A 62413-nucleotide genomic window follows, 5' to 3' on the forward strand; every position below is an offset into this window, starting at 1 on the left:
TGAGCCTGCGTGTCTGGAGCCTGTACTCTGCAACAAGAGAGGCTGCGATAGTGAGAGGCCCACGCACCGCGATGAAGAGTGGCCCCCGCTTACCACAGCTAGAGAAAGCCCCTGCACAGAAACGAAGACCCAACAGAGCCATAAATAAATAAATAAATAAATAAATAAATAAATAAAAATTAAAAAAAAAAACTTAACTAGATCACAAAATAAAGATTGACACTTTAAAAAAAAAAAAAAAAAAAAGAGTGGTTTGTCACCTATGGTGCAGTGTCTACTTTGTCCTTAATGATTAGTAAGGGCTCTTGATATATTCCAGACATGACTCCTTTGTCAAATAATATGTATTGCACATACCTCCTTCCACTCTGTGCGTTGTGAATCCCTAATAAGCCATCAACACCTGCCAAGAGAGAACCAGGCATTATAGACTACTGATAAAGACTACTTATGAAGTAGTCTAACCAACACATCAAACCTGGATCTGACCAAGCTGCTTGGTCTAACTACCAATTCACAAGAAATATGGGGGAGGGAGGAATATGGTAAACCAGACCACAGGGTGTAAGATTCAACTCATAGGACTCTCTACAGGACAAGTGAGCCTCCTTTTCAACAAATAAGATGCAAGGAAAATCGGTAGATTGAAAGAAACTGAAGAACCATACCAACCAATTACAATGTTTGAAACATATGGATCCTGACTATTGTAAAATTGTACAATAATTAAGACAGAGACATTTGAACACTGACTGGATATTTGATGTAGTGAATGAATTAAGCTTATTTCTTTAAAGTGTGATAATGGTATTGTGCTTTTAAGAGTACTTCCCTTTCAGAGATGCCTACAGAAATACCTATGGATAATGTTAAGAATTTGCTTACATATAATATGATGGGGGAGGGGAGTGGGGGAGGGTAGGCTGAAACTGAATTCACCAAGGGTTGATAATTATTGAAGCTGGGTGATGGGTCCGTGGATATTCATTATAGTATCTCTCTGTGTAAATATTTGAAATTTTCTACAACGAAAAGGATTTTTATTTTTATTTATTTAATTTATTTATTTTGGTTGCACTGGGTCTTAGTTGTGGCAGGTGGGCTCCTTAGTTGCGGCTCACAGGCTCCTTAGTTGTGGCATGCAAACTCTTAGTTGTGGCATGCATGTGGGATCTAGTTCCCTTACCAGGGATCAAACCCATGTCCCCTGCATTGGAAGGCGGATTCTTAACCACTGTGCCACCAGGGAAGTCCCGAAAAGGATTTTTAAACAAGGGTTTGCTCCAAGCCAGGCTGTCAGATGAAGCATTACTAAAGTCTTGAAAGCAGTAAGTCCCTCTTCTCCCTGTGATTTGATTTCCTGGCTTCACATGCCACTGATCCTTGACAACCAGCCCCACGGTGCTGTTCCACTATTCACAGTTCCCTTTGTTTCATGAGGATGGTGTGAAAGCTTCCAGTTGCCTAGCAATGGTTGGCAGCAAATCGATCCTCCGCTCTGTAGCGCAGTAGTTGAATATTGATTACCTGGGTGATTTGGAGATTTGACTTTCTGGATGAACAAATTTTTTTCCTGGGTAATTGATCAGGGCTGTGGCAGGGGCGAGCAAGAGATATTCAAGAGAGAGGCTGGGATCAGGTAAAGAGACTGGCAAGGAAAAGGAGAGTGGTCAGGGAAGGGGTGGAGAGCAGCCAACGGATGGCAGTGATGTCTGAATACTCAACCCTTGAGTCTGCTCTCCAAGACCTTTCAGAGGGCCCACCCCCCAGCCCCCTACCCTGCTCTCAATTCAGCACCTCTGCAGCTGGACAGCGCCTTGGGAGGCCAGGTTTTCTGAGGGTGGGCTTCTACAAAGCACATTCCCTCATGTGCCGGGATGGTCCCTGTTACAGCCGGCTAGTTCAGCGGATTAGCACACGTTGTTAAGGAGGCCAAGGCCCCAGCCTGGAGCCTGATACTGACCAACTGGCTTGACAAGAGCTGAGCTAGCTTTGCTCTACTTATAAGCATATTGATAAGTATTAGGGGGTGGGTTTTTGTTGGGCAGCCTGGGTAGATAATGGGTCTGACTCCGTGTAAGGAGACCCTCACTCCTGGAAAAGCTACTCTAAGTTCATGCTCTTCTTTGCGGATGATCAGCAATGCCAGTTGCTGCCAATTTCATATTCAAAAGAATAGCTAGTGGGAATGTGGAAGGAAAGGAAGCCTGCACCCTTGAATTAGTCAACTATTCTTGCTTACCAACCAACTGCAAAACTCAATGGCCCACAACAATAAGCAATCACTTCCCACTCATTTGTCTGTAGGTCAGTGGGGGTTTGGCTGATCTTGTTTGGGCTCAGCTGGAATCGGCTCCACAGTGTGAGTGGGGTCCAGACCCACTCCATGTGCTCTCATAACTCATAACTCATTGGATTTGGAGTTATTCGGGGCACATTCTAGTCATAGGTGAAGGCAGGTGGGCAAGAGGACAAGCCTATTCACATATATATACTTCAACCCACTGTTTATAGTATGTCTGCTAACATTTCATGGGTCAAAGCAAGTCCCAAGGTCAAGCTCAATATCAGTGGGGCAGGGAAGTATGCTCTGCCTGTAGTGTACACAGTGAATATTTGCTGAAGAGTAATTTAATTTATCACATCCCACACCTGAAAGGTGGTCTGAATTCTAGCTTGAATAGTCCTGAGAGAGACATTGGTGGGAGGGGAAATATTAACAGTGCACACTGCAGTTAGCAATTGCATGTGCAGGGTCTGGCTCTCGCCCACCTGCCCTCCATGGGTCCCTGAATGTGATAAGAAGTAGGGAAATGATGCAGGAACCTGGAAGCTGCCAGCTGCCATCACGGGGCTAAGAGAACCCCTGGAGGCTGGGAAAAGTCTGCAGCTTTTTTGAGCTGAGCAGTTTTGCAGCATGAGAAGTTCTCCTCTGTGTGTGTGCATCTCTCCCTCTATTTATAGACTCCTGGGGGGGGGCAGGGATAAATAAGGCCTCCATCACCACCAGGCAGAGAAGGCAAAGGGACTGTCAAGTCTGCCAAAGATGCTTCGAAGATGCAGTCTTGTTTGCACAGAAATCCCTGGCGCACAATAAAGGCTGGGAAGAGCAAAGAGACTGAAATTAAAACACAGTCTGGCTAGTTACTAAATACAATGTTTTCTGGGAGGTGTTAGCAGCTGTTTAAATTCCAGAGCATGGAATAACATGTAACTCTGTCTTACTTAGTAGCAACTACGCAGTGCTCTGGCTGGAAACTGACACAGAGTAACTGGAAATGCAAATGCATCAGTAATCCCACAGATTCCTAGATTGGTACAAATAGCAGGTAGGCCCAGAGAGCCCCTGGCTGGTTCCCATGGCAGAACCTCAGCAGGAGATGCTCCCCTTCCTCCTTCCTGGAAGAAAGTGACAATAAATTACCTCAGCCCTGGCACACAGGAGAACCCTTTCTCTGCCTCCTACCTGCCACCGTGTGTGTTTGTTTGTTTTTTCCCTTCAAATGCAGGATCAGAGAGAAAATGGCACCATTTCTGGAAATGGTAGGGGGGGCTCCCTGCAGAATTAAGTCTTGAAATACATTTAGGCCGAGAGGAGTGTATAAGGGCATTCTAGACTAAGGAAAAAGCAAGAGGAGGCAAGAAGTCAAAAACCAAAAACAACAGTTTTTGTTGTATCAGTCTGTATCAGTCAACTATTGCTGCAATAACGCTGCATAACAAACATCCTAAAAAGTGGCTGAGGGTGGGCTGGAGTGACTGTATTCCATGTATATTCATCTGGGGACCCAGACACAGCAGCTACCACAGGAAGCCCTTCTCCCAGCAATGGCAGAAGTGCAAGAGGCAAGCTCCAGTGCACCTCCACTTACGTCATGCCTGCTCCATCCCATTGATCAAAGCAAGTCACGTGGCCAAGACTTACCTTTGGTGGGAAGACTGTAAATGCACATCATAAAAGGTCAGGATACAGGGAGGGATGATGAATTGGGACCAATACTAACATCTCCCACAGTATCTGAGGGGCATCCACAAACAGTCAAACAATTTGTTGGAGTATTGCATGCAAGATAGGGTAGGGAGGAGAAGGCATTTAAGAGACAGACAAAGTGGGACAACTGGAGCCTTTGGGTGCTGTGCAAGGAGCTTGGGCTTTTCAAATGGGCAATAGGGAGACCTGTCTTAGCTCTCACTGCTATAACAAAATAGCATAGACTGGGGTGTTTCAAAACAGACATTTGGGGCTTCCCTGGTGGTCCAGTGGGTAAGATTCCATGCTCCCAATGCAGGGGGCCCGGGTTCGATCCCTGGTCAGGGAACTAGATCTCGCATGCATGCCGCAACTAAGAGTTCATGTGCCACAACTGAAGATCCCACCTGCTGCAACTGGGACCCAGTGCAGCCAAAATAAATAAATATTTTTTTTAAAAAACAGACATTTATTTCTCACAGTTCTGGAAGCTTGGATCTAAGATAAAGGTACTGGCTGATTATTTTCTGGTAAGAGCCCTCTTCCTGTCTTGCAGATGGCCACCTTCTCACTGCATCCTCACAATGTAGAGAGAAAGAGAGCAAGCTCTCTGGTGTCACTTCTTTAAAGGGCCCTAATCCCATCATGAGAGCCCCACCCTTATGACCTCATCTAAACCCAGTCACCTCCCCAGAGCTTCATCTCCAAATACCATCACATTGGGGGTTAAGGTTTCAACATATGAACTGGAGGGGAAGGGGGTGCAATTCAGTCCTAGCAGAGCCTGTGGTGGATTTTGAGCTGCACTGTGATGTGACCAGGTTTGTGTTTTGAAACGTTGCTCTAATGACTGTGCAGGAGAAATTGGAAGTGTTAAGACTGGTTATGATATTGTGTGTGTGTGTGTGTGTGTGTGTGTGTGTGTGCATCTCCCTCTCTATTGGAACAGGTTTGAAATAGCCTGTGGTCATAAGAAAGGATCATAAGGCAGAGGACACAGTTTTGAGAAATGTGTTGGCAAGAATGGTACCTGGCAGGGCGAGGTAGATCAGGTGATGTAAGCAACCAGGGCAGAACACCTGGGCTTCCTGCTTGGGGACTGTGGACACTAAACCCCTCCTGAGACTTCAGGACGAGATGCTGGCCTGCAGAGGAGTAACAAGAATGTGCATTCTAGTGTGAACCTGCCCAGGCCTCACAAACATCCTCCTAGGGAACCACTGGGAGAGAGGAGCCATGGGGACAGGACCTTCTCTGGTTTATTCACTGCTGGACCCTCAGTGTCTCAAACTGTGCCTGGTACCTCAGGAAATGAATAGCTGGTTAATATCTGCCTGGGCATTTGAGTCTGGAATTCAGAGAGAACCCTGGCTTGGAGTCACGATTTGGGGGGCCATCCAGATCCAGCCGGTCACTGCAACATCTGGGGACCAACTTCTCTGTAATTGTCCCGAGCAGTCAGGTGGATCATATGGCCATTATAGCTGGTTACTGTTTTCCCCCTGAGTCTTTCCCCCTCCGTGTTGAAGAATTCCCATTCCTCCAGCATGGCCCCCTCCAGTCTGTTCCCACCCCCATCAACCCCCTCACTCCCATCCCCTCACTGCACTTTATGGCCTTTCCTTACTGTGGATGCCCCATCCCTCTTTCAAGCCCTGTATTGCCCTGCCTCCTCCACACCTTTACTCCTATAGTTCTCCCAGCTTTGCATGCCCTCTCTCTCTTTTTCATGTCCTGAAATGCTACTCATCCTTCAAGGCGAACCTTAAATATCACCTGCTCCATGAAGCCTCAGCACCTCACCGCTCCAAAGGAAGTGCTCCCACCTCACGGGCCCCTGCTGTGGTGTAGGCCTGAAATTAACATGCGATACTAAATGCTGCCTTGAACTTGGAGCTTCACAAGATCCCAAAGGCGTAACTGAGTTCTGCTACTCCCCCCAGATATCCACCCACAGTGGGAAAGCTCCCCACCTGGCTAGTTCCCCCACCAGCCAGACCAGCCGCACCTGACGTGGTCCTCAACCCCATGGTCTCACCTCCCTGCCAGCCTGCAAAATTATTCAAACAAGCCAATTGCATCCTCCCATGGGAACCAAGGGTCACCTCACCCTCTTGGTACTACGAAGCCTCCTCCACACAGTCCCTGGTTTTTCACTCTCCTCCTGAGCACGGCCCCCATGTGGCCCTGCATGACCTACGGTGTCTTCCTCCCCCAGCTGTGAGTATCTGTATTAGTAAGCTGCTGACAATCTCATCTGTCCAGTGTCTGCTGTGTGTTCCACCATCTCATACTGTTTAGTGTGGGCTTCCCTCCATCACCAGTGGGGTGACTAGGACAAGGGCAGAACCCCTCCCCTCCTGCCTTGGGTTGTTAGGCATTTTTGTGCCCTTTCCTCTCTTCCCCTCAAGGTCAGGGACAACATGGCCACATCTTGGTGGCCCCAGCATCTTGCTTGGCCCAGGAAATGTGTATGAACTCGAGGTTTCCTTCACCTTCACTGCCCCACCCCCTCCCTCATCCCCAGCTCTCCCAATGCCCTCCTCAAGTTCCCCATCCCCCCAAGACACATGGTACCACATAAATGTTTTTAACTTGGGGGCATATCTTGCTTTCTAAGTCTTCTTTGTCCACACCTAAGCTGAGTTAGGGAATTCTGGACAAACATTTATAGACCACCCTGAGTCCTTGCAAAGATTTCTTCCAGAATCAATACCCAAGACCATTTAAATATTGTCTGATACCAGGCCAGTCCCCCTCATCTCCCCTGCTCAGCTCTGAATGATGTTTAATTTTTCTATAAATTAACTTGCACAGCGTCACACCACATTGCCACACCTTGGAACATTCCTATTTCGATATGTGAGCAGCTGACATGCCAAGTGATGCCATGGTTTTCTCCGGGGACATTTTCCCATCATGTAGCTGATTAAAATATAGCTGACTGTAGGAGAAGCAGTGTCGCTCCAGCCGGCCTCGGGCGAGCCAGTGAAACGCAGAGATAATGAATAATGGTTTGTGGCAAAACTGATAATGTACTCGCTATTATATTGACTGAGGCTTCGGTTTCAGTTAATCGTGCTAAATTGCTAGGTTGGAGCTCTGTTCCGCTGGAGGCCTGGCTGCTACCGTGCTCTTCTGAAAACGTCCATTTGTCTGAAGTTGGGTTCCTGTTTCTTCCTCCTGTAACTCCATTCAAATGAGATGGCTATTTTTGCTGGCGGCTGCCTGTGGGAGTGGGAGTTTGGAATATGCATGAAAGCTATGAACTCCATCTGCCAGCCTGTGTGCACACCTTCCTATTGGGGCGTTTATCATGTGCGCTGGGCCCTGGGTGCCATGCCCTCCAGACGCGAGCTCTCCAGGGGAGGAGACAGACCCCCCACCCGTTGTTTCTGTGCTGCCTGTTAAGGGCTATGTGTGGGGCTCTGCAGTCCGTCTGGGAGGGGGTTCGAATCCTGCCTTCCCCACTTTCTAGCCACGGACCTTGAGCCTCAGCCCCTTGTCTATAAGGTGCCCACTTTAGAGTGTCGTGGCATTAAACGGGCCACAGAAGTAGACTGCTTAGCACTGTGCTTGGTATAACGCGAGCTCCTGCTAAACGGGCCTTGTGGTCATAACCGAGGCCTGTGCAAAGGGCCACAGGGCACAGAGGAAGGAGTGACCGGCTACCGGGAAGGTCAGGACAGTTTCACAGAGGAGGTGACTGGGAGTCCAGTTTGTAGGAGAGCAGAGGCAGAAGGAGTGCTTGTGCAAAGGCCTGGCGTGGCCGGAGAGGGCAGGGCGAGGCCCGTCCCTCCGATCTCGGCCATGGCTGGGGGGCGGCCTTGACTTGTCTCCTGCATCAACCCCTGCTTGGAGCAGCCCCGAAATACAGGGGCGCCAATGGCCCCGGAGACAACCCTCCGCCACTGTCCTGGAGTCCTGGCCTCCTGCCCTGTGGTGGGTAAGTCTGGGGCACAGTCCTCGCGGCTCCTAGGGGCCCCCAGAGGCTGGGGTCCCAACACATCCTGCTTCCTGGGGTCACTCCCTAACAAACCATCCACATCCACGTCCTTGCCTCAGGTTCTGCTTTCGGGGAACCCAGCTGAGGGAGACGAGCTCACCCCTCACCATCCCACTCCCACCGAGTCCACGCTTCCCTGGACGAATCTTGAGAAGAGGAAACGTGGACACACCCACCCCACCCCTATCCTGGCCAGTGATATACCCGCAGCGGGCAGGTCACTGGGACATAAGCGTGGGGAAAGGCCACCCCAAAGAGAAGCCTGACTGGGGGCTGGGTGCTGCCTGGAGGGATAACTGGGGTCTCCCCCCAGCTGCGGCCCACCCTCTGTCTCACTACAGTCCTCAGCAGGGAGTGGAGGGGCCACTGGCCCTTGGTGTCCAGGGCCCTTCCTCAGCTCCAAACCCACCAGAAGGTGCCCCAGGTGCCAGAGCTGCCCACGTGCAGCTAGACTGGCTGACTTGCCCGATGCAGATTCTGGTTCAAATTCAAGTGTGTCAGTTGTCAAGTGCCACAGAAACGGTGCATGACAACTCAGCCCTCTCTGGCATTCCACACGGAACAATCGCTTTGGCTCACAAGGCATCTACGGCTGGCGGGGCCATTCTGCGGCCCCGGGCTGGGCTTGGCCAACCTCAGGACCTCGCAGGCATCTGCTGTCAGTCAGCGGGTTGGCTGGGGTCCACATCACTGCCATCCTCCCCAGGCCAGCCTGGGCTGGTGCTCACCCTGGTGAGGGGGTCTCAGGAGAAAGGGGGGGCTGCGGCTTGGAGCTGGTGGGCCCACACTTTTGTCCCAACCTTGCGGCTAAAGCAAGTCACATGGCCAGTTCAGATTCAAGGGGTGGGGAATAGACTTTGCATCATCTGAAAGAGTGTGGGTAGAGGGGAGGGCAAAGGATTGGGGCCATTTCTGCAATTGGTTCAGAGGCAGCCTGTTGTGGGGAAAGAACCAGGTCCAACCCCTGCCCTGCTCCTCCTTGCTGTGTGAACTTGGGCTGGTGCTGAACTCCTAGTCTCAGTTATATCATCTGCAAAAGGAGATTAAACCCACCAGGAGGCTTCTTGTGTGGATTAGAGACAATTCATCTAACCTGTTTACTGAGTGTATACTATGTGCTAAGCGTTCTTTAGGAACTGAGATAATCAGAGAATTAGACAAAGATGCCTGTTCTCGTGTTGTTTATATTCCAGCAGCAGGAGACAGACTGTGAACAAGCGGCATGGTCAGTAAATGAAAGAGAATTTAGGAGGTGCTAAGTGCGGTGGCAAAGTAAGGCAGAGAGGAGATGGGGGAGTCTAGGGTGTGGGAGTAAGGATGCAATCAGAGCAGGCTTCACTGAGGAGGTGACATTGGATCCCAGGCATCAAGGTGATGAGGAAGTTAGCCACACCGACATCTGGGGAAGGAGCATTCCAGGCAGAGGAAGCAGTGCAAAGGCCCTGAGGCAGGGGTGTGGCTGGTGGTTTTTTAAATTTAAATTTATTTATTTATTTATTTTATTTTGGCTGCATTGGGTCTTCATTGCTGCGCGCAGGCTTTCTCTAGCTGCGGTGAGCGGGGGCTACTCTTCATTGTGGTGTGCCGGCTTTTCATTGCCGTGGCTTCTCCTGTTGTGGAGCACGGGCTCCAGGCGCGCGGGCTTCAGTAGTTGTGGCGCACGGGCTTAGTTGCTCCACGGCATGTGGGATCTTCCCGGACCAGGGCTCGAACCCGTGTCCCCTGCATTGGCAGGAGGATTCTCAACCACTGCGCCACCAGGGAAGCCCTGGCTGGTGGTTTTGAAGAAGAGTAAGGAGGCCAGCGTGGCCGGAGCCACGGAGGTGATGGGGCCAGATCGGATCGCGCTTGGAAGCCCCTGCGAGGACATTTACTTGGTGAAACAGGAACCCGTGGAGGACCCCAAGCATCTGATTGCCATGTGTGAGAAGCTCCCCGTGCTTCCCCATGGAGAATGCTCTATGGGGGCGGTGCTGCTAAAAACCAAAGAAGCAAGACCCGTTCGGGGGAACATCATAATCCATGTGGTGGGAGCGGGGCGGGAGCAGCAGGGGTAGATGGGGGAGTGGTGGTCCCACGCTGGGTCTATTCTGAAGGTGGAGCCGTGGGATTTCCTATGGATTTTGGATGAGGCGCGGGAGGGGAAAGAGAGCCAAGAGAGGCTCCACACCACGTACAGGAGGTGCCTGGAACAGGGTCGTGCGGGGGGAGAGGAAATAGAAGACGTGTGTGAAAGGCCTCAGGACAGGAGCGAGAGGTGACTGCGAGCACAGGCTCCCGAGTCCTGCGGGCCCAGGTACGAGTCCCACCTCTGCTGTTGACTAGCTGTGTGGCCTTAGTCAAGTCGCTGCCTTCTCTGTGCCTCTTTGTAAAATGAGGGATTAATAATGCCATCTTCGGGACTTCCCTTGTGGCGCAGGGGTTAAGAATTTGCCTGCCAATGCAGGGGACATGGGTTCGAGCCCTTGTCCGGGAAGATCCCACATGCCACGGGAGCAACTAAGCCCATGCACCACAACTACTGAGCCTGAGTGCCACAACTACTGAAGCCCACGCGCCTAGAACCCGAGCTCTGCAACAAGAGAAGCCACCGCAGTGAGAAGCCCAAGCACCGCAACAAAGAGTAGACCCTGCTTGCCGCAACTAGAGAAAGCCCGAGCGCAGCAACGAAGACCCAATGCAGCCAAAAATTAATTAATTAATTAATTAAAAAATAATAATAATAAATAAATAATGGCATCTTCCTCACGGGGTGCCATGGGTACAAAAGGAGCTAAAGTCTGAAGCACCATCTGGTGGAATTCGGGACAAAGATGATGATGTTGTGACGCGTGGGGCTGAGGCCCCCGGTGGGGTGCCCACGGACCCCCTCCCCGCCTCCGCTGCCTCCCCCTCTGCCCCGGCACAGGGAGCGGGAGGCCCAGACCCAGTTCCCAGACAGGGCCTCGTGCAGGGGTCGCCCCTTCGAGCTCTGCAGTGGGCTCCCCATCAGTATTCTCTCAGATCCGCGTCCTGGGTAAGGGCTCGGAGTGAAAGACCAGCTGCTGAGCTGCAGCGATTTCCCCTGAGCCTCTGGCAGTTATTTATCACCTTCACAGCCCAGAGTGATTCATTCTGCACAGCCGGCTCTGCACTCCGGTGTGCAAACCGCCTGAACTTCCTGACCTCATCCCTCCAGGCTTGGAGGCCCTCCACCCTCTCCTCCCTGCCCTCTCCTCCCCCATCCAGATCAGATAATGTCCCCCAGTGGTCAAGGCTTCATCCTGCTCTTTGAAGGCGATTCATTAAATGGACAATCATATGCGAATTGGCGTGCACACTTTTGGTGAGGCTTTTTATATAAGTAAATGGCTAAATCTGGAAAACATCTTTGGGCAGACCATCTGTCTCAATTTGAGCTTTGAAAAATATGGTCACCTAGCAATGTTCCCATGTCAGACTCTAAAAACGAAAACCGGGCAGGCAAGCGAACATCACTCATGCTGTCAAAGTGGATTGTCGGCCTCGGCTTCATGAATCACCGAAGACCTCCTTCCAGCCACAGCTGACTGGGTCTGGGGCTGTCCAGAGGAGGGGCCAGCTGGGGGAGGGACTGGGGCTCTTTGTGGAGGAGGGGAGGTGAGCAGCCCCACATCTGCCTCTGGGGCCTCAGTCCGGCCACACTGAGAGGTGCATACACAGCGTTATCAGTGTTCTCCTGTTTTATTTTCTACGTCTCTGTGGCTTTCACTGTGGCCAAACCGGGCTGGCCTTTGGGGCACCCCACCTCCCCAACCTGCCTATCCCTCGTGAAATCAGATGCAGCAGCTAGGCATCCTTTAGGGAAGCTGAGGCAGCTCAGGACTGAAAGATATTGAGGGATGTGAGAGAGATGGGGTGGGTGGCGAGTGGAGGAGTTGAGTTCCAAGTATGGAGGTACGAAAGCATACAAAGATGGCCCCTCAGTGAGAACACAGGAGAGGAGATTCAAGGATGGAGCTTGGGTTGGACCAAATACTCTTTGATAATTTTTTCACTTCCATGACCTTTTCCTTTTTCTTATTATATTATCTGAATATCAATGAGGTCCCAAACAGGAAATAGAAAACACTCCAGGTATTAAAACTGGAGTGTATTTAATGTAGGGAAGGTTGGGAAAGGCAGTCACAGTTTGCCGTCTTTCCCCCTGCACCGTCGCATACAAACAGGCCTTGAGCCTGGAACGTGTCCTCACAGAGAGATAAAGAGCCTGTGAGGGCATCTCCCTTTGTTTGGGACTATCTTTCTCTGCTCTGGGTTTGGTTGTACTTCTTTGTTCTGCTTAAGCAGGTCCGCCATACAGCACGTGGCCAACCCCACTGTTAGATCCGCTCCTGGTGGGGAGGGGCTGGGGTCCCTCACCTGCAGCATGAGAGGGGTGCTTGCAGACCATCGCCCTGCGCCGGCTGTGGGGCAAGACCCACTGGCCATGGGGGACCAACACACTTGAAGCTGATCTTGCCTCCTCATCTCCGTGCACCTGGTGCCCGCGTAAGTCGTGCCTTTCTTGGCGACCCTGACAGCTGCAAACCCTGGGGCTGCTGCTGTTGGTGGCAGATCCCCCAGCAGGGAGCTCCCTCCCCTGCAGGTGCAACAGGCGCCACGTGCTCCAGAGTCAATGTTTGCACAGATGTCAGAGGAGCTGAGCATCTAACCGGGGCAGTGAGGCGACCTAGAAGTTGGCATTGATAGGAAGTTGCTACCACCCTTAGGGCTGCAGGGACGAAGGGCAGACGTGGAGCTACAGGACCTCCGGACTGAGATCACTGTTGGGGCCACTGGGAGAAGACACAGCCCCTGCGGAGGCGCCCCCCAGGGCAGAGGAGAGGGAGGAGCTCTCAGGTATTCCCATCCTCCCGTTTCCCTCCAGTGTCCCCCATGGCCTGAAACCACTGACAAGTCAGAAGCCCAGGGACATGGAAGCCCAGGAAACAGCCTGCAGGGCTCATACCCCCGGACCTCAGCCACAGAAGGCGAGGAATGGATCTGAGTGCACACAGGTCCAAGACTGACCAGGTCATACATACATACTCAGGACAAAACTCAAAAGGTATCAGGACAAGGATAGTTTCCTTTGGCTGTTGTAACGAATTACACAAACCTGGTGGCTTAACGCAACACACAGATCCGGAGATCAGAAATCCAAGATCAGTTTCACTGAGCTGGAATCAAGGAGTTGGCAGGGCTGCACTCCCTCTGGAGCCTCTAGAGGAGACTGTTTCCTTGCCTTTGCTGGCTTCTAGAGCTGCAACCCTTGGCTTGCATCTTCTCCATCTTTAAAACCAGCAGGGTAGAATCTTCCAATTTTTCTCTGCTGAGGTTCTCACATCACCTTCTCTTTTCCTTATGGTCAAATCTCCCTCTGCCTGCCTCTTATAAGGATGCTTATGATTACATTTAAGTCCCAATGAGAGCATCCAGTATAATCTTCCCTTCGTAAGATCCTTAACTTAATCACAGCAGCCAAATCACCTTTGCCATATAAGGTCACATCCATAGGATCCAGGGAAGAGGAGCAGGATATCTTTGGGGGCCATTATTCAGCCTTTCACAGGTACAAAATTGTACAGCCTCCGTAATACTTATCTGTTTCTGTATAACAAATTATGCCCAAATTCAGCAGTTCAAAACAATGAACATTTATTATCTCACACGATTTCTGTGGGTCAGATATTTTGGAGTAGCTTAGCTGGGTGCTTCTGGCTCAGAGTCTCTCGTGAAGTTGCAGTCAAGCTGTCAGCCAGGGCTGCAGTCATCTGAAGGCTTGACCCGGCTGGAGAATCCACTCCAGGGTGACTCACTCATGTGGCTTCTGGCAGGAGACCTCAGGTCCTCACCGTGCTGGCCTTGGCATAAGGCTGCTTGAGTGTCCTCACAACATGGCGGCTGGCTGGCTTCCCCAGACTGAGTGTTCTGAGTGAGAAAATGGGCTGGACACCAAGATGCCTTCATGACCTAGCCTGTATCAGTTTGCCAGGGTTGCCATGACAAAGCACCACAGATTGGGTGGCGTGAACCACAGAAATATTTTTTTCACAATTCTGGAGGCTAGATATCTGAGGTGAGCAAGTCAGCAGGGTTAGTTCCTCATGAGGCTTCTCTCCTTGGGTGGCCAACAGCCATCTTCTGTGCGTGTCTGTGTCCAGATTTCCTCTTCTTATAAGGACACCAGTCCTATTGGATTAGGGCCCACCCATATGGCCTCATAGGACCTTAACTGCCACTTTAAAGTCCCTCTCTCCAAATACAGTCACATTCTGAGACACTTAGGACTTCAACATGTGCATTTGAGAGGGGACACAATTCAGCCCACAGCACAGCCTCAGAAGTGATATACTTCTGCTGTATCCTCTTGGTCACACAGACAATCCCACTACAGTGAGGGAGGTGGGAAATACTAGGAGGTGGGGCTCTTTGGGGGCTGTCTTGGAGGCCTCTCCCTTCACTCCAAGGGGAATTCTTGTTATTTATTTATTTATTTATTTTGGCTGCACTGGGTCTTAGTTGAGGTATACAGGATCTTTGTTGAGTCATGTTTAGTTGCTGCATGCGGGCTTCTCAGTTGTGGCATGCAAACCCCCAGTTGTGGCATGCATGTGGGATCTAGTTCCCTGACCAGGGATCGAACCCAGGGCCCTGCATTGGGAGCAGAGTCTTACCCACTGGACCACCAGGGAAGTCCCCTTATTTGTTCTGGTATGTGTCTCTAGGGATATCCTACATATGTACAGCTGTGTGTGTGTATATATGTATGTATGTATATATATAAACACACAAGTGTTTATATATATAAATATATATGTATACATATATACACACACATATATATACAAATATATATATATATATATATATATATATATATATATATATATAAACAAATGAAGCGCATAAACCTGTTGTTCTGCTGCCCGCTTTCTTCACTTAGCCAGGCCATGAAGAGCTGCCTGATTCCTTGCTATATTCCACTGTGTGAACTGCTGCCATTTATTTAACCAGTCCTCTGGATGTTTATGTTGTTTCCAATATTTTGCCATGGCACATGATGCTGCAACAAATATTCATGTACTTGTGTCGTTCCTGGTGCATGCCACTGTGTCTATAGGATAAATGCCTGTTGTGGAATTGCTGGGTCAAAGGCCATGAGCCTGTGATAGATGTTGTCTGGTCACCAAGTCACTTTCTTGGAGGTGTTCCCATTTACACTCCTGTGAACAATGTACGAGGGGGCCTGATTCCCCACAGCCCGGCTGACTGACACGGGCTGCCATCAACCCTATTCCTCTTGCCAGTCTGATGGGTACAAAATAGTATCCTGGTGTAGCTTTTTTTTTTTTTACACAATTGAGGTAAAATTCACATGACATAAAATTAACCATTAAAGGGACTCCCTTGTTGTCCAGTGGTTAGGACTCCACGCTTCCACTGTATGGGGCACAGGTTCGATCCCTGGTCAGGGAACTAGGATCCCGCAAGCCACACGGCACGACCAAAAAAAATTAACTGTTAAAAAAAATACTTTATTTTTTAGAGTAGTTTTAGGTCCACAGCAAAATAGAGCAGAAGGTCCAGATATTTCCCATAAACGCTCTGCCTTGACTCACGCACAGCCTCCCCCTTTATCAACCTCCCCCATCAGAGTGGCACATTTATGACAATGAATGAACTTCCACTGACACACCATAATCACCCAGAGTCCATCGTTCACATTACGGTTCACTTTTGGTGTTGTACATTCTATGGGTTTGGACAAATGTTTACCAATATTTTCCTATCCCATCACAGCTATTGCAGAGATCTTGAAATATCACTTACACTTATCACTATTAAAAATTACAGTGGTTATTAGGACTTCCACTGGATCAAGCTTTAATGTGCTAGTAAAAAAAAGTACATAGCTTTCTACTGTTTTTTTAATATTTTGATAAGTAGATTTCAGTATAGTTAGAAGTTGCCTGCTTCATGGGGCATTGGTAGTCAATAGTTCATTTCTACTATTCCTCAGTATGGGTCCAGGTGCCCATCTACCTACCAGCACCCCCTCTCCCGCTGTGGGCATGATGCCCAAGAAACACAACTCACCTTCCACCACCCTCACCCCTTGACTCGCCCACTCCATTTTCCCTTTACCTTTTCCCCTTGCCTACCAGAAAACTCCTACTCATCCTTCAAAACCCAGCTCACATATGACTGATGATCCCCCCCAAACAGTGTTGGTCACTCCCATGACTCCTCTGTGGGCACACCATCTGACACCTACAGAATAAATGTTATAAATGTATAGAGTTGGTTGTATAGAAAATTAACATAATACAGCCTGCAGTAGGCAAATAATCTGCTCTTCCCCTTTGCCAAATAAATGTGCCCTCTTTGATTCATTCATCACTCACTTGGAATTTGGAGGAAATAAGAGAAGGCTAGACAGGCTCCTTTAGCACTGTCCATAATAAATGACTTAACCTTTCTAATCTCCATGTGTAAAATCAGAGTCATAACCCTCTGCACAGAGGTGGTGTGAGGATTAAAAGGGATAATGTGTTCAGAGTGCCTGGTACATAGTAAGTGCTCAATAAACAGGAGTTGTTATTAATCCTACAAGACAGCAAGAAGTCATTAGCAAAAAAGTGAAATAAATGAGTTATGAGGGAGTTCACAGGAGGGAGAAATAGCCTCCAACAGAGGGATAGGAAGATATGGGAATAGATGTTTGGATCTGGAAGGTGCCTGGTGGAAACCGCAAGGCTGTTTCCTGTGAAAGCACTCTGCAGGGTTTGGGCTGGTGCATAGGGTACCACCGAGTGGAAGCAGAATTAACTTTCCATCCTTCTCTCATACATGATGGAAATGCTGATTGCAAATTGTCTCTTCCCGTTCACTCCAGCAAGAAATTTGACTAGGCAAATTCTATTTTGTGAGTTATGTTGCTGTGCGTATTTTAGAAGTTCCTGAAAAATCATCCAAAAATCTATAATTCAGTCTTTTCCCATAGTAAGACAGAGCTTGACCCCAGTTAGTCTAAATTAGAGCTGGTTTTGGAGGACGGAAGCCAGCAGCCACCTATAGGGACCACCTGCTGTCCCTGTTCTCTCCTCGGAGATTATCTGGGGAACACGTGGGGTGATGTCAACCTCCCTCCAAGTGTGGATGCTACGACTCCGTGCAAAGCACCAGTTTCTCCAGATAAATGGCTGTTCCTAAGGCTTAATGAATTGTTTTCATTCCTTTTACAAATTTCTGCCAGCCACGATTCCAGGTACAGGGATGTAAAGGTGTTGGCGGTTTGGACCTTGCCTCCTGGGTTGGCAGTCTGTGATTGGATCAGTCCCCAGTCTGAGCACCCTTCCCCCTCCACCCCTCCTGCCTACTGCCTGCCCCTGCATTTCCTACCCCCGCTCCAGGGGGCGGGAAGCTGCAGCAATCCTGGGGCTCATTGGGCAGAGGAAAGTGGTGCTTGAGAGCACCAATCAGCAGCCTGCTTCTAGTCCTGGCCTCTGCCCCGTGCCTCAGTTTCCCCATCTGTAAAATGGAGACAAGGTAGTTGTGAGCATTTCCTGAATTAAAAATTATAAAGTTCTAAAAGCTGTGTCCTGCCCAGAGGAAGCTCCCCCTAAATGTTTGTTAAATTACATTCATTCAGTCATCATTTATCTATTATGACCCCATTCTTTCATTATTACTTTTTCTCTTATTATTCATTCAGTTATTCTTCTTCATTCATCCCACAGGCCCTGAGCGTGACTTCAATACTGGGGACACGAGGATGAACAGGGTGGATGTGGCCTCTGTCCAGGGAGCACGATCAAGGCCACTCCAGACCCATTCCATCTGCCCCATCCTGATCCCTGGAGAATGCCAGGCCTGGCTGAGGTTAAGTGACAGCCCAGGTTTCACAGCCGGCAGATGGCAGAGGAGGATCTGATCCTTGGTGCGTCCACCTTGTTAGGCCCCCAGACCCCTGCAGCCACACACCCAGCACCTCCTGGGTTTTAGCAGGAGGCCTCTGAGTGCATCTGACACATTCCTGGCAAGTGGCAGCAGGAGGGAGCTGCCCTCTGACAGATGGCACCCAGCCCAGCGCCTGGGCGCCTCCCAGCCCACCTGTAGGGCTCTGAGATGTCCTAGGCCCCATCTGGGCTGCTTGCAGGGCATGGAAACCCTGGGAAGGAACACGGTCACAGGGAGGCTGGCCCGGCCCAGCTCCTGGAGTCTGTCCTCGGCTCCTGGTTCCAGAGATGCAGCCGGGAAAGTTATCCACAGGCACACTTCTGGAGCAGCCCCGCTGGGCAGGCGTTGATGGCAGAACACTTGACGGTGTCGGGAAGATTAGCCACCCTCCCTTTGGTATTCAGCGCTGTAACTGCCTTGCAGAATCTTCCCTCCATGGAGAGCAGGGGAACCAACATCCATCAGAATCCCCCAAATCCCCAACAAGTGGCAGTCCTCATGGGGGTCCCTTGCTCCCAAATCCCTCCCCCACCGAGCTTGCTGAAGTCCCAGGTTTCCTGCAGACCCTTGTCCTGGGTGGATGGGAATGCTCTGGGCAGGCAAAGCTGCTCAGACTCTGAGTCATGTGGGTGGGGAGCGTGTTCAGGCCCTTCCTGGGAGTCTAGTTTGAGGGCAAGGAAGGGAGAGCCTGCAGGCCCTGGGGCTCAGAAGTAGAAGGGCGAAAAGGTCAAGGTTGGAGACTGTGGGTCTGGTGGTCAGGCCTGCTGGCCCTGGCCTGTCCTTAGTGTGGGAGCCTCTGAGTCTTGGCTGCATTTCGGGGGCCTGAGGAACACCCATCACCTGGAATGTCAAGGGTTTGAGCACTATCTTACTTCTCTTCGTACTGACCTGGGGAGGCAGACAATCTAATGATCCCATTTTACAGATGGGGAAAATGAGGCTTAGAAGGGAAGCAATCATCCCAAGGTGACACAGCTGGAATGCAGCAGGGGCAGGGCTGGACCCGTGCTCTGCTCCCTCACCCCCAACGCCTTGTCAATGGGCTGTGCTGGGCCCACAGGGGCTCAGAAGAAACAGGGAGTGCTCTTCGCTCCCCAGAAGCTTCCGCTCATGTGTTCAGCTTGGGACAAGCATTACGTTTCCAGAGACTAAGGTAAGATAATATTTAAGAAAGGAATGGGGAGGGAAAGGCAGAGGCTGTAGAAGCTCAGAAGAGGGCAGCTCCCAGGAAGGGGGAACTTGAGTTGGCCTTGAAGGCTGGGCAGAAGTCAGGAAGACAGAACTAGAAGGACATGGAGTGTTGAGGGGCAGTTTGAAGAATAAAGGGTTCAGATCTGGGAGCTGAGGGGAACAAAGGGACGTAAAGTCAGAGGGGTGCCCTGGGGACTCGCTGGGACAATTACATCCAGATTTCAAGCCTGGGCACTGGTCAGGCAGAGCTGGGGGCCTCAGGCAGAGGCTGGACTCGGGATCGGGGAGGGGGTGGAAGACAGGGTCCTTGGTCCCCTTCACCCCTGTGGAGGGTTGAATAGTGAGCATCCCCCTAAAATTTGTGTTCACTCAGAGCCTCAGAAAGTGACTGTCATGAAATGAATTGCGTCCCCTCGAAATTCCTATGTTGGGGCCATAACCCCCAATGTGACTGTTTTGGAGATGGGGCATTTAGGCAGGTAATTAAGGTTAAATGAGGTCATAAAGGTGGGGCCTGATCTATTAGAATTAGTGTCCTTTAAGAAGAGGAGGATACATCAGAGTACTCTCTGCACGCACAGAGGAAAAGTCACGTCAGGACACAGCTAGAAGGCAGCCGTCTATGGGCCAGGAAGAGAGGTCTCACCAGAAACCAACCCTGGTGGCACCTTGATCTCAGACTTCCGTCCTCCAGAAATGCGAGAATGTAAATTTCTGTGGTTTAAGCCACCCAGCCTATGGTATTCTGTTATGGCGCCCCGAGCTGACTAATACAGTGATCTTATTTGGAAACAGAGTCTTTGCAGATGTAATTAAGTTTCAGATGAGGCTCACCTGGATTAAAGTGGGCCCTAATCCAATATGACTGATGTCTTTTTTTTTTTTTATTAATTAATTAATTTATTTTTATGGCTGTGTTGGGTCTTCGTTTCTGTGTGAGGGCTTTCTCTAGTTGCAGCAAGTGGGGGCCACTCCTCATCGCGGTGCGCAGGCCTCTCACTATCGTGGCCTCTCCCGTTGCGGAGCACAGGCTCCAGACGCGCAGGCTCAGTAATTGTGGCTCACGGGCCTAGTTGCTCCGCGGCATGTGGGATCTTCCCAGACCAGGGCTCAAACCCGTGTCCCCTGCATCGGCAGGCAGACTCTCAACCACTGTGCCACCAGGGAAGCCCGACTGATGTCTTTATAACAAGAGGAGAGGGCACAGACAGACCGACAGAGGTAGAAGGTCATGTGACAACAGAGGCAGAGATTGGAGTGATGCTGCCACAAGCCAAGGATGCCAAGAAGTGCCGGCCGCCACCAGAAGCTAGGAGAGAGGAATGGGGCAGATTCTCCACCAGCCCCCAAAGGAACCAACTCTGATGACGCCTTGATGTCAGACCTCTGGCCTCCAGAACTGTGAGAGAGTAGATTTCTACTGTGTTAAGCCCCCCAGTTCATGGCGCTCTGTTACGGCAGCCCCAGGAAATGAATACAGCCTCCTTATCCGTATTGTATGTCACAGCGTGAAGCTTTCGCCAGCAGTGTTGGCTACAAGAGGGGTCTGCTTGTCCTATGGACACTCTGCTCTGAAGGATGAGCCCATCCAGGGCAAACTGGACTCACAGCTCAGAGTACAGGACGTCTGTGGAGTGGAGTGGGGTGCGCTGGGGTGGGGACAGGAGGCCTCCCCTGGGTGCTGGCAGAGACGGCTTGTTCCCCTGGCCATGCAGAGTCTCTGCCCTCTGGACATCGCTCTCCTAAGCTCAGGTACCAGTCTTGAGAGCCATTGGAGATGAGACTTGATTCTGGAAGAGGGGTCAGCGGGAGCTGTAGATCTGGGAGCCACCCACATACAGGCAGAATGCAGGATTCTGTCCCCCTACAGGGCCTCAGTTCCTGCGGAAAGGATTTCTGTTTTGAGATCCAGTAAAAATGAGAGCTGTCTCGGATCTTTCTTGGCCTGTGACGCTCCTGCCGCTGGGTACATCTTTCCGTACATTTTCATTAAGAAATGTAGGAACTTAATCAGCACTGATTTCAGCATGATTTAAAGCACTCCAGATTCTTGCAATTTTGATTGATGTGCATTTGTATATGTTAAAAATTAGTGAGATCAGTAGATGCACATTCCTGGCATGTAAATAAAAGCAGAATACACATTATTTTATCTAAATTTCTGTTTGTGGACTCGGTCTGCATATTTTGATTTTTGATCTCTGTACCTCCTTCCAAGATGCTAAAATTCCAGAATTGGTTTAGCTGTAGCCCAAGTCTGGGTGAATGCTTTTATTCAGGGGCCTTTCTGAGGCCATTGCTCAGAACATTGATTCTGGAAGAATACACCCAATGACAGCAGGACATGCAACGCCCCAGGCAAAGACTGGCCTGGGTCTGTGTTCACCAGTTAGTGCCCAGAAAACAGTTCCAATGAGAAACGGCAAACCGGATTTCCGGACAAACATTGGCATACAATAGCTTCATAATACAAAGCACTCTGATTTAATCAGCGTACATTTTCACAGTTACTTCTGCACAGTACGTCACCTCAGCTTCTTTGGACATAGCCTACTCCAGCCCATCACCTTGCATGTGGGTGCTTGAAGACAAGCAGTCAGTGATGGGCAGGAAATAATTAATGGGGACTAAGCATCTGGCTGGGGCCTCTGCCATCAGAACACTTGAGGGTCCCCCTCCCCCCATCAAGGAGTAAAGACCACTAGCTAGGACAGGACAGACCCGGATAAAGTACCTAAATGCCACTGTTGGTGGGGTAGGTAAGTATGGTCCCAGGGAGGGAGCCTGGGGCCAGGAGGAACAATATGAAGGTCAGAAAAGGTCTTTGGGGGTTTTCTGAGCAACCTGATAACCCAGTTGCTAGAATAGACCAGGCCTGGTGAATCTGATGACATGGACCCCTTGCTCTAAACATCAGCTACCTGGCTTCTGGATGGTTCGATCTCCCCTTGGCCAGTGCTTACCCTCAGTCCAGCCGGCCAACGGCACCCCAACCCAGCCTCCTTCCCAGGCCAGGTTCACGGGAGGACCCTGTGCTGGGTTGGATGCTCTACTGTCACCAACTTGAAATACTTAATAATTTTTGAACAAGGAACCCCACATTTTGATTTTGCACGGGGGGCCAGAAATTATGTAGCTGGCCCTGCTCCTTCTATATCGGAAATTTCTGTTCTCTTGTCTGTCTCTTCTTCTGGACTACAGACACATAACCCTCTCAGTCTGTTTTATTGACACCTGCGTCCCCAGAAAGGACCTGCTCTATAAGAGGGACCTATAAGTGTGGTTGGATAGATAAGGTTTCTAAGCAGCAGCATGTGACCAGCGGACTGGGTCAGGTGGGCCCAAAGCCAGCGCTCTCCCTGCATTCGGGGCCCGAGAAGAACCCCAATTCTAGCTGCAGGTCAGCGCCTCTCCCAGTGGCTGCTGGCGGGCGGCACAACCCATTAGCTGATCTGGGGGGTGCTGCATTTCATGGGCTGCGAGTGAGTGTCTGCTTCTGAAGTTCACTCCTGGGGAAGAACTTAACAGCTGGGTTGGCATTTAAATGTCCTAAAATCGCTGCTAGGAGTTTAGTCTAGGGTAGATTTTCATGCATGCAAATGAAATGTGTCTTTGCTTATGTAGAGAGCTTGGCGGGAAAATATTTGGGGAGCAAACTGGGGTGGGCGTGTGGGCAAGAAATGGAGCAGATCCAAATAGAAGGGGCAGCTGTGTGTCCCTTCCTTCGGCAGATGGGGAGGGTCTTTTCTTTTCAGACAAAGCAGGTGAAGGTAATAAACCTGTACTCTGCTGGGCCTTGTGTGCCAGGTGCCAACAATAAGGTACACACAAGAATAAATTCTTAATTTTGGCACTTTAATTTCATCCTTTCCTCCTGCAGCTCCAGACTGAGCAGCTGTTTAGCAGGAAAGAAAATTCAGAGCAGGGCAATAAAGAAAATTCGGGGACGGGAGCAGCTACCAGCGTGTAACTGTATTAACCATGTTTCTAGTTTCTGTAAACTCGGTGTCTTCACATGCATATGCTGGACCCATCTTGTTCTGGACAACTCAACAATATGCCCGGGTCACGTTACCTTGGGCTCCTGCTCCCTCACCTGTTTCCACCCCACCCCGTTTCTTACTCTCCACCCTGCACCTCCCCCCAAATCAGAGGGAGTCCTCCTCCCTGAGGGCCACGCTTTTCCAATTCAAACAAACCAGTCCAAGAGTCCACAGCCCAACCACCTTCCTTATCAGGCTCTCAACACTCCTGGCCCTAATCACCCCAGCGCCAGCCCCTATGCCCCAGGCCCAGCTGAAATTACTCAGAGTAGCCAATCCTAAGCCTGCTCACCCTGCCTCGCCCCCTCCTCTCCGTGGAAACCACAATAAAGACTCTTGTTCACAGTTCCCTCCTCTGGATCTGCCTCCTGACTGACCCTGCTGCTTCCCCACGTGACTGCTGGGGAATGCTGTGTACCCCTCTCTTGGGAACCGTGAGTAATTAACTATCTTTTCAGTGTCAGTCATCTCCTGATCTCTTGTCCTTACCATACCTCAGATTTTCTATTAATACACTCTTTTATTTGTTTAATTTTTTAATTTTATTTTTAATTTTTATTTTTTCACAGTCCAAGATCAGCCCTCAGAGGTTTACTTGAAGGATGATTATTATTTCTTTTTTTAAAATTTTTATTGGAGTATAGTTTATTTACAATGTTGTATTGGTTTCAGGTGTACAGCAAAGTGAATCAGTTATACATATACATATATCCACTCTTTTTTAGATTCTTTTCCTGTATAGGCCATTACAGAGTACTGAGAGTTCCCTGGGCTATACAGTAGGTCCTTATTAATTATCTATTTTCTATACAGTAGTGTGTATATGTCAATCCCAATCTCCCAATTTATCCCTCCCCCTCTTACCTCCAGTAACCATAAGTTTGTTTTCTACATCTGTGACTCTGTTTCTGCTTTGTAAATAAGTTCATTTGTACCCCTTTTTTAGATTTTACATATAAGCGATATCATATGGTATTTGTCTTTCTCAGACTTACTTCACTCAGTATGACAATCTCTAAGTCCATTCATGTTGCTGCAAATGGCATTATTTTGTTCTTTTTTATGGATAATATCCCACTGCATATATGTACCACATCTTCTTTATCCATTCCTCTGTTGATGGACATTTAGGTTGCTTCCATGTTCTGGCTATTGTAAATAGTGCTGCAATGAAATTACACTCTATTTTATTTTTATTTATTTTATTTTTATTTACTTTTGGCTGCGTTGGGTCTTCGTTGCTGCACGCAGGCTTCCTCTGGTTGCGGTGATTGGGGGCTACTCTTAGTTGCGGTGCACGGGCGGTGACTTCTCCTGTTGCGGAGCACAGGCTCTACATGCGTGGGCTTCAGTAGTTGTGGCACACAGGTTCAGTAGTTGTGGCTCGCGGGCTCTAGAGCGCAGGCTCAGTAGTTGTGGAGCACGGGCTTAGTTGCTCTGCGGCATATGGGATCTTCCCGGACCAGGGCTCGAACCCCTGTCCCCTGCATTGGCAGGCGGATTCTTAACCACTGTGCCACCAGGGAAGCCCTACACTCTATTTTAAACAGTAACAAACATTCAGGCTTCTTACCCATTTCCAGAATAGGCAGAAGAACTAATAAACGATTACTTCTCTTTTCACCCACTCATCCTTTCATCCATCCGTCCGTCCCTCCATCCATACATCCATCCGTCCAGTATTTATTGAGCAATATGGTGGTTTTAAAACATCTCCCAGAATGGAACTTGTCTTTTTACTTTGTTACATCGTCTTTTTAGTTTAGAAGCTTTCATTTTTACTGCAGTCAAATATAATTATCTTATTCTGTATAACTTGTGCTTTTTGGATCCTAAGAAGCTCTTCTCTATGTTAAAAAAGAAAAGATGTTCTATATTTTCTCCTAAAAGATTTAAAGTTTTCTTTTTCACATCTAGGACTTTAATTCATCTGGAATTGATTTTCATGCATAGCATATGGTAATCACAAATTTTATGTTTTTCTTTACGGATAGCCAGGTGTCCTAATACCATTTATTATATGACTCAGTCTTCCCAACACTGACTTGTACCGATACCGCTGTCATTTGCCAAATTTCCACAAACTGATCATCAGCTTCTGGTTTCCCTATTCTATCTCATTGGTTTATTTGTCTTAGATCCAAACCACACTGTTTTCTTTTTTTTTTTAACATCTTTATTGGAGTATAATTGCTTTACATTGTTGTGTTAGTTGCTGCTGTATAACAAAGTGAATCAGCTATACGTATACATATATCCCCATATCCCCTCCCTCTTGCATCTCCCTCCCACCCTCCCTACGCTGTTTTATTTCTACATATCACTTTATAGTAAGTATTTACATCTGAAACGACAAATCTCTTATCCTTCTGCTTCAACATTGTCTTGGTGATTGTTGGACTTTTACACGTGGACATGGTGGCAGGTGTGGTGGACCTTGGGGTGAAGACACTGTGCTAGGGATGGTAAAACAACAAGATAGATGGAGTCTGGGTTCCTGGACAACCTCATGAACCACAAACATCAGCCCTGGACCACATCCAGATACTCATGTGAGGAAGAAATACCCATTTTGCTTAAGTCACTATCAATTTGCATGGATATCAATTAAGTGCAGGCAAATATTTATCTCAAGTAATAATATTTTTCTTATTTATTAACTTAGCTGAAGATCCTGGTAAAATACTGAATCGAAATGGTGGAGCAGGCAACCTTACCTTGTTCTTGGCTTTGGAGAAAATAATTCTAATGTTTTACCATTGAGTATGATGCTTTTTTGGTAGATGTTTCTTATTGGTTTAAGAAAACTTCCATCTATTCTGTTTGCTGAGAATTTTCTTTAAAGAATTATGAGTGTATATTACATTTTACTGAATGCCTTCCCTGCGTCTAAGAAGATGATTATATATGGACTTTCTCCTTTAATCTTTTTTTTTTAAATAAATTTATTTATTTATTTATTTATTTTTGGCCGCTTTGGGTCTTCGTTGCTGTGCACAGGCTTTCTCTAGTTGCAACGAGCGGGGGCTACTCTTCCCTGCAGTGTGGCTACTCTTCCCTGCAGTGCGCGGGCTTCTCATTGTGGTGGCTTCTCTTGTTGCGGAGCACGGGCTCTAGGCGCGCGGGCTTCAGTAGTTGTGGCACGCAGGCTCAGTAGTTGTGGCTCGCGGGCTCTAGAGCGCAGGCTCAGTAGTTGTGGCACACGGGCTTAGTTGCTCCGCGGCATGTGGGATCTTCCTGGACCAGGGCTCGAACCTGTGTCCCCTGCATTGGCAGGCGGATTCTTAACCACTGCACCACCAGGGAAGCCCTCCTTTAATCTTTTAATGTGGTGAATGACTTTAACAGATATTTTAGTGTTAAGTTGTCTTTATATTCCCGAGTTAAAGACTCTGTGCTCGTGATAAAGTATTTATATATAGATTGCTGGATTTGGTTTGCTAATTTTGATACAGGATTTGTGCATCTGTGTTCCTATTTTTCTTGTAGGTACTGTTCTTGTCTACTTTTGGGATCAAAGTTCTGCTACCCTTATAAAAGGAGTTGTGGGGGGGTCTGTTCCTCCTGCTCCCATCCCAGGAAATTTCTATGGAACAATTTATATCTGATAAGGGTTAAATGCTCCTTGAAGGTTTGGTAAAACTTGTCTTGGTGTTACTATACAAAACTTACAAGTACAAAACTTACTTGGTAGTACTGTCCAGTTTGGTGCTTTATTTTTTTTGCAAATAGATTTGTGACTATTGGTTTAATAGTCTTAATGCTTACAGGGTTTCTATTACTTTTTGAGATAGTTTTGATTATTTCTACTTTTTCTATGCGTTTGTCTGTTTCATCTGTTTTTAAACATTTTGACATAAAGTTGCACTAGGGAATGCTCTCTTTATTTTTCTAAAGAACTCTACTGTGTAGTTATGTCTTCCTTTGCATTCCTGATAATATTCATTCGTGATTTCCCTTTTTTTCTTTCGTGATCTTTACTTCTAAGAGTTTATCTACTTTGTCTTCTTGAAGAATCAATTTCGCATTGGTTAATTATTTCTTTTGCAGATTTTATTTCACTGATTTCTGTAGTTATCTTTATTATTTCCTTCCTCCCATTCTTTTAAAAATTTCTCTGGTATTTTAATTTCTTCTGTTGAATGCTTAATTAATTTTCACTCTTACTCGTTACCGAGTTTTTAAGATTACTCATTACTGCTTCAGCTATCTCCCCTGTTTGGAAATGTAGTCCTTTCATTGACATTCAGTTCTAAATATTTGATACTTTTTATTATGCTTTATCTTTTGAATGATTTAGAAGTATGCTTTTCAGTTTCCAAACACTTGTGATTTCTCATTTCTTTATTTAGTGTCAGGAAGTGATCTAGATGATATCAATTCTCTGGTATTTGTTCAAACTTCCTTTTTGAGCCTAATATCTGATTAAATTTGTTAAGTGTCAGATGCATGTTTGAAAAGAATATTTAGTTCCTGTGTATGTCTAGATCAAGCTTTTATTAATTATGTGGTTCAGATCTTCTATAGTCTTACTAATTAAGCTATAATTTTTCTGACAGAGATATGTTAAAATTTTCCACTGTGATGGGTTTCTCCTGAAGTTTTTTTTTACCACGCCGAGTGGCTTGCAGGATCTTAGTTCCCCGATCAGGGATTGAACCCGGGGCCACGACAATGAAAGCGCCAAGTCCTAACCACTGGACCACCAGGGAATTCCAGTTTTCCTTTCTATATTTGACACTAAATAGCTAGAGGCACAGAGGCTCAGGTGTGGCATATTTTCTTGAAGAATTATGTCTTTCATTATTGAGTAAAGACTTGCTTTCTGTCTTAATGACTCCTTTGTGTGGCAGTAGTACTCCTATACCAGCTTTCTTTTGTATACATATTTTTTTCAACCTTTATTTGTTTTCAACCTTTCTGTGTTGTTTGGGGTCAGTTGTATCTTAAAACATTTTGTACAGGTAGATTTTTTTTCATCCAATCCAGTTAGTCTGGATTTTTTTCATCCGGTTAGTCTGAGTCAATTAACAGGTAAGTGCAATACATTTACTACTATTGTAATTATGGGTATATTTGGATTTACATCTGTTATCTTATTTATCATGTCTCTACCCTAATTTTTCCCTCCTATCTTGCATGTTATTCTCAGCTAGCATTTTAGTTTCAGTTTGTTTTTAACCCCCTTGATTCATCATTATTTTTATTAATATTATGGTTAATTATAGTCAATGCACATTGGGTTGATTATCATTTAAATCATTCTGGATTTAATTTCCACTCCAAACCTCTTAGTAGTTCATTCAGTGAGGATCCATGAATAACAAACTCTTTTTGTCTCTGTCTGAAAAAGTCTCTATTACAATCCTTACTTTTGGATGATAGTTTAGCTGGGCATATAATTCTAGTTAACAGATACATTCTCTCACTACTTTGCAAACACAGCTTTGTCTTCTGACGTCTATTGTTGATGCTGAGAATTCTGTTGATCAAATTGTCATTTCCTTTTAGGTAGTGAGTCTTATCTCTTTGGTTGCTTTTGAGATCGCTATATCTTTGATGCTCTCTTGTTTCTCCACCATGTGTCTAGATGCCTATTTATTTTTATATGTCTTGTTTGAATAATGTGACTCTTCACTCTGATGACTCATTCTCTCAATATGGAAAAACCCTATAATTTTTTCATTTTAAATTTCCCTCCCCCCATTGTCTTTATTCTCTTCTTCTAGACCATCTATAAGATGTGTCTTCAACATACTTGTTCCATCTTCCACATTTATGTATTGTGTTTTCATATTTTTGATCTCTTTATATCTTGTATTGCATTTGGGATGATTTCTATTTATCTTCTACTTCTCTAATTCTTTCTTTAGCATTGTAAACTTTGCTATTAATCTCACAAATTTAATTTATACTGTCAATGAATTTTTTAAAAAATTTAGGTCTGTTTGATTTTTTTCATGTCTGCTTATTCTCTTTTCAAAATGTCCTATTCTTTCTTTATGGCTCTGATTCCTTCTTTTACTTCCCATGTCATTTAAAATATACTTTAAATGTATTTCAGATGTTCAGATGTTCTATTAAGTTTAGTTATAGGGGAGTTAATTCTCCTTTTATTATTTCTTTTTTTTTTTTTTTACTTTATTTTTATTTTATTTTTCCTTTTTTGGCTGCATTGGGTCTTCGTTGCTGCACGCGGGCTTTCTCTAGTTGCTAGGAGCGGTGGGGTGGGGCTACTCTTCATTGCGGTGCGCGGGCTTCTCATTGCAGTGGCTTCTCTTGTTGCAGAGCACAGGCTCTAGGCACGCGGGCTTCAGTAGTTGTTGCACACAGGCTCAGTAGTTGTGGCTCATGGGCTTAGTTGCGCCACGGCATGTGGGATCTGCCCGGACCAGGGATTGAACCCGTGTCCCCTGCATTGGCAGGCAGATTCTTAACCTCTGTGCCACTAGGGAAGCCCTCCTTTTATTATTTCTAATGTCTCTTTTTTATGGTGGTTTGTTTACATACAAGTTTTGTAATTTTTCTATTGTGGGTCCATATTAAGAGTGTTTGCCCCTGCCTGGTAGGAGTCCAGTATGCTCTGGGTTGTGAAATTGTCCTTGAAGAGAAGTTTCATATTTGCTTCTGCCAGGGTGCAAGTGTTTAAATGGTTCTGGACCAGTTTTTATGTTATTCTCATGACTTAGCTTTCCTCCACTTCTCGGATTTCATAAAATTATAACTTTCCCCCATTTTTGGCAGAGGCCTGGGGTTTTGATTTCAGACAGGTGGATTTTTTTTTTTTTTCTATCCAGGTCCCTAAGTAACTGGCCCAATAGGTGGAGTTTTTCTAGCCCCCTTCGCACCAGCTTCAGGGCAGTAATGGACAGCTCTTAAAGACTCTAGGCTTCAAACTGGGCTTCCATTCCAGCTACATCACCTCAAGTAAGCTCCAAACGTCACCTCTTCTTGACACATTAGAACCTCAGCCCCCATCCCAAAACCTGGGGAGTGTTGGGGTCAGCCTCTGCTATCCTGCCCCAGCCTTTAATGATCTATTTTCCACCCTGGGAATTTTTCTCTCTCTCTTTTGAGTATGAATACTCATTTAAAAAACCTTTTGGTAGTGGCATTATATTCTGTTCTGCTTATCCTTGTGCTAGAATAGAGGAGAGAAAAGCCCCCATCCACTTGGTCTGCCATGTTGCTAGAAGCCCTTCTCTCCTTCCATTCACCTGCCCTCCACCTGCTTTTAACATAGACACAGACATGTTTCCAAAGGCCCTTAGATAGAGGAGGCAGGGGGGAGGGACATGGACCAGCAAGGGAGAGGAGGATAAATGATAATGGAGGGATGCATGACCTGAGTGACCACAGGGCCAGTCTCTACAGGGATGGATTTGGGGAGACCTGGTTTGGGGTCAGGGATGGGCCTATTTAAATAGGCAACTCGGTAGGGTGGTTGGAAAGAGTCCTCCAGAGTAGATGTCCTGTGTCTCACTCTATTATCTTTTCAATGGTAACATGACCTCATGGGAATTAACCCCATGGTTGCCCTAGGTCAGGGCCATGGTCCGGCCAGGTCTGCTCCGTCTAGCAGAGGTCCAGCCTGCAGACCATCTCAGCCCTTGAGCGCCCTGAGACCCGAGGCTCTAGAATGCAGGACGGAAAGAGGACACTGGAGGGAAAGCTTCACAGAGAGCCAAAAAAACGCTGGGGAAGAGGCATCAATCTCTCGTAAAATAGAAGCCTGCTCATTTCTGATCTCCAATCAAGCAGAGGAGACAGAAGGGGCAGCTGTCATCAAGCGGCCGAAGCTCCAGAATCACTGCTGAGTAATTGCTTGGAACTTCAAGTCTGGGATGGAGGCTCTTCAAGCCATATTTCATGGGAGAGATACTGAGCCCTCACCAGGAGGAAGAAATATGGTCGTTAAATGACAGCTAATGGTCCATTATTCATCTGGGGGCAAATCAGTGAAGTTCATTAAGCTGACCAGCCCAGCCTTGGAAGAGGGATGTAAAATTAGCTGGAGGATGGAAGAGGTAAGACACTGGAGGGAAGTCGTGTAGAGGAAGCTTGTCTTCCAGGTGGTGACTCTGGAACATGAAAGGGAAGGAGGTGGAGGTTCGTTTTCTTCCCTGCTCCTTGCAAGGAATGTTTTGACTCTGCGGCACAGACTTCTGAAAAGAATCCCAGTCCGTGCATCTGACTGGCCAGCCCCGCTCCAAGATCACCAACTTCCACTGTTAAATTCCCACCCCACGCCACCCCCCAAAACCTTTCCACAAAAGGCTGCACCATCAACCCGACCTCTGAGTAATCAGAAAATGGAGAACAAACTCCTCTCCCAGGGAAAAAGCTGGAACCTACCTGCCCAGGGAAATCTATACGTAAATTCAGACAATCTGCAGTCTTCCTGGTGCAACACTTTTGGTCTCCAGCCAGGTCGCAAGCAAAGATAAAACAGGCTGGCAGCAGGTTTCTGGTCAGAGCTGGAACTGCCAGCATGAGGGGTTACTGTCTGGGCAGGGACCAGGGGAGGGGGGGTCCATGTCCCAAAACCATGTCAAAAGTTCTCTACTTTGTCCCAGAGAGCCCCAACCAATAGCTTACTTTCAATTCTTAACATTGTAATGGATGCACTTGAAAAAAATAAAAGAACACAGATGGAAGAAAATTAAGTAGTTTCAGATATTACGAAGCAAAGCTTTCTAAAAGCCTGACACTCGGCAGGGTGTGCCTCCCATCATTGTCCAAATTGGCCTGGTCGCTGGCCACACCTGCCGTCCATGTTTCGAGGCCCATGACCTCCTCGCCTGGTGTCACCTAATGTTTAGCATCACTCAGCACACGCCACGTGGTCCAGTGGTGCAAAGGCAAACAAGCCCCGAGTCTCAGGGGCTCCCTGAGAATAGTGTGGGTCATCTATGGCCCTGCCCCCAGTGATGACAGAGGCAGAGGTTGGAGTGACGTAGCCACAAGTCCAGGAACACTGGCGGCCGCCAGAAGCCGGAGGGGGCCAGGGCAAATTCTCCCCTACAGGCTTGGGACGGAGCACAGTCCTATGACACCATGATTTCTGACCTTTGCCCTCCAGAACCCTGAGAGAATCCTTTTTCTGTTGTTTCAAGTTGTTGGTACTTTGTTACAGCAACCATAAGAAACTGATACAAGTTATATCTTCACTCCAGGACCCAGGCTGACGGAGCAGCTTCTACCCAGACCACTGGAGGTTTTCCTGGAAGCAAAAGAAAGCAAGGCACAAAGTATGAGCTGGTTCTCAAAGCTTCCGCACAAAAGTGACCTAGTCACTCTGCTGACATTTCATTGGTTGGAGCAGATCACCTGGACACCCCTGAGTTCAGAAAGCAGGGGGATCTAATCCTCCATCTCAGAGGTTGACAAACTTCTTCTGTAAAGGGCCCCGTAGTAAATATTTTAGACTGTGGGCTGCATGGTCTCTCTTACGGCCCCTAAGAGAGCCTTGAAATGTGTCCCCTACAGTTGAGAGATGCAAAGGACAGACACCCAGCCCAGCCCGAAGAAGCTTGCATGAATAGGGGCGGGGTCTGCACCCCCAGAGACAACACAGCAGGGAAATGGGCTTCGGCTGTTCAGATGGCAGAGCCAGGAGAGGGCTTGGGAGATGAAAGGACAGCCCCCAGGCCCAGGTGTTTCAGTGCGAGCAAGGAGATGAGATGCTCTTTGTGGACCAGAGAGAGAATCTGCCAGGGGCCACGCGGGGGCCTGTCCAACGGGGCCGTCTCATGGGGTTAGGGGCGGTGCCCAGCAGGATGCCGCAGGGGCTCCTGATGGCTGTTCAGTCAGAGGAAGGAGTCACATGGGGCCATTCAGAATTTGACGAGCACACCTGGGGTCACAGGTACCCCAGAGACAGGCAGGGAACGTTTAAGGAATCCACAGAAGCCAGGAGAGGAAACTTTTCTTCACAACCGGGTCCTGGAGTGTTATTATAAACTGGCAAAGCTCACTTACCATCCTGCCTGCCTGCCTGCAGGAGCCTCCGTGAGCCCCGCAAGGCGGCCAGCGGTTTGAGGCTCCTGGATTTCTGCTTTTGAGCTGCATTTGTTCTGCACACACCCTCCCTCAAAGAGATGGGAACCCGGTTAAGGCAATATGAAGTGGGAATATTGGAGTCAAACTCAAGATAGTGGGAGAGCAGGAGAAGAATAACACCCCATTGTCTTTGAAATTTCAGGAGGGCTTTGGGTTAATTTCGGTGCCAGGGGATCTGCAAAGCACGTTCTCCCACGGTGGCCAGGGCAACTTCCCGAACACTCCTTAATTAATAGATGTCCTTTTCTGCAGTGGTTTCTGGGTCTCTCATCAGCCAATTGAACTATTCTCCTGGAAACAAAGACCCGTTTGGAGGTGCTGGACTTCTGGTAATTTCTTTCTTCCATCTCTTTGTCTGGAGAAGAGTGCACTGAATGGCAGGTCCAATGAATTCCATTTCTCAGTGACAAAAGCCCTGGGGGGTGGTGGCGGGGAGGAGGGCGGTTGCTATAGTGACTGGGGGTGGGCCACTCTATTAATTTGCAGAGGAACAATGAGGAAGTCGCTGACCCTCAGCAGGAAGTCTGAGCTTGAAATGACCATTGTCTCCTGAGTTCTTCTCCATCATCTCCAGGTGAGGGAGAAATGGACCCACAGGGTTAGCGCAAGCACAGGATAAGAAAATTGCCTAAGACCTCTGGGGGCCCTGGATGGCGATGTCTCTCCTCCCAGTTCTTTCCTAATATGTTTGCATGATGCATCCCCGTCCAGCTCTCCTGGGAGGTGGTGCAGAAGTGTAGGCTGTGCATTTGAACAAATAAACATCCACCACCCCAAAGAACAAATTGGGAGAAACAGCTTCTCAAGGCAAGGGCTGGGAGTAGGGTGGGATGGGAGGGATTTCCTGGTATCATGAGCTGCCTTCACAGTCGGGCAGAACTTGTGCTGAGTTTCCTTTTATCTGAGGATGAGGCAAAGCAAAAAGGGAAACTGCTGAGGAAGGCTGGGAAGGACCCCACCTCTGCTGGTCCTGATGCAGGACTGTGATCATTGTACCCAAATGGCCTTCACCTCTCTAGCCCTCCCCATCCTAGGTCCTGGAGCTCGGGGCTCAGCCTTCCAGCAGGACTGGGGGTGCGCGGGCATGCCCTCCATCCACAGAACCCACAAAATTTGCAAGGCAGCTATGCTCACCACTATACCAGCAACACTGCACTCAACATTTGAATCAGATTTCACTCCCAATTCAGGGGAGGCCTGAGAGCCGGTCACAGAGTGTCCTCAGCAGAATAATGGCTCTCAGAGTCGTCCACATCCTAATCCAGGGAGCCTGTGAATATATTACCTTACATGGTGTGGAATAATAAAATATATAGTTCGTTTTTTGTCCCAGGTCCTAGGCACAGAGCTCCTAAGACCCTTGGAATTTCCTGAGTGTCAGGAGTGTCCTCTGTCATTCATAAGGAGCCCTCCCTTTTTTAAAATTGAAATACAGCTGATTTACAATGTTTCAGGTGTACAGCAGATTCAGATATATATATATATATTCTTTTTCAGATTCTTTTCCATTATAGGTTATTACAAGATCTTGAATATAGTTCCCTGTGCTCTACAGTAGGTCCTTGCTGTTTATCTATTTTATGTATAGTAGTGTGTATCTGTTAACCCCAAATTCCTAATTTATCCCTCCCCCCCCCCCATAAGAAGCACTTTTTGATCTCACCTGAGTTTATGCTGATGAGGTGACTTAGGGTGCCCTCCCCCAAGATGGCTTCTGGATGGGGCTGGCCTCCAGAAAGACCAAGTGATTGGAGAGTTGGAACTTTTAGCCCCACCCACTGGCCTCCAGGGAAGGAGAGGGCCTGGAGATGCAGCTCAGTGAAAACTCTTGAAGGAGATTTGATGAGCTTCCGGTTGGTGAGGTTGGCTCATCCCACAGGGACAGAAGCTCCTGCTCTCAGGTCACTTCTGGCCCTGGCCCTGTGGGGACTTCCTCATCTGGCCGTTCATCTGTATCCTTTATAATCAACTGGTAAACGTCAGTAAATGTTTCCCTGAGCTTTGTGAGCCGTTCTAGCAAATGATCAAACCTGAGGAGTGGTGGTGGGAATCCTGATTTATAGCCAGTAGGTCAGAAGTACTGGTGACAATCTGTGTGTTGCGGGGAGTCCAGTGGGACTGAGCCCTTAACCCGTGGGGTCGGAGGCTGTCTCCAGATAGATAGCGTCAGAACTGAGTTGAGTTATAGGACAGCCAGCTGGTGTCTGCTGAGGACTGGAGGATTTCTTGACGTGGAAAACACCTGCCCGCTCCACACACACATCTGGTATCAGAAGCATTGAGAGAGAAGAGAAAAAAAGTTTTCCCTTCACATGACAAAGAAGACTTTGCAGATGTGATTGAAGACCTTGAGATGGGGAGATTATTGTGGATTATGCAGGTGGGCCTAACCTAATCACAGGGCTCTTTTCTTTCTTTTTTTTTTTTTAATTTATTTATTTTATTTATTTATTTTCGGCTGTGTTAGGTCTCCGTTGCTGCGTGCGGGCTTTCTCTAGTTGCGGCGAGCAGAGGCTACTCTTCATTGCGGTGCGTGGGCTTCTCATTGCGGTGGCTTCTCTTGTTGTGGAGCATGGGCTCTAGGCACACGGGCTTCAGTAGTTGTGGCGCGTGGGCTCAGTAGTTGTGGCGCACGGGCTTAGTTGCTCCACGGCATGTGGGATCTTCCCGGACCAGGGCTCGAACCCGTGTCCCCTGCATTGGCAGGCGGATTCTTAACCACTTTTAAGAGTCCCCCACAGGGCTCTTAAAATGAGGAAGAGAGAGGCTGAAATTGGAAGCAGAGAGAAGGACTCGATTGGCCATTGCTGGCTTTGGTGGTGGAGGAGGGGGAGCCGCGAGCCAAGGGATGCGAGTGGCCTCTAGAAGCTGGAAAAGGGAAAGACACAGACTGCCCCCCACCCCAGAGCCTCCAGAAGGAACTCAGCCCCGCTGACACCCGATCGAGTCCAGTAAGACCCACGTTGGACTTCTAACCCACAGAACCGTCAGAGGATAAACACCTGCTGTGTTAACCCACTCAGTCTGTGGTCATTTGTTACAGTGACAGCAGGAAACGCAGACACAGGGCACACTTCTGGAGGCTCTTGAGGACCTCAGCCAAAGCTCCAGTCCCTTCCAAGAAAGAGAAGTAAGACAAGGAAAGAAAGGAGCCACAGTTTGTAGGAGAGTAGACGGGCACCTGGTCTCTGAGTTGCAGCCTCCAGAACCATGCGAAACGCATGTCTGTTGTTGAGAATCCCCTCAGTCTATGGTAATTGGTTACAGCAGCCTGAACTAAGAGACGGCATCAGCCCACAGGAGTGGGAGGGGGGCCGCTCTCAGGATGAAGGCGGATGAAAGGAAAGAAGGTTCCCACGAGGAGGGTTTGGCCTCCATCCTGTGCAAAGAATCCCAGACACGCAGAGGCTGCCTGAGAGCACACAGCAGGCGGGACTTCTTCTGAGCAGACTGTCTGGGTCCCCAGAACGCGTGTCACATGGTATACACGGGTGTGTGTTCCCGGTGAGCAGGGAATGTGGTCACACCCACGGGCTGGGTGGGCTGCAGGGGCTGGAGCAAACACCCACCCGTGTCCACAGGGGAGAAGCCAGCCCGAGCTGGGAGAGAAGTCACTGCTCAGAGGGCAGCCGGGGAAGCCAGACCCCCTTCAGAGGGTGATTCTCAACTTGGGTCGGGGAGGGAACAGCCCTTATGCATGTAAACTTTGACGTGTACTCACAGCCAAGCGGTCAGAAAAGGTTTTTTTCTTGAACAGCTCATGTTAAAGAAGCACCAGGCAGGCTTTCGTAAACAGCCAAGACCTTGCTGAGGAGGCAGGGAAAGAGGGCCCGTCCTGCAGTGACCGGGTAACTAAGGGAGAGTCAGAGCCCTCAGGGGCATTAGTACCTTGGGTCCCAGACGGGCAGGACTGATTTGTTCCCTGCTGGGGCGGCTATAAAGAGAAGGCAAGTCCATCTCGGGAAGGCAGAGAACAGGCAGGAAAAATAAACTAAAGGGGCTTCCCTGGTGGCGCAGTGGTTGAGAATCTGCCTGCCAATGCAGGGGACATGGGTTCGAGCCTTGGTCCGGGAAGATCCCACATGCCACAGAGCAACTAAGCCCATGTGCCACCACTACTGAGCCTGCACGTCTGGAGCCTGTGCTCCGCAACAAGAGAGGCCGCGACAGTGAGAGGCCCGCGCACCGCGATGAAGAGTGGCCCCCGCTCGCCGCAACTAGAGAAAGCCCTCGCACAGAAACAAAGACCCAACACAGCCAAAATAAATAAATAAATAAATAGCGGTCCCTTTAATTAATTAATTAATTAATTAATTAATTAATAAATAAATAAATAAACTAAAGAACTTCTATAGTTTCTGAGCCAAAAATTATGCCTGGATTCCCCCCCCGTTCACCTCGAGAATGCATTTCAATAAAAAAGATGACGATAGCCAGTTCTGTTCCCTGTGGGCAGCCCCATTCCAGCTCTCCCCAGCCCGGAGCTTCCGCTATTCCTGGTTCCCCTGCACGTCATTCCTTCCAATAACCCCATGACTCCAGGTAACCACAGTGCATCTGGAGCATCGACAAAACAGCTGTAAACATCAAGTCACATTCTGTTATACATTGAACAACTCTCTTTTATGGAAAACAATAAAATCTCGTGAGCAGAAATAGAAAATCCTGCAAAAATATATAGCCGTTAATATAGTGAAATTGCAAGGGTTTTTGGAAACCGGGGAAGAATGACGTCTGTCATCTTGGGGACCCTGCCCCAGGGTGCTGTCTCATGGGTAAGATGCAAACATCTTCCGCCGTCACCCCCACTCACCACAAATCATCTTTGGAGTCCGGCTCCACTTCACCAGGCCAGTAGGTGGGGTACCTGAAACCTGGGAGTGAGTCAGGATCTTGTGAGTTGAATTCTATTTCCAGTGCCCCAGGTGTGCTTGCTATTGAAAGGGAAACTTCAGGCACAGTAAAAGAAAAATTATTACAAGATACATCAGCCCTATCTATTCTATCCTTTTTTGGTAAAACTGATTTTTGACTTCCATGTTTAGACCTGGGAAGAGTGTCCATGAGGGAAAGTGCTGGGTGGCTACAGGAGCTTGTCAGTAACGGTCCAGCTGAATGTTCTAGGGCAACAGGCGGTTCACAGGGCATGGACGTAGTGAGAACTTGGCTCTTTTTGCACTTCTGCGGGGAAGGAGCTGCAAGGACTTTGAGCCCTAAAGCCTCAGGTCAAAGGAACCAGTTGGCTACTCTGTGGAAGTGGCCTTTTGCCTGTGACCCCAGGTGACCCCATGTGATGGTTTAGCAGAGCCCTGGCGCTCCCCTTGGCATTTCCTCATCTCTATTCTCAGTGTCAGGGCTATTACAGATGAAGCTGCTATGACTTTCTGTGCAAGTCTTTCTTTTTCTTTTTTTTTTTTTTTTAAGGCCTTTTATTGTGAATTTAATTTTTTTTTTTTAAATAAGAGTATTTTTTTTTTTTAAGATTGATTGATTGATTGATTGATTGCTATGTTGGGTCTTCGTTTCTGTGCGAGGGCTTTCTCTAGTTGCAGCAAGCGGGGGCCACTCTTCATCGCGGTGCGCGGGCCTCTCACTATCGCGGCCTCTCTTGTTGCGGAGCACAGGCTCCAGACGCGCAGCCTCAGTAGTTGTGGCTCACGGGCCTAGTTGCTCCGCAGCATGTGGGATCCTCCCAGACCAGGGCCTGAACCCGTGTCCCCTGCATTGGCAGGCAGACTCTCAACCACTGCGCCACCAGGGAAGCCCCAATTTTTTTTTTTTAATTTATTTATTTACTTTTGGCTGTGTTGGGTCTTCATTTCTGTGCGAGGGCTTTCTCTAGTTGTGGCAAGCAGGGGCCACTCTTCATCGCGGTGCGCGGGCCTCTCACTATCGCAGCCTCTCTTGTTGCGGAGCACAGGCTCCAGACGCGCAGGCTCAGTAGTTGTGGGTCACGGGCCTAGTTGCTCCGCGGCATGTGGGATCTTCCCAGACCAGGGCTCGAACCCATGTCCCCTGCATTGGCAGGCAGACTCTCAACCACTGCGCCACCAGGGAAGCCCCACAAGTCTTTCTTTTTTTTTTTTTTTTTCCAAACATCTTTATTGAAGTATAATTGCCTTACAATAGTGTGTTAGCATCTGCTTTATAACAAAGTGAATCTGTTATACATATACAATATGTTCCCATTTCTCTTCCCTCTTGCATCTCCCTCCCTCCCACCCTCCCCATCCCACCCCTCTAGGTGGTCACAAAGCACCGAGCTGATCTCCCTGTGCTATGCGGCTGCTTCCCACTAGCTATCTATTTTACATTTGGTAGTGTATATATGTCCATGACACTCTCTTACCCTGTCACATCTCACCCCACCCCCTCCCCATATCCTCAAGTCCATTCTCTAGTAGGTCTGTGTCTTTATTCCCGTCTTGCCACTAGGTTCTTCATGGCCTTTTTTTTTTTTTTTTCCCTTAGATTCCATATATATATGTTAGCATACTGTATTTGTTTTTCTCTTTCTGACTTACTTCACTCTGTATGACAGACTCTAACTCCATCCACCTCATTACAAATACCTCCATTTCATTTCTTTTTATGGCTGAGTAATATTCCATTGTATACATGTGCCACATCTTCTTTATCCATTCATCTGTCGATGGACACTTAGGTTGCTTCCATGTCCTGGCTATTGTAAATAGAGCTGCAATGAACATTTTGGTACATGACTCTTTTTGACCTATGGTTTTCTCAGGGTATATGCCCAGTAGTGGGATTGCTGGGTCGTATGGTAGTTCTATTTGTAGTTTTTTAAGGAACCTCCATACTGTTCTCCATAGTGGCTGTATCAATTTACATTCCCACCAACAGTGCAAGAGTGTTCCCTTTCCTCCACACCCTCTCCAGCATTTATTGTTTCTAGATTTTTTGATGATGGCCATTCTGACCGGTGTGAGATGATATCTCATTGTAGTTTTGATTTGCATTTCCCTAATGATTAATGATGTTGAGCATTCTTTCATGTGTCTGTAGGCCATCTGTATATCTTCTTTGGAGAAATGTCTATTTAGATCTTCTGCCCATTTTTGGATTGGGTTGTTCGTTTTTTTGTTATTGAGCTGCATGAGCTGCTTGTAAATCTTGGAGATTAATCCTTTGTCAGTTGCTTCATTTGCAAATATTTTCTCCCATTCTGAGGGTTGTCTTTTGGTCTTGTTTATGGTTTCCTTTGCTGTGCAAAAGCTTTTCAGTTTCATTAGGTCCCATTTGTTTATTTGTGTACTTATTTCCATTTCTCTGGGAGCTGGGTCAAAAAGAATCTTGCTGTGATGTATGTCATAGAGTGTTCTGCCTATGTTTTCCTCTAAGAGTTTGATAGTGTCTGCCCTTACACTTAGGTCTTTAATCCATTTTGAGTTTATTTTTGTGCATGGTGTCAGGGAGTGTTCTAATTTCATACTTTTACATGTTCCTGTCCAATTTTCCCAGCACCACTTATTGAAGAGGCTGTCTTTTCTCCACTGTATATGCTTGCCTCCTTTATCAAAGATAAGTTGACCATATGTGTGTGGGTTTATCTCTGGGCTTTCTATCCTGTTCCATTGATCTATATTTCTGTTTTTGTGCCAATACCAAACTGTCTTGATTACTGAAGCTTTGTAATATAGTCTGAAGTCAGGGAGCCTGATTCCCCCAGCTCCATTTTTCGTTCTCAAGATTGCTTTGGCTATTCGGGGTCTTTTGTGTTTCCATACAAATTGTGAAATTTTTTGTTCTAGTTCTGTGAAAAATGCCAGTGGTAGTTTGATAGGGATTGCATTGAATCTGTAGATTGCTTTGGGTAGTAGAGACATTTTCACAATGTTGATTCTTCCAATCCAGGAACATGGTATATCTCTCCATCTATTTGTATCATCTTTAATTTCTTTCATCAGTGTCTTATAATTTTCTGCATACAGGTCTTTTGTCTCCTTAGGTAGGTTTATTCCTAGATATTTTATTCTTTTTGTTGCAATGGTAAATGGGAGTGTTTTCTTAATTTCACTTTCAGATTTTTCGTCATTAGTGTATAGAAATGCAAGAGATTTCTGTGCATTAATTTTGTATCCTGCTACTTTACCAAATTCATTGATTAGCTCTAGGAGTTTTCTGGTAGCATCTTTAGGATTCTCTATGTATAGTATCATGTCATCTGCAAATAGTGACAGCTTTACTTCTTCTTTTCCGATTTGGATTCCTTTTATTTCTTTGTCTTCTCTGATTGCTGTGGCTAGGACTTCCAGAACTATGTTGAATAATAGTGGTGAGAGTGGGCAACCTTGTCTTGTTCCTGATCTTAGTGGAAATGGTTTCAGTTTTTCACCATTGAGGACAATGTTGGCTGTGGGTTTGTCATATATGGCCTTTATTATGTTGAGGAAAGTTCCCTCTATGCCTACTTTCTGCAGGGCTTTTATCATAAATGGGTGTTGAATTTTGTCAAAAGCTTTCTCTGCATCTATTGAGATGATCATATCCCACAAGTCTTTCTTGAGTAAACACATTTTCATTGGGGAATGGAATGATGGGTCACATGGTGGGAGTACGTTTCACTTTTAAGAAACGAACCAGGTGTTTTCCGAAGTGGCGGTTCCATTTTTCATTCCCACCAGCAGCATCTGAGCGTTCTGGTTCCTTCACATCTTCTCCAACAGTTATTTTGAAAGGCAGGCGGTGCTATCTCATGATGGTTTTAATTTACTTGCATTTCCCTGATGGCTAACGATGGTGAGCAGCTCTTCATGTGCTTCTTTGCCATCTGCATATCTTTTTCGGTGACGTGTGTGTTCAAATCTTTTGTCCATTAAAAAAAATTGGGTTATTTGCCTTATTATCTCATGGCAACAGTACTTTATACATTTTGTCTTGGGAGTGGGTGGGACACGGTGGCTGGCTCTTCATCTTTTCACACCAATCCATCAACTTTATGTCCTAAGTCCTTCAAAGCTGACTTTTGAAATTCAAAATCCCAGGTCCTTGCCAATCAGAAGCAGACTCACCTCTGCTTTTCTGCTCTATCCTGCTGCCTTCCCTCCATCCCGATGGCCTGGTGAGGGTGGCAATGCCTCTTCCCAGGGTCAGCTGGACGGCTCATTTCCAAGCAATTTTGTCTTTGCCCCACCCAGGATCTATACCTGCTTCCCAAGAGCCGCTAACCACCCCATGATGTGCTCTATGAGCAGAACCTCCCCACATGTCCAGTTGATAACAGGAGAGGTTTCAACACAGGAAGCCTTTAATGTTCAAGCCTAGGAATTTTGGGCTGTGAAATTTGGGGCCGGGGTGAGGTGGGGGACCTGCTGACCCACTCTTGGACCCTATGATTCATCTGGAATCCTGTAATTCTTGCCTTTGCACAAAACAAGCACCTTTCTGGGTCCCATGTCAGCCCGGAAATGGGCAAGTAGGACCCTGTTTATGGGCACCTTAATACCCCCCTCCAAGATGGAGCTGCGTTATTACTTCAAAGCAAACCCATGCTTCTCCCAATTGCCAGTACACAGAGCTACTGTTTCTTTTTCCATAACATCTGCCAGCACTATTTATTATGCATGTGCTGTGTCTATGGTAGCTTGTCTGGTTCCCCCACGAGGATGTAAGCGCCTCCAGGGCAGGAATCCATGTCATACACGTCCATTCCCACATCTCCAGAAGAGCCCCTGGCGAAGAGAAGCAGCAGAATGACTGTTGGTTGAGTGAGGATGATCCCAGGAGGCCGAACTCCTTGCGGTCAGCCTCGGGGCCTCTCCCTCCTGATGCCCAGCCTCCCCGACAGGGAGGGGTCTCTAAGGGGTGGGAGGCTGCTGTATCTCCCCATCCTGAACAGGGAGAGAGGCTGAAATTACACCAAGCTGCCTCCCCGCCCCCCATCACTGCCTTTCTGCCTAGCACGATCCCCCAGTTCCCTTACTTTGCCAGCAAATGCTAGATGATGCCCTCCAGTACCTCCCTAGTCAGCCTAGGAGACACGGGTGAGGTCTAAAGCTGTTTCTATGGCAACAGGATCAGAGATTTGATGCTGCAGGACTTGGTACAAGGGGGCTGCCTCCTGCCCTCCTGGTGAGGGGATGTATGAATTGCGGGGGGGGGGCCCTTGGGGTGGGACCCCATCGTGAGGTAGAAATCACTGAGGCATCGATGCATCTAGATTCTTTTTCCAAATGTGTCACCTTCTTAACTTCCCTGACCCTCAGTGCCCCAACCCTAGAATTGCCACTGGGTCAGCAGATGTGAGGTGCCCAGCATGGGCCTTGCACGTAGCAGGAGTCAGTAGATGTCACCAAGAGCCCTGGCGTGGCATCAGGGAGGGGATGTCTGGGCAGGCCGTGGGTGGCACCACTCAGGGTCAGGGGCTCAGAACCAGTGCGAAGGACGTTGGTTATGGACAGTTCACCCTGACTCTTTCCGTAGCCCGTCCCAATCTCCCAGCTTGTAGGGCCCTCACTCAATGACCCTGTCTTGTCCTTGGCAGCCCAATTCCCCAGAGATATTTTATGTTCCTTCTACTCCCATCATGACAAAACTGTCCAGGGTTGCGTTCCTCTAGGGCCTGCTTTCAGCTGGAGAAAATGCACATGGGGATTAGTCAAGGCACCCAGGTCCCTATCGGGGTGTTCCTTAGATGGCCTCTTGCCTTTCCCAGGGGACAGCAGGCTGGAATCTGTGTAGCATGTGTTTTCACCCCAGCTCTGAGGAGTGGCTCTAAGGTCAGGGAGTCCAGGCTCCCAACGGGCCAAGGGGCAGACTCTGCACAGGCTGGGGACAGACCTTGGGAGTAAGCCAGCCAGAACATTATTATAGATGTGAATGACACTAGTCTGGTAGGGCTATCTCTTAATCCCTCCCAAGTGGCATGCTTAGCCATAGAAAACATTAGTACCAGAAAGGCCCGAAGAAACCACCAGATCTGAGTTCACAGACTCATACAGCTACAGAGCCAGTCAGGTGATGGAAATGGTCAGGGAACACCGTAGGGCATGGTGCAACCTGTGGAAAACTGGAGAGCATGTGACCCCTCTAGAGGGGGGCTGCTACCCAGCTCACGAGGGGTGTCACCACATGGGCACCTCCTAGCTGGGTGACCTCAGGCAAGTTACTTAACCTCTCTGAACCACTGTGTCTGCATCTGTAAAATGGGGCAGATGAGAGAACCTGCTGTGTCTCGGAGGATCCAATGAGACAACGGGTACAAATGGACTGTCCAGTGTCAATACATGGCAGCTGTCACTGTGACTGCCCCTGATGACCTGTCCCATCCTCACTCCTCCCTCTGGGCCTCTTCTGTGTTTTGCTTGCTTGACAAGTATTTATTGAGCACCTGTGTGGTGGGTGCTGGAGCTGCCCAGATCCCTACTCAGCAAGGAAGGACTGGGGGCCTGAGTCACCGACACTCAGCCCTCAGCTGGCAGCTCCTTTTGGGGATTGCCTCGGCTGAAGACAGCTGCCTTGCTTGGATGACACGCCCTTCTCAGCGTGACCCGTGTCAAAGGACTAATCAACACAGGGATTTAAAGTCCGGGCCTCTCCTCCCACCTTGGGATGGCTCTGGGGGTCACCCATCTTCGCAAATCCCTGTGGGGTCAGCCGGGGCTTCTGTTGAGACTACATCACATCCCAGCTTTTTCCAATCTGTTTCCTTCCCTTCCCTTCCACAGGCATGATTCCAAGAGCACCCCAATCAACCTTGTGACGCTAATCTCTGACTCAGGGTCTGCCCCCCTGAGAATCCAGCCTGGAGTATCAGATGGGTCCAAAACAACCACATGGAGTTGGATTTTGGAGCTGGGTCATCTACCATCTGGTTGGCAAAGAGGACCCAAGCAGTGGTCAGGGGAGCATAGATCTTCACACAGGTAGCAAACATTGTGAACATTTTCCCCATGGTGACCTGGCATTTTCGGGGAGGAGAATGCACCAGCTGGCGTGGTATATCTGGCATTCGATAAATATGGAGGGAACACTTATCAAATGAGGACGGCAATGCTTTGGGAAAAGATAATGTAAAGCTGAGAGTGATTAATGGGCAATTAAAGGCCAAGTGTAAAAGATGGAGGGCCTTCCTGGGAAAAACATAAGAGGCTCTCATGTCTTGGGGTGAGACCCCAGTTTTGGCCCAAGACCTGACCCCAAGAGTAGCAGAACTCCATAGAAGGCTGAACTCCTAATCCAGGAAGATCTGCCACGCCAAGGTCAGAGTCCTGGTTGGGGAGAATGGGACCCTGACATGTGGGATAGGAACTTATGGATTGATATCCCCCAAATCTTGAATCTCAAGGTTTCTCCAACTCTCAGCTTTACGTTGTCTGCAGAGAGGCCCATGTCGCACCCTCCTGCTTGATGACCACCTGGAGGCCTCTCCCCTGCAAAACAACACGCATCCTTTTCAGAAACTGCTCCCTCCTCCCCCCTGGCGGCCAGGGCAAGTCGGCAACATGGCTCAGCTGGGGACACTCTGGGCCTGATGGAAGAGGAAGAAGACCACACTGCAGAGGAGCTTGGGAAGCAGCCGGCTGGTTCCTGCAGAAGGCAGAGGAGTCCGCACGGAACCGGTGCCAGACGTGCTTGACCAAGTAGGTGGAACACGGGGCCGGCCGGGGGAGCACTCTTCCGGGCAGGGACCCCTGGAGGTGATGCGAACACCCTGGTAGGACAGCCCACAGCAGCATAGGAAGGTGATGGCCCACACCAAGAGAGGTAGGAATGCCCGAATTCCATGGGGTCAAAAGGCCAGAGAAGTGGGTGGGTTCAAGGAGATCTACCAGGTAAGGCCAGAAAGCCACCAGATGAGCAGGCACCACGGGAAGTCCCAGAGGACACACCGTTTACCAAAGCGTGCGGAATGTGCTGGGGAGAGCGCGCCAGCATCGCTAGAAGGTGCACCGGTGCCTCCTCTGTAAGCCCAGGCTGATGGTGGGAGGCAGAGTTGCCCAAAGGGCAGAGCTGAGAGCAGTGGGAGGAAGAGGACCCCACCCCACTCTCTACCTCCTCCCCTCCCCGAAACAACAGAGGCCACGTGGCAACACCTAACCGTCAGCATCCCAATGGATGCAGTTATCACAATGAGCAGCAGACTCGGAAGCCACCATATTGGTACCACTCCATGGGGCCTCCATGGCCGTATCCATGGAGATTACAAATGCGTATACCCTTGGACCCAACAAGTCTACTGGGAACGTATCCCACGGCTGTCCCATGTTAAGAAAAATCATCCTAAACTGGTGGCTGCTTGTCCTTTCAGTGTCCTGTGAGGGTTTTGTCTACCAGACCCACACGAGGATCATCTCATTTCATAGATATTTGCACCTTGATTTGACCTACTTTTTGCTATGTGTTAGGGTATTTTACAACGCTGAAGGGCAGATGTCAGCTTGTAGAAAACTGTTAGCTATGCAAATGGTGCTTGTCTAATAACAATTCAAATGAATTTTGTCTGGAAGAGATGCAAATAATTTCTATCCTGTAGAAGTACTAATCCCAAAGGTTACAGTTTTACTGCCCTGGAGTTTATACATGAACCAGTTTTCTATGTAACACAGCTGCCTTATTCCAGATTTCTTTCAGTGCCTATATGTATCCAGCCTCTTGAATTCTCTCTGAACCAATTTTGCCATCCTGCTGCTTCCTCCCTTAATGAGTTCAAGGTCTTTGACACACAGTCACTTTATAGTGGTGCAAGAATCATGCTTTTCACTTCTTGAAAATAAAACTTTGACCCCTAGCACATATACAAATAAAAGCATTTGTGGCGTTGTTTCTTGTAAGAGAAAAGTATTGGAAACTAATGTCAATCAGTAAGGAACAGGTTAAATTAATTATGGTGCATAGACACAAAGGCATATTGTACAGCTCGTACAAAGGATGAGGCAAGTGTGGATGTATTTATATGGAAGAATTTCTGAGATTTAACGTTAAATTAAAAAATAGCAAGGTAGGGGCTTCCCTGGTGGTGCAGTGGTTAAGAATCCACCTGCCAATGCAGAGGACACAGGTTCGAGTCCTGGTCCGGGAAGATCCCACATGCCACGGAGCAACTAAGCCTGTGCGCCACAACTATTGAGCCTGTGCTCTAGAGCCTGGGAGCCACAACTACTGAGCCCGTGCACCACAACTACTGAAACCCGCGTGCCTAGAGCCCATGCTCCACAAAGAGAAGCCACCATAATGAGAAGCCCGTGCACTGCAATGAAGAGTAGCCCAATGCAGGCAGAGGACATAGGAAGGGGTGTTCTGTCCTGGGAAGGCCTCATAGGGTCCTGCTTGGTTACTCTAGGAGTGGGATGCTGGGTTTGCTTAACTTTGCAAGAAACTGCCAGATATTTTCCAGAGCTGCTGTCCCATTTTGCATTCCTAACAACAGTGTACAAAAGTTCCTGTTGCTCTGTATCCTCGCCAAAACTATGGTCAGTATGGTCAGTTTTTTTTTCCCCTAAGCTTTAGCCATTCTAATAGGTGTGTAATGGTATCAGTTGTGGCTTTAATTTGAATTTCTGTAAAGACTTATGATGTTGAACATCTTTTCATGTATTTATTGGCCATCTGCCTCTCTTCTTCGGTGAAGTGTCTGTTCAAATGTTTTGCCCGTTTTTTATTGGCCAATTGTTTGTTTTCATATTAAGTTATGAGAGTTCTTCACATATATTCTGGTTACAAGTTCTTTATCAGCTATGTGCTTCACAAATGTTTTCTCCAAGTCTGTATCATGACTTTTTAAAAACTTTATTGGCTTCCGGCTGTAAGCTTGAGGATTTAGCTCACTTCTTTCTCTTCCCCTCTCTGCCTCTCAAAGTTTGAAAGTTGTTGTTGTTATTTTGTTCTCTTGAGTACCTTTTAACTCTAACATATGAACCTCTATTTCATGTTGCCATCAACTTTTGACAGTATCTCCTGACTCCGACTTTGTAACGAGGATATATGCACGCCCACCCTTTTCCCTAACAATCTTTTCCACTCCTTCTGACAACCATATTTGAATCTTTACGTCGTCAAAGTCCTTAACATCTATAATCTGTCTCTGAACTACAACCAAGTCTTGTCTGCTTTATTGATAGTTTGACTTTAATCATATGTCTATCATACTGTAAATTCTATGGATACCCCTGCCCCCAGCAAACCTTGCTCTCAGGATCTTTATTCCTCCTGCTCCACTCTTGACTGGTTGGTCTCGAGGCCTGGGGTGAACAACCATCCTGATTTCCCAGCACATAAATAAGCCTATTAGTGCTAAAAAAATAAAACATCCTGGCAGCCCGGAATGAGTTGGTCACTCGATCCTGAAACTTCCGTTGACTCCTAGGTTAGGATGAATCCAGCTTTCTGGATACTATATCATCCTCTTTCTTTGTTTATTTCCTGACTTCTCTGATATCCTCCAGCAATTTTTAGAGAAAGGGTGTGTTAAAGATAAACTGTGTCCTTCCATGTGTGAAATGTCTTTAATTCTTCCCTGAGGTTTATTGATGGATAGTTTAGCTAGATATAGAATTCTAGGTTGGAAATAATTTTTCCTTGTAACTTGGAAGGAATGTTTCATTTTCTTCAAGCATCTGAGCCTAAGGCAGAGCTGTTCCCCATCATCCCCCACCTGGTCTGCAGGTAACACCACCTGAGGAGTTTCAGAGTAATAGCTACCATCTATTGAAGGCCTCCCACAGTCACGTGCATTAGGTACATCATATCTAATTTTCCACTAACCCTTTCAGGTAGGGATGACCATCCCCATTCTTCTGATGAGGAAGCTGAGGCTCAGAGGTTAAGAAACTTGTCGAAGAGCAGCAGCTGGTAAGTGGCACAGACATTAACCGATGTCTGAAAGTTACTCACGGCCGTGTGCCCCGTACATGGTGACAGGATTCCCACCTCTGCCACAGTCTGGAGTGGCCCAAAGGAGCAGTCAAGCCCCAAAGGCTGACCCCAAGAGGCCCGTAGCCTGGGTGTTACCAAAGCCACTGGGTTGGGAATTTTGGAGGCTGAATCCTGGGCGCCCCCCTCCCCATGGTCCTGTAGAAACAGCCACATTGTTGTTGGTCAAGATTCTGGATCAGTCCTCCCTCACCTGCATGGCCAGCAGGCCACCCGACCCCGCTTGGCCGCCCACAGCCTTCAAGCCTTGCAGAACTTGATTCCGCCTTTCATCACCTGTGCAGAGCAGGAGGTGGCAGCCCTTACAGAAGGTGGAAAAAACCCAAGGAAGCACTCGGTGAAGGGGGTGTGATGGGAAGGAAAGGAAAGGAAAGGAAAGGAATCGGAAGTGAAATCTAACTTTTAAAGGGGAACTGTCCCCCAAATTGGTAGCTGGAGAGAAACTTTTGAAAAGCATCTGGTTCAGTCCCCGCCCCCTCCACTTTCCCAGCAGTAGGTACCAGGGCCCGCGGTGGGGGGCTGGTGTCTTGGCTCAGAGTAGGCACCGGAGGGGCTGGTGGGAATGGAGGGGGCCCAGGGGCAGCAGCCTTCTGGGCAGGAAGGGCTCACCCTGAGCCCCCTGGCAGGTGGGGTAGCAGGACAGAAAGGAGCTCCTGCTTCGTGCCAGGCGCCCGCATGCTGAGCTCCTTAAATTCCCGCACTCCCCCCCCCCCCCCCACCAACCCCGCAGCCTCAGGACAAGGTCTCACAGATGAGGAGGGAGAGGCTTGCCTCGGGAAATTTCCATTCTCACCCTCAAGGGCTGGCCTTGGGCTTTGGCAATCGATCCTGCCCTCCGGGGACCCTCGCCCTGACCCCTCTCCTCCTTCCCCATCCGGGAGGCAGAGAAGGAAAGGGTGAGGGAGCTGCCGGCCGCTGGGCTCCCGGCGTCCCCAGGCACAGCTCCCGGCGTCCCCAGGCACAGCTCCTCGTGCATAAAGCAGGAGGAACCTTTTCCTCCGCAGTTAATCAAAACCTCTGGGCAGAGATTGCAGATGAAGGGCCCCTGTCATTTCCCTTGCAAATGAAGCCACTGCTCCCGTGTCTTTTCCTCTTTAAAACCTAATCAACTCAGCGGTCGACCCAGGAGCCCAGGGCTGCTCAGCTCACCGGTCCCCAGGCAGGTAGCTGGCACATTTCAATTAGCTTGACGAGGCCCCATTAAGCATACGGGGCACCTTCGATCCCTGACCACCCACCACCCCGCCCGCCCCGGCCCTGGCTGAAGCCCAGGGAGCTGGGCCTCCCGCCTCCAGTGGTAATTAGTGGATTTTCAAGGCTGGTGCCCCAAATCCAGGCCCAGCTGGAGAGGTCTGCTGCGCAGGTCAGGCTGGACCTGTCACCATGCCTCTCAGACGTCCAAGGATTTAGACTTCGAGGTGGAGGTGGGGAGGTGGGGTCGGGGAGCCCAGGGACACACACACACCAGATCTTAAGGGAGACCCCCGATGGGGCCCTGGTGGAGGGACCTCAGCCCCAGATAAACCAAGAGATGAAGACTCATTGCTCACTGTCTGGGTGCCTGGAGTCCCCCTACCTGTAAAATGCGATAATACGATTATCTGCCTTGTAGGGCCACTGTGAGGAGTAAATGAGATGGTCTGGGTATAGCCCTTGGCACAGTGTCTGGAACTTAGAAAGCATTTCATAAATGTTAGCCACGATTTGTATCAATGCAGTATTCTATCAGCACCAACATCAGACCACCCCTACTGTGGACAGCTGCCATATTGTATTGATAGAATCAGCCATTCGCTAAAGGAGCGGGAGCTTGGGTATGTTACTTAACCTCCTGTGCTTTCCTGTTCTCATTCCACAAGTAATGTACCTATTTTGTGGGGTTAATGAGGGATTTACTCAGATAAAAAAGCTCGAGGACTCTCAGAGGCATGCAGACTCTAGAGCCAGATTCCTGGGTCCAAATCCCAGCTCCACTTAGCTGTGTGACCTTGGGCAAACTACTTCACCTCTCTGTGCCTCAAGGTCTTCCTCTGTAACATGAGGGATGACAACAGTACCCATGTCAAGGACCATGAGACATAGCTAAGGGATACTTTTTATGAGGGTAAAATCATGGCTCAAATGGAAAAGGAACATGTATCAAAGATTTTCTTGAACTCATTAACTCCTGAGGGAACCAAGATGTTACAACCGGTTCAAAGGAGAATTCAAAGAACACACACATGTGGGTAACTGGGAATGCTGAAATAAATTTACGAAGCAATGCAAACCTGGCTCCAGAACAATAATCAAGTGCATTCCATCAACTCAGCTCCTATGCATTCCTATGGACAAAAATTACGTGCATTATTATCAGTTTTCCACAACTTAGAGTTGTAGCTCAAAGACAACAAAAAGTGGAGATAACCCCAAAGGTGTGTGAGACAGGATCCACAGTAAGAGGTTTGGGTTTTTTTGCCCGTGTCAGGGTCTTTTTCAGCATAAATGAATCACTACACACAGTGCCCAGTATATAGTAAGTGCTATACAAGTTTTTGTAAAAAATAACGTGGAAATATTGATACATAAATGAAGGCCAACCAAATGAGAATAGGCAAAGACCATTTATTCAAGGTTGCTGTAGCCCCCATCACTTTTCTTTCAGCAGAAACTCAAAGGCAGGCAGGGGAGTGGGAAGGCTTTCTAGGGGTGCAAAGAGGAGAGCTCAGGTGTGCGCCGATTGGTGGCTGGCGGCCTGGGCAAGCTGGTGGGGGTCTGCTAGCAGCAGGGCATCCCACTGGTTAGGGGTGCATACTTGGCACTCTCTGGCTGGTCCTAAGTTGGAAGTGGGGACAAAAATTAGGGATGCTGCCGGTTATGAATCAAGTCCTAGCTGTTTGGGGCCAGTTGTTACAGGGCTGGTTGTTAGGCTTCCAGGATGTTTGCTAGAGATAGTGGTCTGAATTCCTCCAAGTCTGACTTAGAGCCAGCAGGCCGGCTTCCTGGACTGGCTACTGTAGATAATGGGTTTGTTTCCTGGGCTGGTTGCTGCAGGTTGTGGGTCAGCGTTCTATTTTTATATACAGTCTGGCCGTTATCCATTTGTATATTGAGTCTCTCAATAACCCCAGTGCCTGACACCTTGGACCCGCCATCAGTGGCAATTAACATCAGCTGATACTCACTGATAGCACAAGATAGCCAATTCTGACTGGTTTAAGCAGAATCAGGAGTTTATTGCCTTGGGGGCTCAGAACATCTGCGGAGAGCCAGGCCAGGGAGGACAGGAACCGGAGTGACTCCAGCCCCCTGCCTGATGCAACCCGTTTCTGCCCTGCATCGCTCTTGGAGATAAGGTCCTGGGGGAGGATGGGGTCCTGTTGATCTGCCTTGGGTCATGTGCCACCAAGGGAGAGAGGTGACTATTCCCCCAAGGAAAACCAGGGTGCTGATACCATACAAACGAGGCTTGAGGGACTTCCCTGCTGGCGCAGTGGTTAAGAATCCGCCTGCCAGTGCAGGGGACATGAGTTCGAGCCCTGGTCCGGGAAGATCCCACATGCTGTGGAGCAACTAAGCCTGTGTACCACAAGTACTTAACCTGCGCTCTAGGGTCCGCAAGCCACAACTACTGAAGCCCGCACGCCTAGAGCCTGCGCTCCGCAACAAGAGAAGCCACCACAGTGAGAAGCCCGCGCACCACAACAAATAGTAGACCCCGCTCACCGCAACTAGAGAAAGCCCACGCGCAGCAACGGAGACCCAACGCAGCCAAAAATTAATTAATTAATTAATTAATTAAAAAAACAAAACAAGGCTTGGTTACCGGATCCCCAGAAAAACACCAGCATCCAATCAACAACCCCAGGACATGGGTGCCATGGAAACATCCACGTTTCCAGCTGGGGACACTGAGGCACACAGAAGGTCAGTCATTTGTGGGATTCAAACTCAGGGTCTGCTCTCTTCAAAGCCCAGGCTCTTCCCGTGTGTCCCTTTGCCTTGGTGTGCGGTGAACTTGGTGTCCCCTGACCCTCAGGTACATCTGAGCTCCCACCTGCCTGGCCCAGCACAGTGCACAGAGCCCTCTCCCTCCTCTGAACTTGGGTCCTTCTCTGCATCAACACCCTTTGGCCTATTCACATCACTAATTGCTGTGTGTGTGGCCTTCTTCCCCAGCGGGGGACAAGATCCTGGAGGTCACCTGTCTGTAAACACAGAAAAAACTTTAAAAGGAAATCTTGAAATCCAAGGGTCTCTGAGAGAGGAACCATCAAAGCAAAGGAGAGTGAGCCAGCTATCTGGAGTTGCTCATTTTCTTACTGTTGAGTTTTAAGAATTTTTTGTATATTTTGGGTAACAGTCCTTTATCAGATGTGTCTGTTGCAAATATTTTCTCCCAGTCTGTGGCTTGTCTTCTCATTCTCTTGAAATAGATGACACTTGGCTAACTCCAGTTAAATCTTACTCCAAATCCTGCTTCTGAGAGAGGCAAGAAGTTTGGAGTCAGTCATGTTTTCTGCCCCGCACCCCACCCTCTCAAAGGTCATACAAGAATGGGGAAGCCCCCATCTTTATCCCTGCATGGTTCCCGTGGAGATGCTCCGCATCCAAGATGCTAGGCAGTCTGTTCAAAGATGGGCAGCTCCATCCCTGGGGTAAACTTGGGTTTGGGGACTCCTTTGCCAGGGCTCCCGAGGCCAGAGCTCTTGGGACCTGTCTACATCTGTGCATCATCTCTTCTGAAGACCTGTCTCCTGGTTAAGGATCCTCATGGGCCTGGGACACAGGTTTCCCCACCCTCAGAATCATCCACCCTCAAAGCTCTGATCTTCTTCCTTCCTGGGGAAGCCGCCCCCCAGCCAGTGTCCCCATTCTGAAAGCCCCGAAACTGTCCGCCCCCAGTAATTCAGTCATCTGGACTCAAAGCCCACCCCATCTTGTTCTTTTGGGGTGGACAAGAAAAAAGAGCTCTCTGAAGTCGGATTCTTTTACAGGAAGGACGAATTAGACATGCCACATGGGAAATTATCCTGCCTCAAGTGGTCACCAGGAGCCCAGAACGGTGCCTTTGTTCAAAGGGGGGGTTTTCTGAGTTCTGGAATCCTGCCGGGAGTTACCGCCTCTGGGAAGCCTTTCCTTTCCCCACCTCCCAGCCATCCCTTGCCGGCTGAGCTGCACCCCTTCCCCCCCCGCCCCCCTGCCCCCTGTGTTGCCATAACGCCGTGGCTACAGCTCTGATCCCACAGTGGTGGGATGGGGAAGTCACCGGTCCATCTTCCTGATGGGCTGTGAGGTCCCTGAGGGCAGGGCTGTCTTATTTGTCTCTCCAGCATCTGGCACAGGTGGAGCCAACACATTCCCCGTGCCCGCCCCCAAATGATGGTGCAAACTCCAAGTGTTGGGTCGGTGCAGGAGGCTCCCCACCGTCGGGAAGCTCCTAGGCTGATGGGGTTGGGGGTAGATGCTGGAGTCCTTGGCCTTTGCGTTCACCCTACTTTCCCAGACTCCTCTTTATGCAACTTTCCTCGCCCACACCCACCACCGCTGGTGAGAGCGGCTCCTTTGAGATTCCTTTTGCATTTTCATTAATTTCTGTTGAATAATTGAAACCAGAAAATTAGTACTTTCAACCTAAACCTGAATTGCAGTGTGTGTGCTTTTTATAATTATAATTCCACTGCAGTCTGAAGCATTTGAGTGAGTCCGCCTTCTCCAGGGATGGATGGAACAAATCTATGTCTGGAGAGCTTAAAACACAGTGCTTGGCTCAGACAGCGCACCTGGACATTGCTTTTTAATTAATGGATGGATGGATGGAAACAAGGACCCCAAAGGTCAATCATCAAGCCAGCTGTATAGAAGCTTCCAAAATTAGGGATGATTCTCCTTACTTTCTGAGCTAAAACCAATTTTGTTTCTTTTATCAAAATGAAATGGAGGGGGCTTCCCTGGTGGCGCAGTGGTTGAGAATCTGCCTGCTAATGCAGGAGACACGGGTTCGAGCCCTGGTCTGGGAAGATCCCACATGCCACGGAGCGGCTGGGCCCGTGAGCCACAGCTGCTGAGCCTGCGCGTCTGGAGCCTGTGCCCCGCAACGGGAGGGGCCGCGATAGTGAAAGGCCCGCGCACCGCGATGAAGAGCGGTCCCCGCACCGCGATGAAGAGTGGCCCCTACTTGCCGCAACTAGAGAAAGCCCTCGCACGAACCGAAGACCCAGCACAGCCAAAAATAAATAAATAAATAAATTAAATAAATAAATTTAAAATAAAAAAAAAAAAAAAAAAAAAATGAAATGGAGGGACTCCCCTGGTGGTCCAGTGGCTGAGACTCCACACTCCCAATGCAGGGGGCCCGGGTTCAATCCCTGGTCAGGGAACTAGAATCCATATGCCGCGACTAAAAATCCCGTACGCGGCAACGAAGACCCTGTGTGCCGCAACTAAGACCCGGCGCAGCCAAATAAATAAATAAATATTTTTTTAAAAATGAAATGGAAATTGCAGGACACCAAGGGGCTGAGAACCTGGCCAAAAAATTTTGCTTTTCCTTTCTGCCCTATCCGATGCCAGCCCACCTCGCATTCTAGATGTGACCTGCTTCCAGCCTTCTCCTAGAGGCAGGATTTTTAAAGCATTGGCACCATCCTGGGCCTGGAGTGTGCTTACTGATGAGGGGGGAGCAGAGAGCTTTGGTCTGCAGCCCTCAGCACAGCCCCCTTTGGGGACAGCCAGGTGACCACTCTAGCAGGCATGGACACCCTTCTAATACCTTTTACTCTTCTCCCACTCCTGGCAGGAATCGGGGGTCCTCGGTGTCACCTCAGTGCAGTTCCCATCAGCCTTACTTGGGATACAGAGGGATAAGCATCTCTGATTTTAGAGAAACATAAAGAGCAAGCGGGCAGGGCAACTGCAGAGAGAAACGTTCATGTGACCGCTGATCTCTGGGAGGGGCCCTGGCACCCTGATGCGTCCTGTTAATTCCGTTCTTTCCCCAGGAGAAGGGGAAGGACACAATCATCATCCAGAGGCAGCAGTGACTCATGGCCTCCTGGAGGGGGTTTTCCCAAGGGGGTCTCAACAGGAAAAGAATAAGGCTGATGTGGCCAGGGAAGCCAGGAGAGGACCCGGCTGGAGCGAGATGGAAAGCTGAGTGGGAGGCAATCCCCAGGGGAAGTTACCTCCCAGGCTCCACCCATCCTTGTTCAAGGCTGGGATGCCCAGGCTCTTAGGGTGGGGTCCCCCACCTGGCTGATCATCACAGGCCCTGGCAGGTTAGGGTTCTATTGCTATATTTTTCACTGCCATCTAAATGCCTCTCCATTTGGGGGTTCAACCACAGTACCTCGAGGGTCTAGCCCAGGGCCAGGCACAGAACTGGAGTTTAGGACTCTCTGTAAAGTCTGATCACCACTCTCCCCATCCCTGTCTTTGCTCCACCCACAGTAGCCTCTTTTTTCCACCTTGCACCTGCCTCAGGGCCTTTGCACAGGCTGTTCCCTCTGCCTGGGACGCTCTTCCTTTTGACTCACTTCCTCCAGCTTCCTGGCCAAATGCCATCTCAGCAAGTGTCTTCTTATAAACCAATAGCCACCTTCCCACCTTCCATACTCCCTCTCCTTCTTGCTGTAATTTTCTCATTTTTGTTTATTGTCTATCTTCCACCAGCTGCAATATATGCTTGATGAGAGCAGGTGTCGTTTGTGCACAGATCTCCTGAACAGTACTTAACACATAGTAGGTTCTCAATAAACACTTGCTGACTGAAGGAGTGAATCACAGTTGCTGGCTAGGGAAGGAGCACAGGGTGTTGGGTCTAAAAAGAGAAAGTCTTCACTTTGGGCTCAGCTGGCACAGAGGCCATGTGGTCCAAGCTTGGCACACAGGTTGTGTCTTACCCTTTCATGGAGGGCGGCCACCTGCTTCTAGGCCGTCTGCTTCCCTCCCCACTGGTGGCCACAGCTGCACCAGCCCTCATAGACTTGAGGGCACACCCTGATCTTTGGGGCCCCACTCCCCAGGGCCCTTCCCATGCTTTCTGGCTGCACCTTTATCCCCATGACCAGGCCCCTCACTCCTGCCTTCTCAGGCCCCATCTGCAAAGTTGGGATCACAGAGAGGTGTGGCGGCACTCGTGCTGGGCAAGAGAGCCAAGCTTTCCGTGGCAAATCAAAGTTTAAAAGATGCCACTTTTAATTATGTTTGAGTGCAACGTACCCTGAGGCTTTTGTGGTAAACGGCTCTCAATAAACAGTTTCTTCGTTAATTATTATTCATTATTTTCTTGAGCAGTGGCAAGGGGGAGGCAGGGCCCTGCTCAGCCCACAGCCGCATGGCAGCTGTCAAACCCTCGGATGAGTAGGGCTCTGAGCAGCTGCCCTGTCAGCTCCATCAGGCTCGCCTGGGCCCAGGGTGGGCAAAGGAGCAGCCTGAGTGGCGCCGGAGCCAGAGCTGGGAACTCCAAACTTTGGGAGGAAAGAAGACAGGGGAGAGCGAGAGGGCTGTACTGGCAAAAACACCCCTTCCACCGGGGAGAGACCTCGCCTCTGGAGATCCCCTCCATGGGGTAGTGAGGACTTTTATCTTCAGCACAGCAGGAAGGAGAAGAGAATCACCACTTACTGAACAATGACGGAGGTGCCTTACACCTGGGATAAACCTACTTTCTGAAAACAAAACGCAAACAAGACCTTCAAAGCCCTGATCTGTAGCACATGCCAATTTCCAAGGTGTAAACACTCCCACCACGGCCAGTTTCAAGATACCAACAAGTTAACACTTGGCTTGTAGAATTCCTGAAAATTTAACAACCATTTCTGCACGTTAGTGGGAGCCAGCCCCAGCACCAAGAGTGTGTGTGATGGTATTCAAAACTTCCCTGCAAGAAGGTGTCATGGTTAGTTAATTTCATGTGTCAGCTTGACTAGGCCATGTGTACCCAGATATTTGGTCAAACATGAACCTGGATGTGTCTTTGAGGGTGTTTTGGATGAGATTAACTTTTGATTGAGTGGACTGAATAAAACAGATTGCCCTCCCCAGTGTGGATGGGCCTTGTCTAATCAGTTGAGGACCAGAATACGACAAAAAGACTATGCTTCCCTGAGTAAGGCCTGACTGTCTTGAGCTGGGACGTTGATTTTTTTTTCCTGCCTTTGGACTCAAACTGAAACACTGGTTCTTCTGGGTCTTGAGCCTCTGATTTTTGGACTGGAACATACTCTATTGGCTCACTAGATTCTTAGGCTTTGGACTCAGACTAGAATTACACTATTAGCCCTCCTGGGTCTCCAGCTGCCTGATGAAGATGGTGAGAGTTGCCAGCCTCCGTTTTACATATAGATAGATAGATAATCTCCTGTTGGTTCTGTTTCCCTGGAGAACCCTAATACAGGGGTAGTTGTGGTCACCAGAATAATGCCCCCCACCTACCCGAAGATGTCCATGTTCTAATCCCCGGAACCTATGAATATGTTACGTTACATCATGTGTTGATTAATTTTATGTGTCAACTTCACAGGGACACAGTGCCCAGATGTGGTCAAACATTATTTTTGGATGAGCTTACCATTTAAATAGGTGGACTTTGGGCTTCCCTGGTGGCGCAGTGGTTAAGAATCCGCCTGCCAATGCAGGGGACACGGGTTCGAGCCCTGGTCCAGGAAGAGCCCACATGCCGTGGAGCAACTAAGCCCGTGCACCACAACTACTGAGCCTGCGCTCTAGAGCCCGTGAGCCACAACTACTGAGCCCACATGCTGCAACTACTGAAGCCCGTGCGCCTAGGGCCTGTGCTCCGCAACAAGAGAAGCCACCGCAATGAGAAGCCCACGCACCACAATGAAGAGTAGCCCCCCGCAACTAGAGAAAAGCCCACGTGCAGCAACGAAGACCCAATGCACACAAAAATAAAAATAAAATAAAATAAAATAAATAAATAGGTGGACTTTGAGTAAAGCAGATTGCCCTCCCTAAGGTGGGTAGGCCTTATCCAATCAGTTGAAGGCCTGAATGGAACAAAAGACTGAGCTCCCCTAAGAGAAAATTCTGTCTTCCGACTTGAACTGCAGCATCAACTCTTCCCTGGGTCTCCAGCCAGATGGTCCACTCTTCAGATTTTGTACTATCCCAGCTCCATAATCACATGAGCCAATTTCTTAAAATAAATCTCTTCCTATATATGTACATATCCTGTATATACACATACATACACATCTGCTTCTGTGGAGAACCCTGACTAATACACATGGCAAAGGAGAAAACGGGAGAATTAAGGTTGCAGATGGAATTAAGGTTGTAAATCAGCTGACTTTGAAATAGGGAGATTGTCCTGGATAATCCACAAGGGCACTGTAGAATCACAAGAGTGGGCAGGAGGGTCAGTGTCCAAGTGATGAGATGTGACAGACCTGGCCAGCCATGCAATAGGGCCACAAAGCAAGGAATGTGGGCAGCCTCTAGAAGGAGGAAAAGGCAAGGACACAGATTCTTCCCCAGAGTCTCTAGAAGGAACACAGCCTTGCTGACACCTTGATTTTAGCTATGAGACCCATCTCGGACTTTGACCTCCAGAACTGTAAACTAATAAATTTGTATTGTTTTATGCCACTAAGTTTGTGGTCATCTGTTACAGCAGCCATAGGAAACTAATACCAATATGTATTGTCCGCAGTTAGCTAGGTGATGAGCCTAAAACTCAGAGAAGCAGGCTGCCCAGGTTGCCATAGTGATGAGCGTCAATGGGGTTTGAGCCTAGGGCTGTCTGATTCCAAGGGCCAAGTTCTTTGTTCTGTCTCATGAGAAAAGCCATTCTTTAAATGTAAACGCCCTTAGGAAGGTTACCAACTTAGTCCTATTTCAGCCTAGGTAACTGGAAAGTTTTCTTTACCAAACACCAGAAAATAAACCACCACAAAGAGCAACGTCCAGGTGAAGACACAGCTGAGCTTGCTGGAAGGAGGGAACCCGCCCCCTCCGCGGGGTAGGTGTGGCCCAAGTGAAGCTGGAGATGAAAACTACCAGGTGGTCAGTGTATGAGCCTGGCCTTTAAGCCTATGAGGCTGAGAGGCGTTTCCAAACCCTGCACCAAGGGGCTTGGATGTCAACCCCTCCTTGGAGGCGGGAGGCGTGGCCTGGGGATTGAGGTGGGGAAAAGCAACCTCTTAAGGACCACAGCTTCGGTGAAAGGGTAGAGTAGAAAACACCTGTGCCAGTGCAGGGAGATGAGGAGGCTGGTCTTTTTTCGTGGAAGAGGCGAAATACAAGGAGATGCTGGCTGAGCACTTTCCAGAATGGATGAAAACCAAGCGTCATCAGATCCAGGAAGCCCGGTGAGTCCCATTACCCCAGGCCCTGGATGCTGGTGCCCAAAACACAGGCACTAGATGGGAGACTTTGTATCTTCTGGGCCAAACGCTGCAACAAGCACTTGTGCTGGGCCAATGTTTGCTGGATGAATGAGTGATGGGAAATGAGGATGCCAGCTTTAGACAAGCCTGGGAATTCACAATCTCTACCCACCCCTCCATCCCCACCTTCTTAGGACCCCAGAATGGGGTGGACAGAGAGGGGTTCTGGGGGACCGAGGGGGGCTAGGGAAAGGGTATCAATCGTCCAGGGATAACTCACATGGGTCCAAGGTGCCCTCACATGACCTAGCCCCCAGCCTGAAACTCCAAAAGCCAAATGCCCAACCCCACCCAAGCCCTGGGGATCCCCGCTGGAGAAGACGCCCCCGAAAGGGTCTTGATAGGAAGAGGTGGCCGATGGTCAAGCCTGGGAAGCCAGGGACAGAGGAGGTAGCTGAGAGTTGAATTGGAAGAAAAAAGAGTCTCTATTCCATTCGTTTCACACCCAACTCAGGGGACTCAGCTGCACTGTTTCTCCAGAATCACGCATCTCTTGAGCCCAGTATTCAAATATATGCAGAAGTCGAGGCTGGGCTATATTTAGCAGAGTCAGGGGGAGACGATCTAAGGCTGAATTGAGCAGAGCCAACCTGGGAAGTCAGGCTGGAGGGACCGCCCCCCTCCTGCTGGAAGTGCCCGGATGCTGCTCCCAGGTGCCCTGAGGGCACGTATTTGGGGGTTCTGGCAGGGAGGAGAACGGGCATGATCCACAGCCTGCCTATATCCCTGGGCACAAGCGTTGTTTTTCCTTTGGGGGCTTTTATTGAGCCAGCACCACGCTTTTATGAGAAAAGATGGACTGAGCTGTGTGCTGGGGCCGACAGCCTGGCCAGGGGGCCATTGGGCTTACGACGGAGGGCACTCAGTCTGGTTACCTCTCTCCTGCTATTATCTTTAAAAGCAGCAGAAATCTGACCCCATCTGTATTAGTTTCCTATGGCTGCTGTAATCAGTGATCACAAACTGCAATGGCTTTAACAACAGAAATGTATTCTCTCATAGTCCTGGAGGTTAGTAGTCTGAGATCAAGGTGTTGGCAGGGCCGCATTCGCTCTGAAGACTCGAGGGAAGAATCTTCCCTGGCCTCTTCCAGCTTCCGGTGTTGGAGGCAGTCCTTGGCGTTCCTTGGTTTGTAGCTACATCGCTCTAATCTCTGCTCCGTCTCCAAATCGCCTTCTCACCTGTGTATGTATGTGTCCAAATTTCCCTCTGTTATAAAGACTCAGGGCCCCTCCTAATCCAGTACGACCTCGTCTTAACTAGGCTTATGAAGACTCTCTCCAAATAAGTCACTTTCACAGGCACTGGGGTTAGGACTTCAACACAGCTTTGGCTGGGGGATGGGGAGCGGTGCTCAACTCAATCATGACACCTTCCATCTCGTTCTACCCAAGGACCGCCATCCCCCACCCCCAGCAGCTGTGGCTAGGAGAAGGCCCTCCAGGTTGGGGGTTCAGAATACCTGGTGCAGCAGCAGGCTGGAAGCAGCATTTCCCGCAAGCCTTACTGGTCTCACCTGCCAGGAAGGGGCGGTCAGCCCCTCCTACCTGGAGGCACCTGGAGGCGGCCCTGAGCCTTCACAGCCCACTTACTCAACAACCGCCTCATCCCGCACATTGCAACCCGGCTTGTACCTGCCTGACCTCATTTCATCTTCAACCCCCGTGTGTGCTGGGATCATTTTCCTCGTTTCACGCAGGAGAAAAAAAAGGGCAAAATAAGGTGAGCCCCACGGCAGCAGGTTGGGTGCCCGGATGCCAGCCCGGGCCTGACTCAGCTCTTGTAAGAGCTGGAACAGGGGCTTCCACGCCTGTCTGCCCTTCCGAGCTGGGGGCAGGGCTGCGCAAGCAGAGGCCACGGGGGGCAGGGGGAGCCTCTCCCGAGCGCCATCCTGAAA

The 62413-nt window shown here is 48.7% G+C and overlaps 1 long non-coding RNA gene across 1 annotated transcript; it reads left to right on the forward strand.

The window, feature by feature from the left end:
• Positions 1–23533: 23533 nt before the first annotated feature.
• On the forward strand, positions 23534–45820 carry LOC114238309 (uncharacterized). The gene is made up of 3 exons (XR_003623700.2): positions 23534–23607; positions 44923–45120; positions 45543–45820. It is a non-coding gene; the product is annotated as an uncharacterized LOC114238309 (long non-coding RNA).
• Positions 45821–62413: the final 16593 nt, after the last annotated feature.

This window comes from Balaenoptera acutorostrata, chromosome 20 (assembly GCF_949987535.1).
Source record: "Balaenoptera acutorostrata chromosome 20, mBalAcu1.1, whole genome shotgun sequence".
NCBI lineage: Eukaryota > Metazoa > Chordata > Mammalia > Artiodactyla > Balaenopteridae > Balaenoptera > Balaenoptera acutorostrata.